The sequence below is a fragment of the Mytilus californianus genome, unplaced genomic scaffold (genome assembly GCF_021869535.1).
Source record: "Mytilus californianus isolate M0D057914Y unplaced genomic scaffold, xbMytCali1.0.p SCAF_1, whole genome shotgun sequence".
Classification (NCBI taxonomy): Eukaryota; Metazoa; Mollusca; class Bivalvia; order Mytilida; family Mytilidae; genus Mytilus; species Mytilus californianus.
In genome coordinates, this window is record NW_026262581.1 from 29155516 (window position 1) to 29227604 (window position 72089).

At 32.5% G+C, this 72089-nt stretch overlaps 2 protein-coding genes across 6 annotated transcripts; both read left to right on the forward strand.

The window, feature by feature from the left end:
- Positions 1 to 11247: 11247 nt before the first annotated feature.
- On the forward strand, positions 11248 to 51111 carry LOC127701284 (death-associated inhibitor of apoptosis 1-like). Of its 5 annotated transcripts, none has more exons than XR_007981971.1 (9): positions 26312 to 26350; positions 36595 to 37082; positions 37392 to 37478; positions 41089 to 41265; positions 42300 to 42434; positions 43883 to 43944; positions 46586 to 46758; positions 48543 to 48708; positions 49565 to 51111. XR_007981971.1 is itself a non-coding variant. In XM_052205158.1 (9 exons), the coding sequence occupies exons 3-9, from the start codon at positions 36710 to 36712 to the stop codon at positions 49627 to 49629; spliced, it is 1176 nt and encodes a 391-aa protein (XP_052061118.1). In that variant the 5' UTR covers positions 26334 to 26350; positions 28305 to 28400; positions 36595 to 36709; the 3' UTR covers positions 49630 to 51111. The 5 variants fall into 5 exon arrangements, 4 of the variants coding, with proteins under 4 accessions (XP_052061127.1, XP_052061110.1, XP_052061135.1 ...); XM_052205158.1 differs by lacking the exon at positions 43883 to 43944 and adding an exon at positions 28305 to 28400 and having other exon boundaries at positions 26334 to 26350; XM_052205167.1 differs by lacking the exons at positions 26312 to 26350; positions 43883 to 43944 and adding an exon at positions 11248 to 11289.
- Positions 51112 to 62360: 11249 nt separating this feature from the next.
- LOC127701105 (putative inhibitor of apoptosis) lies at positions 62361 to 68782 on the forward strand. The gene is made up of 6 exons (XM_052204917.1): positions 62361 to 62381; positions 64602 to 65785; positions 66123 to 66316; positions 66621 to 66780; positions 68079 to 68249; positions 68534 to 68782. Exons 2-6 carry the CDS (start codon positions 64624 to 64626, stop codon positions 68731 to 68733), a joined length of 1887 nt encoding a protein of 628 aa, XP_052060877.1. The 5' UTR covers positions 62361 to 62381; positions 64602 to 64623; the 3' UTR covers positions 68734 to 68782.
- The last annotated feature ends 3307 nt before the right edge of the window (positions 68783 to 72089 follow it).

Sequence of the window (72089 nt, forward strand, 5' to 3'; positions counted from 1 at the left end):
CGCTTTTAAAATAGTATCTACTGAAGTAGCACACCGTAGTGCTGCAGATGTACTTGCTGATCTAGTACTATGTGGTTTGTATATAGTTATGTCTACACCAGACGTTTGCAAAACAATCTTAACCCAACGTCCAAGAGTGTCTTTAGACACATGAGAATATGGTTTTATACAGCTCAAGATTAATTTTTGGGTTTTCCGAAAACATGATGTTCTAACTAAATACTCTTTTAGAACAGTTACAATACACAGACTATTATCCTCAATAAAAGCTGGCAACTCTATTGGTTGTAAATGCCTCCCTGGCTTTGAACATTTTAATAAACTTCTCACATCTATCTGTAACAGTTATATCATCTAAATCTAAGCTATGAATGGTTTGTAACCTTTGACCTGTTAACAATAATAGCAGTGTAACTAGCTTTTATGATAAAACACGTAAAGATAACATATAAACTGGTGTTAATGTCTTCAAATATTGAAGCACGACTTCAACATCCCAGGTTCTTTGATATCTGGGTAATGATGGCTTAAGATTGAATATGCCTTTTAGAAAGCGCTTCACCAATGGCCTTTGCCCAACAGTTTTCTCTTGATTTACAGACATAAATGAAGATAACATACTTCTGGCAGTATTAATAGCACTGTAACCTAAACCTATTTTATATAACGAAGTTAAAAATTCTAAAACATTTAACTCAGTGGCTTTAAATGAATTAATTTTTCGTTCACTGCAAAATAACAACCATCTTTTGAAATATGTCCAATATTGTTGTCGAGTAGCTGGTTTCCAAGATGCAATGATGATTTCGGAAGATTCTTTTGATAATCCATAATTTTGCAAGATTTCCCCGATATCCTGAAAACTGCTAATCGTAATTTCACTAAATGATGCGCTTTTGTTGGATTCTGGGGTTGATAAAGAAGATTTTTTCGACTGTTTATTATAAATGACTGTGCCACAATCCGATGAAGTGTTTGTGGAAACCAGTTCTGAGTGTTCCACAATGGTGCTACTAATGTCATGTCCGCTTGATCCTGGTCCACCTTTTGCAATATCTTCCCTATCAGACTGAAAGGTGAAAAACAATAACAATTAATGTTACTCCATTTTACAGAAAAAGCATCTACTGCTTCAGCATATTTATCAGGAAAGTAAGAGAAATAACGTGGTAGTTGATGATTAAATTTTGATGCAAACAAATCTACATCATGTGGTCCAAATAAAAAATCAATAATATTAAAAACATCATCATGCAATTTCCACTCAATATCCACATTTATTGATCTCGATAGTCTATCTGCTTCTATATTAGCAACTCCTGGCAAATGACAAGCAGTAACCCAAATTTTCCTTTGTATACACCAAATCCACAATTCCTTTGTCAAATTGTTTAACTTTACAATGCGGCCACCCATTTTATTAATATAATTCACTGCGACCATGTTATCTAGATACACTTTCACATGAATGTTGTTTCTTGACGAACAAAACCAAATTAATGCTAAAAATGCTGCCTTAAGCTCTAGAAGATTAATATGGTTTGTCTGTTCTTCATATGACCAAAACCCTTTGGTTTCGAACAATGTATCTTGCACAACTGCACCCCAACCAGTGTTTGAACTATCAGTGTTAAGAATAAACTTCGGATCTATTAAAGTCATTGGTTTAATTTGAAACTACTATTTATATTATTAACCCACCAATTTAAATCTGAAATATTTTCATCTGACAAAGACATTTTTGCATCAAAATTTCCATAATTTTGTTTTAATAATATATCTTTTGTAATTTCTAAAGACTTTATAATGGTGCATACTGTACACCTGGTTCCGTTGCTACTAATTTTCCAATAACTTGTGCAAACTCTCTTATTGTAATCTCTTCTTTGAGAATTAACCGACTACATAATTTAATTATATTGTCTGCCTTTTCTTCTGTTACTCGAATACACATTGTTATTGAATTAATCACAAAACCCAAAAATACAATAATTTGAGTAAGTTGAAGTACAGATTTATCTGGATGTATGGTAAAACCAAGATGATCTAATAATTGTACTGTGTCAATTATATTACTTTGACATCCAGAAAAGGTCTTGCTCACAAGTAAACTATCATCAATATATGGTGTGTTGCAATGTCCTTTACTTCTCAGTTTTGAAAAAAACAACTTTTAAAATTTTTGTGAAAATTCGCGGTGCTGTTGTTAATCCATTTGGCAAACAAGTGTATTCATACAAAACCTCATTCCAATAAAATCTAAGATATTTCCTATCTTTTCCATTGATGCTAACAGAATAATATGCATCTTTTAAATCAACAGAACCAAACCAGCAATTTTGTGTAATGTTTGTTATTGCTGTTTTAAAAGTTTCCATTTTAAAGTGTATTTGTTCAATATCAAGATTTATCTGTTTTAAATTTAAAATTACTCGATAAGTGCCATCTTTCTTGGGTCTCACAAAAATATTTGAAACATACTAATCCTTAATTGGAGTAACAGGTTGAATAATTGTTTTTGAAATAAACTTATCTATTTCTTTTTGTACATATTCATTTTCTTCACTGCTGAATACAAGTGGGTATGGCTTTATAAGCTGTGTAGGAATGTTTTCAAATTCTAACTGATAACCTTTAATAATATTTAAGATCCAATAGTCAGATGTTAATTCCTTCCATCGATGAAAAAACTTTGAAATTTTCCCCCCAATAAAATTATTAGGAATATTTTTATAGCAGTTAAGTCAATCAAGTGATCATTTGTACTTACATCACTATCAGAAATAACATGATCTACTTTTTGTCTTTGTTTTTCTTCTTGTTGAATGTCTTGCTGCGGTCTAAAAAACCATCATCATCATATTTCCTTATTCTTTTGATTGGTTTTCCTCCATCAATGTGGCGGTTTCTTTTCCCAAATTTATGAGGAAATCCACGCCCTCCATGGCCATGATGGCTACGTCCCCTGTTAGAAAACTGATATGAGTTCTTGGGATTATCATACGTATAATTATGGTCCTTCCCAACTTTTTTACACACACTTTGCTCCGCATCTAGCTCTTTGATTTTTTCCTTAATATCGTCCCCAAACAGCATGTCAGTGACTGGTGTGGTATCATCACACAGACCTTTATACTGGGGTTGAATGTCCCCCTTAATGAAACTCCTTCGTCTGAAGGTTATTTCGCTATAACAAGCTTGAAATAGCTGGTACGTATCTCTGCACGTAACTGCATATGCTTGCAGTTCCTCTCTAGACATTCCTTCTTTCTTTGAAGATTTATCCACAAACATATCCATCATATACATCAATGGGCAAGCTGTTTTAGACAAGAGATTATGTAAACGTTGTAATTTTACATCCACATCTTTATTCCGTGGTGTCATTTGTTTCCAAATACCTACAATTATAATATAAATTTAGTATATATACACTAAAAAGTTTATAGTGTGTATATTATTATTACATGTAAAGGATTTTTACGCAATATTTATACGTGTACACATTTCGCATAATCATGATAATTATTGCGAGTTTTTAATCATATTTATAATACTATATTATTTATTACCATGTAAATTATGGTTTGTATTATAAAAAATTGATTTGCAGATACACTTGATTTTTCACAAGATAAGTTTTAATAAAATGCCTTTTAATTGCATAAATCCTCACCTATGTTGACTCGTGGGACTTTTAGACTGCTCACATTAGCAGGCTTATCATATTTCTTTGTGAGATCTTTGTATTTTTCTTCATTGACTCGTGTCCTCAGTCCCTGGTTCATGTATGAGCCTAAACCAGAATTAATTTTTGGACCTGTCTTTTCATCTGAACTAATGAAGTCTTTCATGGATTCCAAGACATTTTCATTTTCTGCCTTTTCAATATCATTATCTACTTCATTCTCAGAACATGCTTCATCATCGCTATCGTAACTTTCGTCACTAGAAATATCTGAATATAATTCAGACGGTGCAGATATGTTTTTAGTTGTTCATATCATTATCAAACAAACTGTCCAGTTGCGATTGGTAATCATCCTTTGTGGGTTTATTTTTCACGACCTTTCTTGGTCCGGCCATTGTTGCTGATTGTCTAGGATTTACCTTTGTGGAACTTTGTGTAGTATCAGTTCTTGAATTCTGATTTTTCATCAAAGTTTGGATATACAATTGATTTTGCAGTAGCATATTGTAGATATCCGGTGTGACTACTTCCGGAGTGTGAGTGACAGGAGCATTGCTCATGGCTCCTCCTCCTATATTAATGTTTTCAATGCTTGCTTGAAACCCATTAATATTGTTGTCATAACCTGGCGAAATAAGTTGCCTGTGGTCATTCATAATGCTAAAAATATTGTCACTTTTTGAACTAGTCTTGGCCGTGCCAGAAAGTTTCGATACCGAGTCAATGCTCGAATGTTCAGCCATGTCATTCACAAATGTATGCTGACAACGTGACAAATTATCCATCACAAGCTACATCGTTAGAATATTAATCCATCCAAAAACTATATCAAATCGTAAAGTTTGTATTCCAAATGTCACAATATATTAATTTCCAGTTAAAAACAATTAAGATATCCATTATTTTCAAATAAACGTAAGAGGGATGAATTCCATGACTTGACCTCATAAGACCAAATACGCTAGTGACCTCTATGATCTGCGTGCGCATCTCATGGTACTCTCAACATATAGGTTCAATAAAATTCTATGTTCTAAATTTGAAGTAGTTTCTTTGAAAACTAGATAGTTGTAAGCATTTTCCCAGTCAGTTAAATGGTCAGTAAATTAGTCAGTCCTTTAGTGTAACCCTCAAACATGTTAATTAATGTGTATGAGTCAATTTTTTGCATATATTTATATTTATGATATTTTCAAAATACAGATCATACACACGTTAATAAATGTCTATGTGTCACTATTTTCCATAGCACTGCCTGTAAGTCTAGTAGGCTTTTTTGGGGCGGAGGGATACCTACTTTAGAAATGAAGCATATGTACAAACAAAGTCATACTTTAGACATGAAATAAGTTCTGTACATATAGACTGGCCATGAACGGTGCTACTTTAATTTCATTACACACAGACCATTTGCAGAGTTAAACATTTTTGTTTCGTTTACATATTACACGCTGATTGTATATTATGAGGGCCTCATTTCTGGATTTTGTATCCTGTTTTTAAATTGGTCCACATTGAGTCCAAAGGGTCTCTTAGTTATTTGCTCCGTTCTGGGAGCACCCGTATCACACAGAGACAGAACTTGACTCGCACCTTTCGAAAAAAAAGAAATACTACAAACTAGCACTACTTAGAAATGTTTCAGTAATCATCAGTGTTCTATGTTGTCTTCTTCTTCTCTGAGTTATTTCCTCCGTTCTAGGAGCACCTGTGTAACACCGAGACAGAAGCTACTAATTGGACATTCAAACTCCTATGGAAGAAGAACTGACAAACTAATAAAAACCATCAACATAATCAATTATGCATCAGTGCATAAAAACAGTTTGAGAAACACGAACCCAAGCTGTGTATCACCATAAACATTTCAAGTAGTCTTCAAGCCGCGCTCGCGCGAGTTTTTTTCTAGTTAACATATAATGATAAGAGTTAATTGATCTTGCTTGTGTAGTTTAATAGGAAAGTACAATTGCCTTGACCGTAGGCAGTTTAAAGGGGTATAACTATAATTGATGTAATAGCTAAAGTAATATATAATGTCAATTTCAAATCGGTAAATCCAGATAAGCGCTTCGGACGCATGTAATTTATTAAGTAGATATAGGAAGATGTCGTATGAGTGCCAATGAGACAACTCTCTATCCAAGTTACAATTTATAAAAGTAAACCGTTATAGGTCAAGGTACGGCCTTCAACACGGAGCATTGGCTCACACCGAACAGAAAGCTATAAAGGGCCCCAAAAAATTACAAGTGTAAAACCATTAATACGGAAAAACCAACGGTCTAATCTATATAAAAACGAGAAACGAGAAACACGTATGAATTAAATAAACAGACGTCAACTACTGTAATTAGATTCCTGACTTAGGACAGGTGCAAACATTTGCAGCGGGATTAAACGTTTTAATGGTACCAAACCTTCTCCCTTTTCTGAAACAATAGTATAACATCACAACATAGAAAAACACACTATAAATGTTTGTTTTGTCAATTTTCCAGCACTGGGTTGATATCACTGATAGTCGACTGTTAGTCACTGAGTGTATTATCAGCTCAGTAGTAATTCTCCGGTTCTGACTTGATCTATAAAATACTTGTCTGAAATTCCCGTTGATAAATTAAGAAATTATCAAGAAATTAATGTTCCAAATGTTTTCAGGCAAAGTTGGCTATTCTATCTAAATGGTCATATAGTTTGTAACGTGCATACGTATTTATACATCGTTTGCATTAAAATGTTTGGGTATGAGTGTTTTTAATGGAGGTAAATCAGGAAAGGCCCCGAACGCACGCAATTGGAAAGTGCTACTTACATTTGAAGGTAAAATCTTCATTAAAATGATTAGTCAATAATTGCATGTCTTATTTTATTGGTAATAAAGAAAATAATGTTTTTGATAATATAATATATTTTGCAAAATACCTGTTGACTATAAATTTTAGAATACCGTTCATATTTCAGAGATTACTGGATCACTTCTTCTTGAAGCCATATTTCAAATTGAAGAAAAAAGCAGAAATAATGAGTTGACAAATTAAATAGAATCACGACAGTTTGGTTATGATACACAAGAGACTAAGGAAGACAAATTAAAAGAGGCCAAAGAAGATAAATCTACCGAAGAGACCACAAACAATCCTGATTTTGAATGTAAATATACTACTAGTAACATATATTTCTATTTCCGTTGGCGATATTAAGTATTTTCTTTTACGTTTAAACTTCATAAGAAATATAAAGAAAACTATTAATAAATGACACGGAATATCAGTTAAAGTGCTTCATAAATATTGCTCGTCAGCTTCGCTCAAGAAAAAAAGTTCAGAAATACTAAGCAAGCTTAAGTAGTACGGTTTGAAAAAGCAAAGAGCAAAGTCAAAAACAATCCGACTTAATTTTTTCTAGTAGGATTTCATACCTAAGTTTTAATATTTTTTTAATATTATAATTTAGAAACTACAAATCTACCAATAAAATAAGATGTACAATTCTTGACTAAACGTTCTTAATGAAGTTTGTACCTTCAAGTGAAAGTACCAAAAAGTGGGTAGTTTCAAATTATATTTCAGTGTCGATAAGAAGCTTAGAAAAAGAAAATCAGAACTTGAAAGATCAACAGACATGTAAAATATGTTTAGACGAACCGATTGCCATAGTATTTCTACCATGTGGTCATGTAGATGCCTGCATGAACTGTGCGCCTGCGTTAAGGAGATGTACAATTTGTCGAGCATTCATAAAAGGAACTGTAAAGGCTATTTTGTACTAACAAATACTTGTGACATGTAATTTTATTTATGAAATTCGACACATATACCGAATGAGTTAAAACTTTCAAATTACGTATTTAGTTGTTTTTTTTAAACCTGTCGATGTCTTTATTTTGATCAAGGACCAGTTATTCTCAGCGGCTAGTTAGCATCATCACCATGCGCAGATCTATGTACTAACGCTTGCTATTTTGTTGGGTAAAAATATCTAATTGTTCTTCATTTCAGACAAATATGTTTATTCTATTTATTTGAACTAATTTTTCCTTAATTTATATATATCTAATATTGGTTTTATTACGCAACCCACACAACTATTTTTTTATCTAAAAATAAAGGTTTACCAAAATAGTACATGGAAATCTTACAAGTCAAATCTGGTCAGAAAAGGACCTACCATGAAATATCGACTATACAGGAAATAAAAGTACCAGTGCAAGAAAAAAGTACAAAACAAGACTCAGTTTCAAATCATGCTTATTCAAATCAGAAATATATATACTGTTTCAATGAATCTTAAGGTATTATAACATTTAATAAATATAATGAAATTATTTGTAAAAAAAAAAAGATTTTCAAATAATCTTCTATATCTAGATAACATGTTCAATTGAACTGATTTCAGAACGTTCAATTTCATATGAAGCATACTGAATTGCAAGAAGATGAAAAAGGGGAAATCTTCATTCAAAATATAGTGACAGAGGGAAAAATATTAAACGATATCTTGAAAATTCTAGCATGCTTGTATGATACGCCAAGTTACAAAGCTATTTCTTTCGCATTATAATTACAGCTTCATTAAAATTGAAACTTGTATTGGAAGAAAATCAGAAAACTCTGGAAAATTGACCAATAGCTGAACAATAATCTAGTTGAGATCTGATTATTGAAATATAAATAAAAACATACCAGGCTTATAATATATTACGCCAGACGCGCGATACGTCTACACAATACCCATCAGTGTGTTCGAATCAAAACTTTTGGGAGACCAAATTAAATATGAATTTCAAGAGCACTGATCACCACAATTTTACAAATGTGAACCAAATCGATTTAAGGTTATCTATTCCTAAAGTAGAAATACCTAAGTGTTTCGAAAATGTAACATTTTATATACAGTAAGTATGATTGATTGGTCTTTGCTTTACGCTGCATCACTACAAAAATATCTCGTCGCTCAAATTTTACGCAATTGACAAATCAAGGATGTGTTATGCTAGCGCAGAACCTCTGACTACTTAGATGGTGATACCGTTGGGAACAACATTTTTTCTCACCTCCACTAAAATTTTTTTGTTACAATATTATTGCAACAATTATTTTTGTTTGTACAAAACTATGACCCTTGCTGATCCTTTTCTTTTATTTTGCGAGATACATGATGCGCCTTTAATTTCTGTGTCATTTGGTCTTTTGTGGAGAGTTGTCTCGTTGGCAATTATACCACATCTTTTTATTTTTATTATTATTGACATTGAATAAAATAAATTTAAAAAATGCGATGAAAGTGTTTGCAGAATGTCATGCATTCCGACAATGCTACAAAACTAGAACATCAACTCCTTCCAATATAGACTTGTTTTTCTCAGAAATACTGATTCAATTTGACGAAAAATTTAGTTGAGTGCGGCATAACTCCCAGCCATGCATTGCCATTTTGCGAGAGAAAAAAAACCCACAAAAACGGGTATCCCAAGAAATTTGAGGGACAAAATCATGCTCAAGTCTTTAGACTAGGCTATATTTTTTTGTCAAATATACTTATATGCGAGAAGAAGATGTGATTATCTAATTTACTACATTAGCTAGAAAAATATGAAAGAAAGTCAAAAATGAAAAGAAACATTACGATTTTGTTGATTTCAAGTTTTTGATTATTTTGTTTTGTTTTTTCACAAGCAGAGTCTAGTTAAAGCCAAGATGTGATATTTTGTATAGTATTTATCTAATTTGATCGAATTGTACGAGGACCGGCTACCAGTCTATCTTATAGGACAGTTAAGCTATTAAAGTTAGGGCTGTTGCATCTGCCATATACCTGTCTCACCATTGGCTGTTTATTGCTCCATTTCTAGTGAATATGACTAATAGTATATGTTGTAATTTGCAATACATTATACTAGAATAATGATTCTACTGTGGTTCATTTCATTTGTCTGACAAATTTATGGTCTGAAAAATCATCTATTAGAACATCTGTGAATATGAGACTAAATGCAGTAATGTGAAACATTATATTTGGAGAACACAATAGACTTTATCCAAATTTTAATGGATTTCTATCCCATCAAACTTAAAAAGGAAACAACAGATACAGTTAAGTCTGCTTCATATCTTGACTTGCATCTAAAAATTGACAATGAGGGTCGGTTGAGAACAAAATTTTACGACAAAAGAGAGGATTTCAGATTCCCAATTGTGAACTTTCCATTTCTATGTTGCAACATTCCAGTAGCACCTTCGTACTGAGTATATATATCTCAGTTTATACGATATTCCAGGGCTTGCGTTTCCTTGATAGAGGGTTGCTGCTTGCAAGAAAGCTATCAAATCAAGAGGTACAAGATGGTGGAGTTGAAGTCATCCCTTCGAAAATTTTATGGACGTCATTACGATTTTGTGGACCGTATCGGAATAACTATTTGACAGATGACGACGGATATGTTCCAATAGTCGTACTCACAATACAGGAAACGCTTAGGGTTTAAGTTATCATGGACATAAGAAGTTCAGCAAACTTATTTTACACCGATACAAGCTAGCTTTGGCTTTAAAGCAGCAAAACATGCGTATGTTTAAAATACCACATCTACAGAGCCAGAATACATTTTTTATACCTGGCATACATTGTATCCTTACTCATCAAATAAAAATGTAAAAAAAAAAAGGCAACAGATACTAAAGGGATATCTAAACTCAAGTCGAATATATATATACAAACTGATAACACAGTGGCAAAAAACGAAATACGACAAAAGAACAACTTAGAAGAAATAATGCCAGGTGGAACCAAAATAAACCCCGTCGGTAAAGATATTCGATATGTCTGTCGTAGTTCGCCTGGCCATGGCAAATTATGGCTCTGACTTTGATAACGTTAGACAAATCTATCTAATACCGTAGATGTCATATCATCTGTTACATCGGCAATCATATACTTTGCAGTAGGGGTTCGTTTGTGCGTTTTTATGTTGTCTAACAGAACTTTAATAGCAAATATTTTCCAAATATGTAGATTGAATGAAAACGTGAATGCAATAACAATGTGCGTGTTGTATTGACCTAGTAAAAATAGATAAAAAAACAAGACTGAACATAATTACTCAGAAAATTTGAAGGTCAATCTTGGACTTGTCAATGTTGTTGGGTATATCCTGGTGATTAGTGATCAACTTGGAGCAGACAGCTGCAAAAGTAACGCTCTGTAAAAACTGACGTATTGAAGGATGTTAAATGAAATTAACCGATATAGCATGTATAAGAAGAAGGTCTGATTCTAGAAAACATTTATTCGAAATTCATTAAGAACACTCCGACTGGACCACGAGGAAAAGAACTATGTGCAGGAAAAACTTGTGTGGCCTAATAAAACGTACGTCGTCATCACATGCTGGGAATTTCTTCCAAAACGACGTACTATTATCATTTTTCAATCAAAAGTTATACATATATGGTTAAGTAAACTAGTCCTTTCAGCCAAGAACTGGTTTCAACTCGTTTTGTGTATGTGTAAATAACCTTTTCTAAAAATAGATACTAGTATCACATGATGTGAAAACATCCACAAGGAAGTAAATTTTTGAATCAAAGAAAGACCAGGTAAGAATTCTTATGTGTTCACTTACTGTTAATCTTTTTCATATATTCAACTCTAGGATATGTTTTCCTAAATCAAACAGGTCTTAAAAAAAACTAAATCTGTTATCTTCGATTAGAAACAAAAGTAATGTGTTTGGATTTGTGAGTAAAGCCAATTAGAAGTGATAAAAAACTACTAGACGTTTTGCATTCACTTTCACTGCATTTCTTCTGTAAATTGAAATGTTGGTTACAGTCATAAAATTGTACATGTTATTATTTGTTTATTCATAAATATTTGATTGTGATTGGACCGGTGGACTTTTTCTTCATATATTGCCGAAATTTCTTTCATCATGTTCATTGCCTATGTAAACATTGTGCGTCAATTTCACTTAGATATATCCATGAGCGATACACATGAATGTCCACATGAGTCCTGTGGTTCGAAGACATTTTATTAAAAGAAACAATCGCTAATGTTCTGGCTGAGAATTATCAGTGATTATAAATTATTATTATGATTATAAAACTCATTCTTCTAGTAAGAGGTAATTGATTTGTAAACTAGACCTCTATCTTACAAGCTTTGAATCAAAGTCCTTCTGACTTCTTTTCAGTTTGAGTATAAATCGACCTCAGTTACAAAAGAAATAACCTCTAGACGAAAATTTGTTTAAAAACATATTAAAGGATATCCGTCTGTAGGACCAAACAATATGAATCTGCCTCCTGTCAAAAAAAGGTCGGGATGTCGTTTTTATACGACCGCAAAAATTAAAAATTTTTTGGTCGTATATTGGTATGACGTTGGCGTCGTCGTCGTCGTCGTCGTCGTCGTCGTCGTCCGGCGTCGTCCGAAGACACATTGGTTTTCGCACTCTAACTTTAGTTTAAGTGAATGGATCTCCATGAAATTTTAACATAAGGTTCAATACCACGAAAGGAAGGTTGGGATTGATTTTGGAAGTTATGGTACCAACAGTTAAGGAATTAGGGGCCAAAAAGGGGCCAAAAATAAGCATTTTTGTAACTTCCAGACAATAACTTGTGTGTAAGTGTATGGATCTCTCTGACATTGTACCACAAGGTTCCATATCACAAAGGAAAGGCTGTAATTGATTTTGGGGGTAATTGCCTCAAAATTTTAGGAATTAGGGGCCAAAAAAGGGGCAAAAAACAAGCATTTTTCTAGTTTCATGACAATAACTTGTGTGTAAGTGTTTGGATATTCCTGAAATTGTACTACAAGGTTCCATATCACAAAGGGAAAGCTGGAATTGAGTTTGGGGGTAATTGCCCGAAATGTTTAGGAATTGGGGGCCAAAAAGGGGCCAAAAATAAGCATTTTTCTAGTTTCCAGACAATAACTTGTGTTCAAGTGTATGGATCTCTCTGAAATTGTACTGCAAGGTACCATACTACAAAGGGAAGGCTGGGATTGAGTTTGGGGGTGATGAATCATAAGGGGGTTCAAAAAATTTGGGGGGGGGGATTTTTTTTTTAACTTTTTTTTCTTTTTTTCCTTTTTTTTTTCTTTTAAAATTTTCCATTTTAAGTTGGTTATTTCTGATTAATATTTAAAAGCAAATAATAATGATATGGTAGGAGATACACACCAAACAGGATGTGTAAATTATTATATAATAGGTATTGTGCAATAGCAAGAAATTTTCAATTGCACAGTATTGCACAATAGCAAGAAATCTTCAATTGCACAGTATTGCGCAATAGCAAGAAATCTTCAATTGCACAGTATTGCGCAATAGCAAGAAATATCCAATAGCACAATATTGCGCAATAGCAAGAAATTGTCAATTGTACAGTATTGCGCAATAGCAAGAAATATTCAATTGCACAGTATTGTGCAAAAGAAGATACTCTGTATAAATTGCTTATTTCTTGATCAATTTCAATGGGGTTTTATTCTTGAATTCTTGGGGTTCTTTAATACGCTGAATCTAACCGTGTATTAAGTTTTTGGATTTTGGGCCCCGTTTTTAAATTGGTCCACATTGAGGTCCAAAGGGTCCAAAATTTAACTTTGTTTGATTTCATCAAAAATTGAATTATTGGGGTTCTTTGATATGCCGAATCTAACCGTGTATTTAGATTCTTAATTTTTGGTTCCGTTTTCAAATTGATCTACATTAAGGTCCAAAGGGTCCAAAATTAAACTTAGTTTGATTTTAACAAAAATTGAATTTTTAGGGTTCTTTGATATGCTGAATCTAAACATGTATTTAGATTTTTATACGACCGCAAAAAAATTTTGTGGTCGTATATTGGTATGACGTTGGCGTCGTCGTCGTCGTCGTCCGGCGGCGTCGTCGTCCGGCGTCGTCGTCCGAAGACACATTGGTTTTCGCACTCTAACTTTAGTTTAAGTGAATGGATCTTTTTGAAATTTGACCATAAGGTTAAATACCACAAAAGGAAGGTTGGGATTGATTTTGGGGGTTATAGCATTAACAGTTAAGGAATTAGGGGCCAAAAAGGGGCCAAAAAGAAGCATTTTCTAGTTTCCAGACAATAACTGTGGAACGGTGTATGGATCTCTCTGAAATTATACTACAAGTTTCCATACCACAAAGGGATGGTTAGGATTTGCTTTGAGGGGTTATGGCTCAAACCGTTTAGGAATTAGGGGCAAAAAAGGGGGAAAAACAAGGTTGTCCTGGTTAATGGACAAATACTTTAGTACAAAACATAATTTAAAGCAGTGTAAGGGAGATAAATCAAATACATCATTGAAATTATCTCCCTTACACAACTTTTAAATTATGTATAAAGGAATGGTTAATGAACAATAAAGATAATTTAAAACAGTGTAAGGGAGGTAATCCAAATACGACGTTTTGGTTACTTCCCTTACACTGCTTTTAAATTATGTTTAAAGAAATGCATATTTATAAAGGAAGACCAGTAAAAATATCTGCAAATGTTGCATCTTTTTTTTTTACAAAAAAATCCATATGAAAGATTTGACACTATATTTTTAATTCTATTATAAAATAGATTAAGTTAGCACTATGGTAAATTTAAATGGGTAATTATGGTTGCCAACTCCATTGGAAATTTGAATTGAGATTATGACCATATCTTGAGGGAAAGAATTTTTTTGGGGAAAAAAGGGGGGGGGGGGATAAAAAGAAATTGTGGGGGGTCAATTTTTTCACATTTCAGATTTCAGAAATTAAAAAGAATTATTCTTCAAATATTATTTTTTTTTCAAATTTCAAATATTGAAAAATTTCAAGAAGTAATCTTTAATTGCACAGTATGGCGCATTAGATTTGTAAAATCTTTGATCATTTATTTATTTGTTATGCCGAATCTAACAGTGTATTTAGATTTTTAATTTTGGGTCCAGTTTTCAAATTGGTCTACATTAAGGTCCAAAGGGTCCAAAATTAAACTTAGTTTGATTTTAGCAAAAATTGAATATATGAGGTTCTTTGATATGCTGAATCTAAACATGTATTTAGATTTTTGATTTTTGGCCCAGTTTTCAAGTTGGTCCAAATTGGGGTCCAAAATTAAACTTTGTTTGATTTCAACAAAAATTGAATATATGGGGTTCTTTGATATGCTGAATCTAACCATGTATTTAGATTTTTTATTTGTGGACCCCGTTATCAAATTGGTTCATATTGAGGTCAAAAGGGTCCAAAATAAAACTTTGTTTGATTTCATCTAAAATTGAATTATTGGGGTTCTTTGATATTCCAAATCTAACCGTGTATTTAGATTTTTAATTTTGGGTCCTGTTTTTTAAATTGGTCTACATTAAGGTCCAAAGGGTCCAAAATTAAACTTAGTTTGATTTTAACAAAAATTGAATTCTTGAGGTTCTTTGATATGCTGAATCTAAACATGTGTTTAGATTTTTGATTATGGGCCCAGTTTTCAAGTTGGTCCAAGATAGGGTCCAGTATTTAAACTTTGTTTGATTTCAACAAAAATTTAATATATGGGGTTCTTTGATATGCTGAATCTAAACATGTATTTAGATTTTTGATTATGGGCCCAGTTTTCAAGTTGGTCCAAATTGGGGTCCAAAATTAAACTTTGTTTGATTTCAACAAAAATTGAATATATGAGGTTCTTTGATATGCTGAATCTAACCATGTATTTAGATTTTTTATTTGTGGGCCCCGCTATCAAATTGGTTCATATTGAGGTCAAAAGGGTCCAAAATTAAACTTTGTTTGATTTCATCAAAAATTGAATTATTGGGGTTCTTTGATATGCCAAATCTAACCGTGTTTTTAGATTTTTAATTTGGGTCCCGTTTTTTAAATTGGTCTTCATTGAGGTCGAAAGGGTCCAAAATTAAACTTAGTTTGATTTTAGCAAAAATTGAATTCTTGGGGTTCTTTGATATGCTGAATCTAAACATGTGTTTATATTTTTGATTATGGGCCCAGTTTTCAAGTTTGTCCAAGTTCTGGTCCAAAATTAAACTTTGTTTGATTTCAACAAAATTGAAAATATGGGGTTCTTTGATATGCTGAATCTAACCATGTATTTTGATTTTGGACATTGGACCATAATAGGTAAATTAAAAAAATTCAAGTTCTTAGACCACATTCTTTATGTGTCAGAAACCTATGCTGTGTCAAATATTTAATAACAATCCAAATTCAGAGCTGTATCAAGCTTGAATGTTGTGTCCATACTTGCCTCAACTGTTCAGGGTTCGACCTCTGCGGTCGTATCAAGCTGCGCCCCAGCGAAACATTTTATTAGTAAATGTTATCCAGTTTAAAGGCTCTTAATGTTAGTTGCAACTGTGCACAATAAACAAATCTATTCCCATAGAACCTCCTCTTACACCTGAAATTGTGCCACTTTTACCATAAAGTTTCTTGGATAATCATATACTGGAATAAAAGTTCACATGGCATTGCGCAACTTTTTTTAACATGTTTAAACGGTCACAATATTGAATTATGGGGCATTTTTAAGCATGTTTAAGTAAAACAGGAATGGATTTTACTGCTCATACTTGCGCTTCCATTACATTGTTTTCGGATCATCGAATTATAATCGCACACGTTAATGCTAGAGGTTATTATCCGTCTACAGGACCAAAACCTCATGCTCACTGTCATAAAGAATAGCATTGAAAAATCGTCAAAGGTATTTTATTATGTTTATACTTCCAGATGTTGAACCAAAGCGGATGTAAAATTCGGCTTGTGACATAAATTACTATTCAGGTTTAAGTCATTCTCACAACAGAATTGACAAACATGATTTAATTAGGATTGAATCCTTATTGTATTCAAATTTATAGAAATGTATGGATAACAGCATGCTTACACTTTTTCTAGTACAAGGAACCAGTTTTCTTGAATGTGTCAAACATTTAATTGAAATTTAAAGATACCAGATTATTTACATGTCTTGTATGAGAAATAGCCAGTATGGTTGAAAAAGTAAAATAACAAAAATACCGAACTCCGAGGAAAATTCAAAACGGAAAGTTCCCAATCAAATGGCAGTGTCTTTCACAGCATTTTTTTTAATTTTTATATATCAGGTTCCTTACATTTCTTGTAGTAAAATGAGTCAGTATGCTTGAAAGTGTTTCCACAACATTTTATTTCAATTTGTAGATACCAGCTTCCTTACATTTCTTGTAGTACAAGGAGTCAATATGCTTGAAATTGTTTCCACAACATTTTATTTAAATTTGTAGATACTTGTTTCCTTACATTTCTTGTAGTACAAGGAGTCAGTATGCTTGAAAATGTCTTTCACAACATTTTATTTAAACTTGTAGATACCAGTTCCCTTACATTTCTTGTAGTACAAGGAGTCAGTATGTTTGCAAGTGTCTTACACAACATTTTGTTTAAATCTGTAGATACCAGTTTCCTTACATTTCTTGTAGTACAAGGAGTCAGTATGTTTGAAAGTGTCTTTCACAACATTTTATTTAAATTTGTAGATACCAATTTCCTTACATTTCTTGTAGTACAGGGAGCCAGTATGTTTGACAGTTTTATTCACCGCAGCCTTTGATTTGAATGAAAGGTTTAAACAAATGTTAGTGTAAAAGGGAACACGTATTTTTAAACATAGATATAAACTGATTAAAAAGTGTCCACGTAGAACATTACTTTCAACAAAAAGTGATCAGATAAGGCTGCTACTGTGTATGCTTGTTGTTGCTGTCATCTTATTTTATTGTCAATTCTATAAATACTTATTTATATGATATCAATTCTATAAATACTTATTTACATAATATCAATTCTATAAATACTTATTTTATATAATATCAATTGTTTCTGAGAAAAACAAAATCTATAATCATTCCTTTAATTAAAACTGTATGGGGCACTGAAATGAGGTTATATTTTACTGTTCGTGCATGTATATTTAAGAGATTCACAACATATGTCTATATAGAACTTAAAGCTTTTTTTGTCTGTTGATACATCCTGGCATACAATTAATGGTCTGGAGAGTTTTGCGTTTTTGGGGTATTTCCTTTTTTTTTTATTTTATTTAAAACATTAAATTGTTGGACCAAAAGCAGACATGAAAAAACTGGTTAATTACAAAGAGGTCAATAGGCAACCATCATTTAAACTAATTAACTCAAGAATCTGATAGGAATCTACTATTTCATTAAAGATTAAAACGAATCATGTTAACATATTTCTAGTAACACAAGTAACTAGTATGTTTGAAATTTACCTTGACATCATGTTATTGTTTAATTTTAGTAATGTTTTACAAGTTTTTTTTAGCATTCTTCGTATTTGTATACTAACATTTTAACCTGGTTTTTTTTCTGTCAATAGTACCAATATACGTACGTCAACAACGTATGAGATATACATCATATAATACAGCTTGTGGCTGCTACTCAGAATGTGTTGTTGTCAACAGTGACATTGAATAAAAAATGCAGATCAGCATAACATCCTTAGGATGTTTTCCTACACAGTATAAAAGGATAAATTATACCGACACCTACTAGTAAAATATTGTCTCTCTCACGAAAATTATATCAAATGAAGATATTGAATGCTAGTTCTACTTTTGTGACATTTTTGTACCTTCTATGTATTTATAAACATTTATGCTTTTTTACAATTTTATCTCGTCACTTTTTATTCCTATTTTCATAGCAAAATTCCTCGACACATAGGAGCCCATTAACAATAGTATACCTTGTAATTGTCATGTTTTCTCTTTGATTTCGAAGTGAGATAAAAATTTAGCGTTTTTTTATGTTAATTTATCACACCTCACTATTTCCTTCAGAAAATGTATAAATGGTCCAGATAGTATTCCAGTTGTTTGTCAAATCAGATTGTTTTTGCGCGAGTGTTAACCTTTGCCTGCTGTTAAAGTTGGACTTCTCCATTTAGATTGCCAATACCTCTCTCAACAAATGCAGAAAGTTATTTAAGAGGAAGGTTTATTATCAGAAGTAATTTTTCCCTATAACACTCAAAACCTTTAGAGTCTTAGAAAATTCAAAATTATGGAATAATGTTATACCGATCTAATGCCACAAATTATGTATAATCATTCTGAAATATAGCCAATCAATACTTATACAAAATATCAGCAGAGCAAGTGCGCGCGCCAGTGCGTAGAAAGATGTAAGTCAGTTATCGAGAATAGATAAAATGTACTAAATTGAAATTACATTTGTTAAACATAGACATTTTAATCATAACATATATGATTTTGTGTACTTTAGTGCAAATGTAGATACTCGTTATGCATCGACTCTGCCATACAATTTGTAGTTAGTAAGCATTATGGTATGCAGAAAAATACTATGCAGTTTGAAAATAAACCAATGCACGATAGTAAGATTATTTCACATTCACTGATAAAATAATAATATCAAAAGGAAATTATTTTAACATCATTCTTATTCTTTTTAAATGAAAATAGTCAATGCATACCTGGTAACATGATCTATATCAGTAAGCCATCCTATATTAGGTAAACGCAAATAGTTTAACCACGTCACATGTTCATTTGTTTGACGCAATTCAGGAAGATTGTCATGGTTGTTATATGTCATATATATATATATATATATCGTGATTGTTTTTATTAATTTGGATTTTCTGTGATGACAAAATATATTTGATTGTGATATTTACACTACTTACTTTGTTTTTTTATTAATGCAGTAGTTGGGTTAATTTATATATAGCTAGGCATTGATTTTAGCTAAAATTTATGCTTTATGTAGCACGTTCGTTCGCTTGAATAGATAGGCTCTGTTTGATACTACTTTAATATTACTTAATATGTATTAATTATTTTGATAGCATATATAATATTTTAGGGAAAGCATATTCGTTTTGTTAATCATGACTACTATTTCAAATTTAATTTGAAACGACATAACAAAGCTATGGTCCGCCATTAAGCACCATTTTAAACAGTACTTGTATTGATGTTGTAGACAACACATTTATTTCGCTGCTGTTTTAAATTTGTTTAGAGAAGATAATGAATAAGTAGAAGACAAAGTAATGAAGCTATTTACTAACTCAAATCGTAGAAAAACATATTGTTCAGCTATAAACAGTTTGTTAATTTTTACTTTACTAAAACTTTTATGTATACAGACTTGTACAGGAAGTTTTATCTAGCACTAATTGTATAGTTTTATTGTTGATATTCACCCCATATGTACCAAGTGTTAGATTAGTTTTATTGATATTAAAGAAATTTCTTGGTATTCCTAAACGGAAGATTTTATACACATAGAAGAGGAAGTATACTTCACAACAAAGTTATTTTCATTTACCTGTGTATAATATGACGCAGGTTTCTTCAAAAATGATGATTTTATAAAAATTATTTGACATTTCACAGTGATATTATACTTTAACTTTGTTTAAACCTGTTTATTTACTTTTGACTTTAATTATTTATCCCTTGTAATTTTTTATTAACTGTGCATTTGCATTCAGGTGTCACAGATCAAATTTATTCGTTCATTGTGTGTTTATTTACGTTTTTTGATTGAGTGAAGCCTTCCAATTGATATTTTATAGTGTGTTTTTCTATGTTGTGATGTTATACTATTGTTTCAGAAAAGGGAGAAGGTTTGCTACCATTAAAACGTTTAATCCCGCTGCAAATGTTTGCACCTGTCCTAAGTCAGGAATCTGATTACAGTAGTTGTCGTCTGTTTATGTGGTTCATACGTGTTTCTCGTTTCTCGTTTTTATATAGATTAGACCGTTGGTTTTTCCGTTTGAATGGTTTTACACTAGTAATTTTTTGGGGCCCTTTATAGCTTGCTGTTCGGTGTGAGCCAATGCTCCGTGTTGAAGGCCGTACCTTGACCTCATACCACATCTTCCTATATCTAAATTTGGATGCGTGTTTTATTCTAAATTTTTTCCGTAAAGCTATTTAATATTTAAAGAAATTTTTTTAAAGTATTTAAATTTAAATCCTGACACAGACATAAGCGATTATATCTTTGTGCAGGAACACTAAGCAGTGAACTAATCAATGAAAATGAATTAATGACACTAAATTTATCCTGAAGTCGATCCGGAAACTAGAGAAAGAATTAAATATATAACAAGGAAATGACTCGAATAAAAGTCATCCACACATTCAGGTATTAAAATACAAATCGCTTCATGACTTGAACTTGAATTTTAAGTACAGGTTCAAGGTTGATTCATTTAATGTATTGTTGACAGGCGTCTTTTATCAGTCGCAAGTAATTCCTTTTTTTCTAAAAGAAAATGTCTAAGAATAAAAGAGCTTGAAACTACAGGTGCAAACAAATTGAATATCTAAAAGGGAGAAGTGGGTAAAACTTTGCCTTGGCGATTGCTTTCCATATCCACATTTTTAATATACTTCCAATATATTATATATGTTCAAGTTATTTCGTTACCAAATGTATATTATGATGATGTTGATATGAAAATAATATCTTGTTGCATACAGCTGTGGCTAAAATTAAATTTGCCAAACAGCAACTGGTCGTTTTTATGTTGTGTCAAACATCATTGGAAACAAAAGGTCGTCTACCTATCGGAGATGGTTGACATTTTCGTTTAACTGTAGTCAAGAATAATTTGTAGAAATTCGCTTGAAATCTTAACTTGGCTGATTGTTTTAATCATCCAACTAACCAACTGCAACCCCTCCCCCCCCCCCCCCCCCCCCCCCACCCTCCCCAAAAAAAACAACAAAAAGATAAACACTTACAAGAAATTAATTGATGTTTCCATGTTGGTCCCTTTGTTAATTCACCCGATTTAAATACTTTTGATGTCACATATATAAGGTATAGGACATTGCATTTCTGCTTTTAAGTTCAAAGCTGGTTAAAAAACGATAAAAATCAAAAATCGTGAATAACTTCAAATCAGGCGATAGCATTTTCAATAGATCACAATATATCACAAATTTGTGACAAATGTCCATTTAAAATTAGACGTATGTCATCACGTGTTGGTTGGTCGTAATGGAATATCTGTGTCACAGATAACCACGAGTGTGTTTTAATTGTCGTAACAGCAAAATATGCAATCCGATCCAGGTTACCTCGATTGAAAAGTTACCAAATATTACTCACCATCGAATGTGTACTAGCCATGAGAAACATGTCAGATGCTGTTAGTCGAACAGGCTCTGCTTGTTCTTCCGGAGTAACTGAGATCACCCCGGTTTCAAATGGGGTCCGTGTTTTTCAGTCTTTATTTTTCTGTGTAGCGTTTTGTGAATTTTTTGTCTTCTTGCCTTCTTTCGTTTTGTTTCGAAAGTTATTTTGAAATTTAATTTTCTCCTCAAAACATACACAAGAAATTGAGGATCGTATTTCACAGCCTTCTATTTTGTGAAATATTTCAGATACTGATGATAATTTGACTAGGTCCTGGTTTTTTTTTTGTTACTTTGAATTTTCTTTGTCATTGATTTATAAAATTTGAACATCGGTGATTACACTGCTGTTGCCTGTCTTTGATGATATATGCGCTTGTTTGGGTTCGAACTGAATGGCGTTACAGAAGCTTCTGGTTAAGTTAGATAATATGTTTATTGTTTTTGATTCTTTTGCTTCTGTTTTTTATGCCTAACCTAGGGGCATTATGTTTTTCGGTCTGTGCGTCCGTTCGTCCGTCCAATCAACTTGAAACTTAGTACACATGTTCCCTATGATATAGTCTTTCTTATTTAAATGCCAAATTAGAGTTTTTACCCCAATTTCAAGGTCTATTGAACATAGAAAATGATAGCGCGAGTGGGCAGGTTAAAGGTTTTGTTCAAGGTAGTTTTTGATGAAGTTGAAGTCCAATCAACTTGAAACTTAGTACACATCTTCTCTGTGATATGATCTTTCTAATTTTAAGGCCAAATTATAGTTTTTTTTCTATTTTACGGTCCACTGAACATAGAAAATGATAGTGCGAGTGGGGCATTCGTGTACTATGGACACATTCTTGTTTTTTTTTTTATTTTGTTGATTTCTTTCCTAAGTTCCTTAGTTTGCAACATAAGGCTTGTAGTGCTACTTCTTTTTCATGTATCGCACTGCCAGATACTACTTTCACCACAGTGTCTTTTTTTCAATTTTCTGAATTTGCCTCATTCTGTTAAATATTGCAGCAAAGAAGTTATGTGCAGTAAATATATTCCATCTTATACAACTACCATTTGATCAACAGTATCTGAGCCTTTCTCAACTTCGATTGCAATGTCAGTTGTATTATCGTGCTCTTCTAGACTTACTTTCAGTATTACGATTTCCTTTTTTGTTTCCTTATAAAGTATGAAAAGCTGCATGATTGTTTAATTATATCAATGTTATTAATACTATTATCAAGCAAAATTTTGATTTCCATTTATCAGTTTGATTGTTCCTTTAGTATAGTAGTAACATCATCACCATGCCCAGATCTATGTTATATCGCTCGCTATATTGTTGCGTAAAAATGTCTAGTTGCTGTTTATTTCAGACAAATATGTTCATCTTATTTATTTTAACTATTTTTTCTTTAATCTATATATATATTTAATACAACTATTTTTTTTTCTAAAAATCAATGATTGCAAAATGGAAAAGGAAGAATACTAACAAGTCAAATCTGTTCAGAAAGAGGACCTACACTGTAATATCGACAATACAGGAAATAAAAGCACCAGTACAAGAAAAAAGTATCAAACAATACTCTGTTTCAAATCATGCTTAATCAAATCAGAAATATATATACTGTTTCAATGAATCTTAAGATAACAAATTTGATAACATAATGATTTTTTTGGTAAAAAACTAGAATTTCAAAAAATCGTCTATATAGATTCCAAAACATAACATGTTCAACTGAACTGATTTCAAGTTTTTCAATTTGATATGAAGCAGATTATATTGCTATAAGATGAAAAACGGGAAATCTTTATTCAAAATATAGTAACAGAGGCGAAATAAAATAGAAATTATATCCTGAAAACTCGAGCATGTTTGTATGATTTGCCAAGTAACACCTGTATTGGAAGCAAATCAGAAAATTCATGAAAAATTACCCATAGCAGAACATAAATCTAGTTGATCTGATCATTAAAATGTGGGTACAAATTCATGAAAAATACAAGGGTATGATATACTTCAGACGCGCGATGTGTTCGAATAAAAAATGTTGGAAGACCAAATCAATAATTAATTTCAAGATCACTGAGCACCAAAAAAACTACAAATTTGAACCAAATCGATCATCCTTAGGCCTACGTATACGAAAGAGAGAAATCCATCATCCGCAGACCCAAGACAGAGAGGAATTTAAGTGTTATTTATAAAAGTAAAGATTAATAAGAAGGACATGAAAACAAATCGCACACAACTGCTCGCAATACACAAACTTAGAGGACAGAATCTTAGTTATGTAAGTCTATGATCGCCATATATTCCGTCATTGAAAATAAATCCTTTCAGTTACGCTATAAAAGTGGTAAATGTTTTTTACCTTCCGGCAGAAACCTGAACATAATTTAAAATAGTTATCGCAGTTTTTTCGACTTATCAAACTCTGTTCAGTTATTTAAACTAAATCTGAAGAAAAGTGCAGCTCTGCGTGTAGTTCTGAATAATAAAATTTTGAGGAAAAGCTTAAGGTTTAAGTAATAATGGAGAAAAGAAGTTCAGCAAACTTATCAAATAACTTAAATTAAAGAGAGTTAACCGATACTAAAGGGATATTCAAACTCAAGTCGAAGACAAACTAAAACCGGGGAAAAAAACTAGAAACGACAAAATAACAACTTAGAAGAAATAATGCCTGGTGGAATTAAAATAAACCATTAAAATCTATTCTTTTCGGGATCATTTGTGCGTTGAAAGATATTCGGGTTGCCTTACAGACCTTTAATAGCAAACATTTTCAAAATAAAAAGATTGAATGAAAACGTGAATGCAATAAGAAAGTGCGTGTTATTTCGACCTAGTAAAGTAGATGAAAAATTCTTTTAAAAAGGATGTTATGATGCTGAAACATTGCAAACAAATACTTTATAAGGGAAAGGAAGAGCGGCGAAAGATACCAACGGGACATTCAAACTCATATCGAAAATAAACTGACAACGCCATAAAAAATAGACAAACAAGAGTATAAAAAACACAACATTTAAAACTAAAGACTGAGCAACAATTAATAACATGACATTGGAAGTGAATTCTACCTCAGCATTGAATATACAAAAAACAATAGATTTTCCTAATTCCCGTTGGTATGATGTTGTCGTCGTCCGAAGACATTTGGTTTCTAGACAATTACTATAGCATGTATAGTATGGGTGTATGGATCTCAATTTCAATAGGGTTTATTTCAAAGTCGTGAATTCCTTAGGGTTCTTTAATATACCGAATATAACCGTGTATTTTTTTGTTTTGGGCCCCGTTTTCAAACTGGTCCCCATTAAGGTCCAAAGGGGCCAATATTAAACTTTGTTTGATTTTAACAAATGAACAATACGTTAAATAATTTCATGCGTCCGAAGCGCTTTGCTGAATTTACCTTTATCAGGAATGCTCAAAACCGAATATTTGAAAGCCGAGAATGTATAAGAGCCGTATGACAAAAAAAAACCTAAAAAATAGCCAAATCCATCTAAGGTCAACTTTACCTGAGGGAGTTGAAACCTTAGTTTTTTTATAATTTCAAAATTTGTCAACAAAAAATTAGTTCTTGGGGTTCTTTAATATGCTGAATCCAAACATGTATTTAGATTTTTGATTTTGTGCCCAGTTTTCAAGTATGTCAAAATCGGATTCCAAAACTGAACTTTGTTTGATTTCAAAAACAATTGAATATATTGGGTTCTTTGATAAGCTTCATCTAACCGTGTATTTAAATTTTGGATTTCAGGCCCTGTTATCAAATTGGTCCGCATCAATTTTTGGAGTGCTTTAATATGCTGCATCTAACCATGTAATAAACTATTTAAATTTTGGATATTGGACCATAAAAGTTAAATGTCCAATTTCAAATTTTTAAGTTCTTAGACCACAATCGTTCTGTGTCAGAAACTTATGTTGTGTCAAATATTTAATCATAATCCAAATTCAGTGCTGTATGAAGCTTGAATATTGGTTCCATACTTGTCCCACTGTTCAGTGTTCGACCTCTGCTGTAGTATCAAACAGCTGCGCATTTTATTTGTTTTTACTGTGAAGATTTTCTAAAGAAAAATTCAAAACAAAAAGAAAAGAAATTGCCCTTCTTTGTGAAATTTACAGTTGTCAAAGGTGACCATCAATCCTGCAGAAAAAAATGTATAGCTTCAAACACAGGAATCAGTTTTCTTATTAAACAACAGAAGTCAAATTTTATTTTAAATAATATATTGTTATTCATTATATTAAGTTCAATTGACACGACAAGTCTTTTGTTTCCATGAAAACAAAATTCTTCTTTAATCAGAAGTTATACATAGTTATATATTTATACTAGTCCTTTCAGCCAAAAACCGGTTTCAACTCATTTTGTGCATAATGTCTAAATTTAGATATTTATATATAAAGGTCCTACGAGGAAGTAAACCTTGAAAAAACAAGACTGATGAGGTAAGAAGTCACACGTGTATTTCTTCTGTTCACTAGCATTTTTGTTTTTGGGTTAAAGTCATAAAATAATAACTTGTACATTTACAAATATTTGAACGGAATTGTTCCGTGAAAATGTTTTTGTGTATAATGCCAAAATCTTTTTCATAGCCTATGTAAACATTATGATTTCACTATGATGTATCCATGCGCGATACAAATGAATGGAGTCATTGGTTCTAAGAAGTTTAGTTGAACATGTTGCAAGAGAAAATTGCTAATGTGTTAGCTGAGAATAATTATTGATTATAAATAATTATTAATTATAAATCATATTTTCTAGTGAGAGGTAATTGATTTGCTAACTTGAACGCTGTATCATAATCCTTTAAATAAAAGTTTAAAGCTTTGTGTAGTAATTGACCTCAGTTATCACTTTAATAACATGTACAAAAAATGTGTTTAGTCATATATTAAAGGCTGTAGTTGTCATTGTCCGTCTGTATGATCAAACTATATATGTCTGCCTCCTATCATATAAAAAGGTCGGGAGGTTATTTTCAATTAGTAAATTTAATTCCATCACCTTTACTGTAAAGTTACGTAAATATTCATATACTAGAATGAAAACTTCACATGCGCAACTTTTTTGGAAAAGGTCAAAATATTGGAATATGGGGCATTTGTTGAGAAAAACTGAAAGGAAGTCATACAGTTTTATTTATCGTGCTTGCGCTGTCACTGCATTTCTTCGAATCATCAAATTTCAATCGAACACGAAAATGCTAGATGTTATTATCTGTTTACAAGACAAAAAACTCTGTTTCGCGCACCCTGTCATACAAAAATAAGATTTGAAAGTTGTCACAGTTATATTTATTTGGTTTATACTTCCAAATGTCGAACCGAAAGCGGATATATAAAAAGTGACATAAATGGAACTTCTTAGGAAGAAAGATAAAAAAAAGTTAGCAATATCCTTTAACTTTACGTTCCGCTATATAGATGATGTTCTCTCACTAAATAATACAAAATTTGGTGACTATGTTGAACGAATCTATCCCATCGAACTATAGATAAAGGATACTACAGATACAGTTAAGTCTGCCTCATATCTTGACTTACATATAGAAATTGACAATGAGGGTCGGTTGAAAACAAAACTTTACGACAAAAGAGATGATTTCAGCTTCCCAATTGTGAACTTTCCATTTCTATGTAGCAACATTCCAGCAGCGCCTGCATACGGAGTATATATCTCCCAACTGATACGATATTCCCGGGCTTGTATTTCTTATCATGATTTCCTTGATAGAGGATTGCTGCTCACAAGGAAGCTATTAAACCAAGAGTTCCAAATGGTGAAGTTGAAATCATCCCTTCGTAAATTTTACGGACGCCATCACGAGTTGGTTGACCGTTATGGAATAACCGTTTCACAGATGATATCGGATATGTGCCTTATGTCGTAACTACAATACCCTTCCCTGTTCACGAATGTGACCTACCGAATTAGACTATTTACCGGATTTGTAATAACATAAGCAACACGACGGGTGCCACATGTGGAGCAGGATCTGCTTACCCTTCCGGAGCACCTGAGATCAGCCCCAGTTTTTGGTGGGGTTCGTGTTGCTTAGTCTTTAGTTTTCTATGTCAACTGTACTATTATTTGTCTGTTTGTCTTTTTATTTTTGGCAATGGCGTTGTCAGTTTGTTTTCGATCTATGAGTTTGACTGTCCCTCTGGTATCTTTTGTCCCTCTTTTTTTACTGTTCAGGTTTAAGTCATTTTCTCAACAGAATGGGCAAACATAATTTAATCAGGATCAAACACTTATTGTATTCAAATTTATAGATACCAGCTTCTTTACATTTCTTGAAGTACAGGGAGCCAGCTGCATGTATGCTTGAAAATGTCATTCACAGCATTGTATTCAATTGTATAGATACCAGCTTCTTTACATTTCTTGTAGTACAAGGAGCCAGTATGCTTGGCAGTGTCATTCACATCATGTTATTACAATGTATAGATACCAGCTTCTTTACATTTTTTGTAGTACAAGGAACCGGTATGTTTAAAAGTATTACTCCTAGCAGCCTTTGAATTGAATAAAAGTTTTTAACAAGTAATATTTCTAAACATAGATATAAACTGATGTACAAGTGTCAATATTGAAAATTACTTTCAACAAATTGGGATCAGATAAGGCTGTCGGTGTGTATGCTTACTGTTACTGTTATTGTTTTAGTATATTCAGTTCTATACATACTTTTCCATTATAAATATCAATATCAATTATGTCTTAGAAAAACTAAATCTATAATTCTTTCCTTTAAACAAAACATGTAAAACTAGATGTAGCACTGAAATGAAGTGATATTGTCTAGGCAGTGGCAAAAGATTGTGCAAAACAGTTTCCATTCACTAAAACACATCAAATTACAAATGAATTTACTTCATGATATACGGCATATTCAGACTTTTTACTTGCTTCTAAGGGAATTTTGGCCAAAAATCCTCTCCTCTTTTTATGTTTTACCTATGCGTCGTGCCAGTGGTTGATGGCATGGTTGTTCGATGATTTTGAACACATTGAAATTAAGAGAAAAGGGTATGTACATGTAAACTGCACTTTATACATATTAATTATTTTGATAGCAAATGTAATATTTTAGGAAAAACATTTATAATACGTTTTGTTCATCTTTGGTACTATTTCAAATTTAATTTGAAACGACATAATAAAGCTAACGTGCACCATAAAGCACCCTTCAAATTTTAAAAAGTACTTGTATTGATGTTGTAGACAATAAATTTACTTCACAGCTGTTTTAAATTTGTTTAGAGAAGATAAGAAATAAGCAGAAGACAAAGTGATGAAACTATTTACCAACTCAAATTCTGGAAAAAGATATTGTTCAGCTATAAACAGTTTGCTTATTTTTACTTTTAAAATTACTAAATCTTTTATGTATACAGACTTAATTTTAGCTGCGTGCTTTATTCTAAATTAAGGATGTACTTAGGTGAGGTTTAGGAATTTGTGTCAGATGTTCGGACTCCTTGGTGTTTTTCCAACGATACAGGGTGAAATAGTTTCCCCCATAACACCCATTTTTCTTTTCATATAAGACTTCAATAGTTCATAAAAGGTCATTTACCAAAATGTAAGCTGATTCTAGATTTCTTTTCTTTCGATTTGAGACCCAAATAATACCAATGCAAATACAAGGTAAAATCCAAGTCAGCCTTTTCTCGCCATTTTTTAAAACTCAAATATCTCGAAAAGGAACTCCATAACTTATCAATATTTTAGCGTATTTTTTGGTCCTTAACTAATGCTCTTCCGACTTATAGTATCAATTTTAACTTTTAGATTTTTTTAAATTCATATACTATAGTACATCCTTAAAGCTATTTGATATATAAAGAACATTTTTAAAAGCATTTAAATGCAATTCCTCACACAGAAATAAGCGATTATATCTTTGTGCAAGAACAATAAGGAGTAAACTAAGCAATACAAATTTAGTTTAATACGGTACATTTATCATTAAGTCGATCCGGACAAGTTTTGGAAAAAAAAATGTTTTCCACAATAATCAGTTTCAAATTTTTAATTTACTGAAATTTTCAACCTTCTTTTTTTTTACTGCGTGTTTTATTTTCAATTTTATCCCCAAAGCTATTTTATTTAACTGGTTGGTCTTGTGTGGACGAGACGCACGTCTGGCGTATTGCATTTTAAGCCTAGTACCTTTTGTTTGCTATTATTCGTGTGTTTCTTTGTCCTATATGTTCTCCCATTTTTTTGTATTGTGGTCCTGTCATGTGATGTTGTCGTTATGTTGTTGTGTTTGACGTTGCCATAAAAGCGGGAGGTTTGGCATGCCCCCAAAACAGGTTCAACCCACCATTTTTTCTTAAAATGTCCTGTACCAAGTCAGGAAAATGGCCATTGTTATATTATAGTTCGTTTCTGTGTGTGTTACATTTTAATGTTGTGTTTTTGTTGTGTCGTTGTTCTCCTCTTATATTTGATGCGTTTCCCTAAGTTTTAGTTTGTAACCCGGATTTGTTTTTATCTCTATCGATTTATGAGTTTCGAACAGCGGTATACTACTGTTGCCTTAATTTATATCAAAATATCTAAGTATACTTAGAAATGAGAATAAGTTAACGACACTACATTTATAATCACGTCGATCCGGCAACTAGTGATAAAATTAAATATAGAACTAGGAAATGACACCATTAAAGGTCATCGACACATTCAGGTAGTTAAATACAAAACGCTTCATGACTTGAAATTTAATTGAGTACAGGTTCAAGGTTGATTTATTTAAAGTATTTTTTGACAGTCGTCTTTTATCAGTTGCAAATAATTTCTTTTTTCGAAAAGAAAAGGTGTAAGAATCAAAGAGCTCGAGACTGTAGGTGCAAAAAATTCGAATATTCAAAAAAGGAGAAGATGAGTAAAGCTTTGCTTTTGCGTTTGCTTTCCGTATTGACCTTTTTAACTAATTCTAATATATTATATATGTTTAAGTTATTTTGTTACCAAATATATAATATGATGATATTGATGTGAGTAAATTACAATGTATCTGTTGGTATACAGCTGTGCTAAAATTAAATCTGCCAAAAATTATCTGTAAAATGGCCGTGTGTATGTTGGGTCACATATCATTGGCAACAAAAGGTCGTCTAACTAACGAAGATGTTTGAATTTACATTTACGTTTATTTAACTGCAGTCAAGAATGATTTTTAGATATTCGCTTGAAATGTTAACTTGGCTTGATTGTTTTGTAAGTTCATCCTGTTTACATACTTTTGATGTCACATATATAAGGTGCAGGGTATTGCATCTCTGCTTTTTTAAAGGTTCAAAACTGGTATAAAAAAACGACAAATATCCAAATTCCATTAATAATTTCAAATTAAAAGATAACTTTTCAAAAGATCACATTAGATCACAAATTTGTCACAAATGTCTATCAAAAGTTTGACGGATGTCATCACGAATTGGTTGATCGTTATAGAATATCCCTGTCACAGATAACCACGGGTGTGTTCCAATTGTAGTAACTGCAATCCGATCCTGTTTTCCTCGATTGTAAAATCACCAAATATGATTCACCATCGAATGTGTACTAACCACGAGAAACATGTCAGATGACACTAGTAGAACAGGGTCTGCTTGTTCTTGCGGGGCAACTGAGATGTCCCAGGTTTTAAATGCGTTTTTTTGTTTTTAAGTCTTTAGTCTTCGGGTGTAGCGTATTTTGGCGTTTTTGTCTTCTTGTGGTTTTTCGTGTTTCAAATAATTTGCATTTTTTTTTTCTTCCATTTCCTCCAAATATACATAAGAAATTTAAGGTCTTACTTCACAGCCCTCTATATTGTGCAATATTTCAGAAATTTACGTTTTGTAAATTCAATACCAGTTCGTAATCTGACTTCGTAAACAGTAAATCACTTACATAATTTTGCCCTAGGAATATCCTCTTCGTCGGTGTCAGAAATGTCTTTGGAGTCTTGATGAAACTATGAATATGTCCTTGTTTTAGTTGTTACTTTGACTTTTCTTTGTAATCAATTTATAAGATTTAAACATCGGTTATCAAACTACTGTTGTTTATATTTTGATGATACATAGGCCTGACTGGATTCGAATTCAATGATGTTACAGCAACCTCAGGTTAAATTAAATAATATTTTCACGGTTTCTGAATCTTAGGCGTCTGTTTTATTTTATTGTTGATTTCATTCCTACGTTTGTAACATACTGATTGATGTCCTACATTTCTTTCATGTATTGCTCTGCCAAATACTACTTTCACCACAGTATGTCTTTTTTTCTTTTCTGAATTTGCCTCTTTCAGTTAAACATTTCAGCAATGCAGTAAATCTAGGCCATCTTAGACAACTACCATTTTAACAACAGGATAAGGACCTTTTTCAGCATCCATTGCAATTTCAGTTGTAAAATCGTGCTCCTCTTAATTTACTTTCAGTATTATGATTTGCTTTTTTCTGTTCTTATTAAGGATGAAAATCTATATGAAGGCTTAATTAGTCAGCGTTAATAATACTATTATAACCTTTTACCTATTACTTTTCGTTTTTATGGCATGGTGTTTTCAGTTTTGTTTTTTTTTTTACCTATGACTTTGAATGTCCCTTTCGTCAGTCTTTTAGGTGCAATTTCTTTGTACATATAGTCCATTCCATTGTCTTTTATGTAGTATGTTTGAAACAGGTACGAAAAGCAGCATTACGATACATTTATCAAATAAAAGGTTGTGTTTTGATGGTTAAATGTTCATGTACATATTAATATTTTAAATGGTGTATTGTTTAGTTTAGTTTGTATGTTAATTATATATAGATGTGTGTTTATGTGTAAACAAAATAATCATACGGTCGGTAATATTTAGAGAAGTCAAGTTACTTGGCGTGACTCTTTTATCTATGGCACTTGTCTTCATGTAAACAAACCGGCCAATGTACCGTGTGAGATGTCTTCTCATTCTTTTATGAGTTAGGCCAATTTTAAGATGATTCTGAAAAGTGACTTACGAAATACATCAATTCTGTTTTACATGTTTATACTTTTATGCAAAATTACTAGTTTCAACCTCATATTTTGGTTTTCATTCCAACAATGTTAGCAACTTAATATGAAACGACGATCCACTGAAGGATGACGATACCGGACTGCCGCATACAAAAAAATGTAAACAACGATTGTGGATGAACTTGGGATTTTGAAGATACTTGTATTTCAGACATTTTTTTACAACTTATTCACTGGATTGATTTTTCCGAATTTAATGGTCGATTAATTGATCTTTTTATACGTACTCTTTTGAACCGTTGTATATTATATTTCGTGATATATTTGGTAAATATTCATATATTGTTATGTAATAATAATAAAATATAATTTAATATGAATTATTAGTTACTTAATCTAGGTAATTTATTAAGCGAAATGTATTGAAATGTATTGATGTGTTAAGCATGTTAAACCGGTCTTTTTCACAAACGTATCATTCAATACGTCGTACGTTTTTAAATTTGTTAGTTAGTCGGCCGAGTTCACGCATCAATAAATTCTTCAAGAATGTATTCCTTATTATAAAGCGATGACTAACAGAAAATGAAAAGTATACGTTAATGAGACAGCAACCAAAATACCTATGATATTTAGAAGACATAATGCAGTCTTTTACAATAGATATGTCCAAATAGTATCTCATGCTATGAATCATTCCGAATCTCTACAAATTGTAAAAAAAGCTATAAAGACCGAACTCTCAAATGCTCAACAACAACAAAATACACACCTCCCTTACCAAAACAAACCCATTAAGGTATGATATAGGCCCGACAACCACTGAAAATGGTCCAGACTTGGAACAAGCATATGTGTGGATGGTGGTATCGACAATACACATGCATATATGATATAAAAAAAGTCGTTGTTTTAAACGTTCCTCAAACACACTGCATGGAACGCATTTTAGATTAGCATATATAATTGAAATGCAGTAGTTAGTTACTACTGATGCTTCACTATCATTGTAATATTTCTGTATCCTTGAATTTTTGTTGACTTCATAAAAATGGAATAGGTTTGTGAACTTTATCGGACGTCTGTACACTTTATTGTTCCTCCCCTTTGAATTTCTATCAAAATTTTGATGTTACAAAACATTTGCTTACCTCGGAAAGCATAAGATAAACTCATTATAGATACCAGGCCTATGTTTTGTACGCCAGGAACGCATTTTGTCTACATCAGTCACGCTCGATTCAAGAAAGTTAAATATGCAAAATACAGTTCATAGTTGAGACGCATTGAGGACCCAAAATTCCGATAAGTTTGCCAAATAAAGCTAAGGTACTAGAAATCTATTCATGGGGTAGAAAATCCTTAGTATCTCGAAAAATCCACAAAGTTCTCAAATCTTTTTTATATACCAGTCATTAGGACCATCAACATTATAAACCTGCTTGTCCCTTTGAAATTTGATGGTCTTTCACTCCCAGCTGAATCATTGCCATTATTAATTTGTACGTAGATGCCAATGAAATTTATGCAACTTAGTGACTCATTATTTGCGATTTGTTTCTTTTGTTTATTTGATCTTTCAATTCTTAAAATAGGTCAAACAAATTTTGCCAGAATGTATTGCATGTATTTTTCTTTATATAAAAATCGAGTTAATATTGCACCAGAATATTTACGCCCGGATAAGTCTTTTTAACCTATATCACGCTATATTTACGAAAACATATGTTTCATATGTTAAACATATGTTTTGGATGAATATGTCATATGAGCACACCAGTACTAAAAACTGTACAAAACCAGAGGAGTTGAAGAAAGCAACAACAAGCCACATGGCAGTATATGCAGAAAAGACAAGCAATTTTTGCTTTTAACCACTTCTGCAGATTTGAAAGGACGCTACTTTTACACACATGGTGAATAGACACAAATCGATTTACCCAAATATTAAAATACCCAATCAGTTACTGCGGATTCATTATTTTTCGTTAGATACCAAATTTTGTGGATTTCATAGATACAGGTGAACCACGAATTTAAATGTTAAACGAATATCAAATTTTCTAAATAAATGTATGCAGACTTTGGCAAAACCATAAAATCAAATATTTACGAAAATTTAAGTTTTCCTTAATCCATGAAAATAGGTACCCACAAAAACAAGTTCGCATTATAACATGTGATATTACAAATAGGTTTAACTTCATGATCAGTGTAAATAATATATATTGTTCAAATATTTTACAATCAAGTTCAAAATTATATTTAATATAAAAAATAGAAGATGTGGTATGATTGCCAATTAGGCAACTATCCACCAGAGTTCAAATCAGTAGACATAGACAATAATGGGTAACCACACTGCCTTCAACAATGAGAAAAGCCCGTACCATACAGTCGTCGTCTAAAACAGTTCCGACAAAAAAAATGAGAATCAAATCTAAACGGGAAAAATAACGACTTAATTCATAACAAAACAATTTACAAACAAACAAATGTGACAGATATGAGCCAGCTGCATTTACTGAAAGCTAGTACAGTCAATTACATCTAATAAATAAATCAGGTTCTCAAAGACTAAAGTCTTGTAACATGTTGAACCAAGCCATATTCTGTATGTGTCTATCCCAAGGAAGGGTAATGTAATTGAGTTGTTGTCGTCGATTGCTGTCAGCTATATCTGTTTTCTTGTTTGTTGTTGTAATTGAAATATTAGTATTCTCTTTTGAGTTATTTTACACATTGTCATACCGTAGGTTTTTATATATGCCCTGGTGCTTTTCATATGGTATTGATTGTGATCATTGTTGAAAGCCGTATTTTCACAAAGGGCTTGAATTGGCCCTCCGATTTTAATTTTCCTTAATCAGAGCAAAACACTACAACTTGCACGTGGAAACATTTGTGATAATACCCTAAATATCTGATTCTCAGTTGTATATTCTAATTTTGAAAGACCACTTTAATGTTTGAAAGATGTAAATGTATCTATTCGTGAAAACCCAATAATCATGAGATTATGACCTGGCATACCATTATAAAACAAAGCGATGTGGTATGAGACAACTATCCAACAGATTCCAAATGACTCAAATTTATGCTACTATAAATAGCCGTAGTGCCTTTACATTTGACCAAACCCAATACCATAAAGTCATCTATAAAAGGACCCGACATGACAAAATGTGACACAAATCAAAAGAAAAAAACCAACGGCCTGATATATGTCAAAACAATTAATAAACGAAAACCAAATATGAATGACAGCAACCAACGACAATAATTGAATAAATAACAGGATCTTGCCTTAGAAGAGGCACATATATGCAATGTTATACCTCTTGGGAGCTCTCAATCCTCCCCTAACGTGGAACGTAGTGTACCAGCAAGGCATACAAACGATAGAACGTGTCAAATATGATACATAAATGGAACGCAGATGATATCAAGTATGTTAATGCGGCGATATTAGAACATTTTTAAACGAGATGGCCAGCGCCTTAGCAAACATATTACCGATAGTTTGTATAGGTTAAATTAAAGTCAGTGTATAACTGAATATTGTGATAATTAAATCTTGAAGTGTATTCATGTACTAGTATATTATGACATTGATTTTAGCTAATATTGTGTCCGTGAAGGTCCCATATTGAATTTAATCGTTTTGTTATATTTTTTAGCATTTAGTTCGCCGCAAATGATTATACTTAAACAACTTAAATAAAATAAAACCTATATTAAAATATAGCAGGATTCTGAAATTTGTATGTATACAAAAATAAAAAGAGACAAAACATGTTAGTCAATATTCAAATTAAGCCTACGTTTGGGATTTACTTTCGGAGATATAATTCTATGAATTTTGAACAAAGAATGACTTTTGAATTGGCCAGATTAGAAACTTACAAATCAGCACCAACATCTCTTCGAGCTTGGAGAATAAAATTAGCAAAGGAAGGATTATACTACATAAATGATGACCATAAGTGCAAGTGTGCTTTTTGTGAATTTTTATATCAGTTATCATGGACTAACGGGGATAATCCAGATGATATTCACAGAAGATCGGAAGCACATTGTCCATTCTTACTTGACAGGGTAAACACAAACAACATTCCAATGCATGCTGATGAACGAACGCTATTCCGGTCTCCAGCTTTTCTGACATGTAAGTATATGAATAAATCACCAGAACAATACACACGTTACAGTAATCATTGTAGCTGCATACTTAACGAAACGTTTTGTCTTACATCTAGACACTTATTAATATAATTACCTTAATATTTCAGTACAGATAAAACATAAATTATATGTCCTCATCTTAAAGGAGCATACTCAAAAACATCTGTACATATCATAGTAAAAAACAATAAAAAAAAAAGTAATATTTAATCAGTTAAAAAGGTTAATTGCATATACTGAACAAGTACATTGTTCTCAAATCATCCAAATAGCTATATTTTATCAATTGAAGCTTCCTCCGGGAACCATCAGCATCCAGCTGTGTTTGCTCATGGCTATGTTGCAATTTGTCAGACAGATAGGCGTCACTACGTTGAAGGTAAGCAATATATATGATTTAGTACACTGGTCTCTGGTATTTTAAAACAGTTGACTTCTTATCACTCCTTGTCATTTTACATGGGACGAATTACCTGTATCAAAAATGAAATACATGTATGATTTATGGTTATTATATGTATTAAGTGTCATAAAACAATACGCCGTATCCTATTCTTTTGAATTATATTAAGTTAATGTGTCATTCGTGCTATACATGTGTGCATGCTCGTGATATACATGTGTGGATGTCGTAGAATATTTTCCTATGCTTGAAAAGAAATATGCTGGAATAATTTTACAGTTATAGTGTACATATCTTGCTGTTTGATAAACTCCTCTTCTGTTTGCTGCTCCATTTGATTATCTGAGGCAATTTTATAATTGAAGTTAACGTGCAGTCCCTACAAAATATCTGCCTGAATCATTCATTATTTTCTGCCAAGTTATCTAGTAACAGAACCTAAGCTGTTGACGTAGATGATAACAACTATAGGGCGCCGTACATCATTTAGCAATTAGCAAACCCGATCCCGTGTAGCGGGATATATCGACATAGCAAAATGTTAAACAATGCAAATGAGAAAACTGACGGCCTTATTTCATGAACAAAACAACAAAGTTAAGGAAAAATAAATATGAAATACAGTGACAAACGACAACCATTTAATTACAGGTTCCTAACTCGGGACAGGCAGACACAGAACGTGGCGGGGTAAAATATGTTTACTCTCCCCTAACCTGGGACTATGGTGTATCAGCAAAACATCAGAACAAACTTTAAAAAATCAATTGAAAGAGTCCTGAGTCATCAGATCAATACTAAGCAAAATATACAACTTACAAAAATGCTAACGACACAACGTACCACCCTGAGAGTTCGTACAGCTACTGAAAACTAGTTCCAAACCAACAAATACAAATAATGTATCCTAGACAAAATATCAATCTGTACATTTCAAATGGATAAACCTACGTGGATCGTATCTGAATTTACTGGTTCTAAAAACGACATGCATGACAATCACAATGTTAAACTCAGAGTAGATGAGATACTCCAGACTATAAAGAAACGGTACAGAGAGTAGATCACACTAGTTCTAACTATTTATCAACACGAGGCCATAAAATTACTATGACCTCGAGTGTTCCTGGTGCAGACGGGTCCCGAGGTACGATTCCGACACCAGAGTGTTTTTACAGTTTGTCTCTATTTTGTTTACCCTTGTATTCATATTTTACGTAATTTGTACTTTATCGAAAAAGTGTATAAAATATTGAAAACAACAAGTTTAATAATTTCATGCGTCCGAAGCGCTTTTCCGGATTTACCTTCAGCAGGAACGCTCAAAGCCAAACATTTGAAATCCGAGGGATGTATAAGTACCGAAACATTTGAAGAGCTATATGACAAAAATACATAAAACAAATAGCCAAAATCATCTAAGGTCAACTTTGCCTGAGGGAGTTGAAACCTTAGTTTCTTTATAATTTCAAAATTTATAAACGGACAATTTTAGAAAGGTTTGTTATAAATCATGTCAGGACCGAAATACTGACTACTGAGTTGATGATACCCTCGGGGACTGATAGTCCACCAGCAGAGATATCGACCCAGTGATGTAAAAAATTGAAAACAACACGTTTAATAATTTCATGCGTCCGAAGCGCTTTTCTGGATTTACCTTCATCAGGAACGCTCAAAGCCAAACATTTGAAATCCGAGGGATGTATAAGTACCGAAACATTTGAAGAGCTTTATGACAAAAATACATAAAACAAATAGCCAAATTCATCTAAGGTCAACTTTGCCTGAGAGAGTTGAAACCTTAGTTTCTTTATAATTTCAAAAATTATAAACGGACAATTTTAGAAAGGTTTGTTATAAATCATGTCAGTACCGAAGTACTGACTACTGAGCTGATGATACCCTCGAGGACTGATAGTCCACCAGCAGAGGTATCGACCCAGTTATGTAAAATATTGAAAACAACACGTTTAATAATTTCATGCGTCTGAAGCGCTTTTCTGGATATATATGGTATGTATTATAAACGACATCTTTTATTGACGTCCTTTTCAATTTACTTTCAACGACAAACACGTTTTTGTTGGCGTCTTTGTCAAATTTTCTTTTTACTAGAAACATTTTATTGTTGCCGTCTTTTTAGATTTATCTGAATGTTTATTTTAAGTTTTTAGTCAGTAGTGTTGTTTTCTGTGATGTATGTTTACACAGTTTTTGCTGCTTGATTCTAGTTCTTGCCACATTAACCTTTTATTTCTGCTCGGATTGCTTACCTAAATTAAAACCAACCATTTGCTTCGGACAATGCATGTACCAAAAGAGAGGCAAATGATACCAAAGGGAAATTCAAACTCATTAGTCAAAAATAAACTGACAACGCCATGGCTAAAAAGAAAAAGACAGACAGACAAACAACAGTACACAAAACACAACATAGAAAAACTAAAGACTGAACAACAGGACTCCCACGATAAACTGGGTGATCTCAGGTGCTACGGAAGGGTAGGCAGATCCTATTCCACATGCAACACAAGTCGTGTTACCAAGTCAGGAATGTCTCAGTTGTTTGATTGCGTTTGAAATTTTCAGTTTCTATGGACTTTTTTAATTTGCCTTGGAGTTCGGTATTTTTGTTTTACATTTTTTTTCTCATATTTTATGACTTTACTTTGAGGAAACAGACAAAATGAGTGTCAATATGTATCTTTAAGAAATTTAAAATCACTTCAAAAGTCTGTTTCATTTTTTGCTGAGAAACTTACGAAATTAATTTTTAATTATTTTTTTTTTTCGGATTGTGAATTCTTGTTGGTTTTTCTCTTATCACATAGACAATCCTACTGATGGTACATCTCAAAAGTTGCTTCAAGTGTAGGAAACTCGTTCAATTTTACTCGTGTGATGAATCATACCTTATGGGGTACGGTGTATTTAAACCTTTTATTTTCTTTGAACATACATCAGTCAAATGCACTAAGCGATGAAATAAAAGTAGTGAAATCAATTAGTCAAACATATTTTTATAGAAAATAGTTCATTCTTGAAGCAGATTTTGTTAAGGAAAATTTAGACTCTGTTATTACACACTTTTAACACAATTTGTTTACCTTTGCCAGTTGTTGATTTGTTCTTAACCGAACAAACTTTCTTTTAAGTGCAAATGTGATGGAAAGTTTAAAGTGATATTTATGCGTAATAACCAATTTTCAACAAAAGATTTGAAAGATTACATACATTACAATTCGCTCGTACCACTTACTCTTCATGGGCAATGCAACTGTATTGTCCCTCCTTAACGAAATATCTCGTACAAATGGATCTCTAATTAAAGAGTCAATTACGGAACAGACAAAAAGACTGAAGGCTGAACGGCACTGTATTATCAGTTCCTACAAAGGTCATGTTTCAATACCACTTTGATGAATTTTAAGTTATGATTTTATGATTTTATCAAATTTGCTTTAGCAACGAATGTCAAAAGGCGTTACTGAGCGGTTTTATCCAGAACAAACAATTGGACATTTGTATATTATCGTTTATTACAGTGAGTAAAAGGTTACAATATACATGTATATCTTTTCAGAACTAATGGAAGGCCCAAACAGTTTGATGAGGCAAATTATTCAGTACATGCCACAAAGGGAAGATGAATCAAATACCAATGTGTGCATAAGTTCCTCAGAGAGAGTGGATGAAGAACAGAGTGCTGGTCAATCAGGCGATGCAAGATCAAACTCTCAAGTTATACCATTTGCAAAAGGTGAAAATAATTAATTTCATGGTTTTGCTTTAATATTGTTAGCTCATCTAAGCAAATCTTCGGATTTAAATTGGTATGCAGCCTTCGGCTGTTTTCTGCTGTTTGCTCGGGTTGTTGTCTCTTTGACACATTCCCCATTTCCATTCTCAATTTATTTCAATTCTTTTAGTACGAGTAAAAAATAAGTTAATGAAATTAAGTTCTTAAAAGTTACTGAAATTTAACAAGACCGATAAGGTTATTACAAACAAAAAATCTATATGGCAGTTACCATGGAATCAAATAATTACCAATTATTTGATTTTGAATAAAAGCTTCTATATCAAATTGAACTTCTTATCTCACATTGGCGAAAGTCACAGTTTTATAATTTGCAATTACTAGATGTCCGTTGTCGGCCGTTGGTTTACAAAAATCTTCTTCTCTGAAACAAATGGTTAAGATCGAACCGAACTTAGACGCAACCATCCTTCATGTCCTAATGATGTATAATGGTCCCGCGCTTGCCAAACTAACATGGCCACCAAGGCAAAATATAGGAGATAAGGTTAAATGCAATAGTTGTTTAATATCCTGCATTATTTATAGAGATAATCTGACCAAGTAGAAATGGTCAGAATGTCAAGATTTACCTTTTTTTAACAAAACTATCAAACGATCCCTTATAGTAGTTTTTGTCGCTAAATGGCGCGATGTTTATCAATGACCATGACAAAATATAAGCATGAACAAATCTACTGTCAGAAATAGTCTGTTGACTCATTCAGTAAAATTATCATGAAAAGACCTCAAACATGCCATCTATTTAGAAAAAAAAATGATTGCCTGAGTTTTGGGTTTGCAAGGTGAAAAATTGTAAGACAGTAAAAGGAACCAAATAATGGTTATTGTCATGCCTCCAATACAAGTACATCTACCCTCAATTTTCGATGAAAATATGTATCCTGTCACTTGTATTTCTTTAAAAAAAATAGAATTGAAACATTTGTCTTTTGCTGTTTAAATTTTCTATTATTTCCAAAATTAATCAATAGTTGTAGAGCAGAGTGATGAACCAAAACATCCAAAGTATGCTTCCCGTTCAGCAAGACATCATTCATTTGAAAATTGGCCGAAACATAGGACGCATTCTCCAACAGATATGGCGTCAGCAGGATTCTTCTACGCAGGTAACAATATTATTTATAAAAGTAAAAGAAAATAAATGGTCAAACATAAAAAAGGAGATGTAATCTGATTTTGCTAACTATCCACCACAGATAAACAACGAAAGACGAAAACAACAACATGTTGTACTGTTCATTGTATGGCCTTAAATGACGAGTAAAACGTATGCATATATGGTAAGCTTTAAAGGGCCTATGAATAGCAAAAGTAATACAACTTGAGACAACTTACGGCCCGATTTAAGAATATTCTAACAAAAACTTATCAGACAGCTGGTCACCAACGACAACAACGCGTCTACAGTGTTCTGCCTAGGGGAAAGACATGTGAATAATCTGGTGAAGTTTGTGTTAGCAATAAACCTGTCCCCTTAACCTGGGACAATGACGTAACAGCACAACATTAAAAAAACTGTAAAAATCAGTTGGAAATAGTTTGACTGATCTGCTCTGCTAAAAAACGAACCAAACGACAAAAGACACAACATACGGGTCTGATAGTACTAGCAATTACTGAAGGCTTGTTCAAAGTCAAAACTGAACTAATAAATTGATCCGTTGTCTGTTTATCGAAGCTATCTTAAGAGAAAGACGTGTTCTTAGATAATTTTCTTATTGGTTTATTAACCATGTCGCAACTTAGGATATGTCCTAGGCATTAACCTAAGTTTTGTACACCAATTCAGAAATCTTAAGTCTTCGGATGGGAAATACTTTATGATCCATTTGTAAACAAATATGACCGTCGCCTATATAAATTTAAGGAGAAGGACAAAAATATTCATAGAAATAGACTACATAGGGACTAAGGTAATCCAGTGGACTATTTTGATGACATTGACAATTATCACAAGTATAGACTACTGCTTTTCTCCTGAATTTCCTACACGACTCGCTTATGTTCTGTGTTGGTAGCATTTACTTAACATTAGCCCAAACCCTTTTTTTACCACCATTGTTTGGAACATTTGAAAGTTAATTGAAAAAAAATGAGTTATTTGTTTTCATTTTATCCAGCAGAGTCTGTAGTGTGGCATCGGTAATGGTAGGATTCCTCCTCTTGCTCATATTCATCATGTCCACGCGTATTTTTTTATTTTATGTGTTTGCCGTAAAACAATAGAGTTCTATGTATTTATATGAGAGATGCATGAGATTTGCCTTCCAACTCTGTAAATTTAGAGTGAAACCGTCATATCTCTAGTTGGAACTTTTTCAAATTACTTTGATCATCTCATATATAAACACAATTATACAATTATTTGTTTATGTTTAGTAACATAGTTAAATTGTACAATTGTAATATAAATTATATTATCTTCCTTTATACATGTTATAATACTACTAACAACTAGTTTAAAACTTGTAATTATTGGTAAAATTCTATTCATTTTTATATATTTTTTATTTTTATTTTCTATTTTCTTTTATGCCAACATTTGGAACAGCAGTAAAGTCGTCCTAGCTAAGATTTAATTCCCAAGATAGCTTCGGTGTCATGCTCAAACACGCTGTAAGTCGGTCCTTACAATATCCTAATTGATGTCCTAAGATAATGTCTTAGGACAATCTTAGGACAGCTTTGATAAACAGGTTCCATGTTTCCCATACTGAAAATCAAATCAAAACAACTCTAACAGATTTACTGTGAAAACATTATAAGCAGTCTGAGAAAATCATGAGTCAATGAAAAATACAAGTAATTTCAGGATACAGGTCCACAAATTTAGATATCATTAAATATGATAAGTCATGGATTTAGCTGTTGACAATTAAACCAATATTAGAACCTATAAAGGCAAAACTGAAATATTTTATATCAGTTATGAATAATTGTATTGAAAGGACTACATTATAACAATGTCACCCAACCACATTTGTAATAGCTTAACCCAACTACATTTTGGGATTGCGCCCAATTCTATGAATAAAGATGAAGTGACAAATGCATAAATACTCGTGGGTGCAATTCATCTTTCTGTCATAAATATATACGACTATGTTTAAAGTAAGTTGCTTGGAAAGCAGAAATCCTATAAAACTTTAAGAGTTCTTTGGTATAACGGACATGTAACAGATTTTATTTGCTAATTGAAAAGCTGAATAAAATCATTTGAGACAGCAGGAAAGATAGTTCTGTATTGGTTATTACTTAGACTTAAATTAAGAGGTAGCTATTTATACAGTAAATTTATGAAGTCTCTGTACTGGTCAATGGGTCAGGTTTGTCATAGTTACAATGTAATTAAACGATAAATTGTTGAAACTAGATATAACAATACGGAGATGTGGTAGGATTGCCAATGAGACAACTATCCACCAAAGTTCAAATGAAGTGGATGTGAGCAATTATAGGCAACCGCACGGCCTTCAGCAAGGAGAAAAACCAATACCGTACGGTCGGCTATAAAAGGCCCCGACATGAAAAATATGAAACAATTCAATTGAGAAAACTAACGGCCTAATTTATAACAAAACAGTTTACGAAAAACAAATATGACAGATATGAACCAACGACAACCACTGAACTACAGGCTTCTGACTTTGGACAGGCACATAAAGAATGTGGCGGGTTTAAACATGTTTGTGAGCGCCCAACCCTCCCCTAACCTGGGACAGTGGTGTAACAGTACAACATAAGAACAAACTATAAAAATCAGCTGAAAAAGGCTTAACTCATCAGATGTAACAAATAGAAATACATCTAACAAAAACACAAAGTGGACGTGGATGGGTACTTATAACTCCCAACAACAAAAGACACTAAGTACAGATCTGAGAGTACTCATGTTTTCACGTGTAGAGAAATTTCACTTATGACCAGTGCATGATTGGATTACATCTTTCTTATTGGTCAACGATCTTGTGGGGTCAGCACGAGTTCACGTGTATGTACTTTGTGAGCACTTCCTTTTATCATCAGCTTTTGACTTGTTAACTTGTAACTCTTATCAAACAAGTTGTGGAAAATTCTCACCCGCATACCTCCCTTAATTTTATTTTTAGAAGTAGATATGTATATATGTTTATTAGTGGTGCCGATTTTTCTCCCCACCTTTGCTATTCTTTGTCATTTATGAAATTGATATGATTTTATTTGATGTAATGTTAATTATGTATTATAATTTCATATTAATTATTAACTTTTATGTCAAAAGTTTTTTGCAAAATGTATTTTTTGCATTTTATGATTTTGAATAAATTACCTTTTTTCGTCAATTTAGTTTTCAATCATATAGCAAAACAAGCTCAGACTCTGGTCTGTGTATACATTATTATGTTTATAGTATCTGTCTGTCTGTCTTAAAATATAATAGTGTCAGTGTAGACCGTAACGGTTCCACAAGTGTGTATAGAATAAAATTAATAGCAGATAAAATTAAAGTAATTGCACTTCATTTAATCCTGAAGCACTGTCTTAATTGATCTGACTCCGCCAGTGCCGATTTCTGAAAATGCTATGATGTTCTAAAAAATCTTCATTCTTATAAACATCGAAAATAATCTTGATGCCATGCGACATGTTTCACTCATTTTAACATATTAGGTAGGTATTATCAACATGTTTTCGTTTAATTCTCTATACTCTTTAAACATAGCTAAGCGTAATGTTTTTCAATGTCTGTACACCAAGATTTTATCTATTTTTATTTAATTCTTATTGTATTCAAATAACTGTAAGTAGTTGCATTATTTCGCCTTATAAAAGTTTGAATTTGACATGAACATGCTATAATGTACTATATATAATACGAATTTATTGTTTTTCTTCTCTATCTTGTTAAAATAAACTTACATGCAGATAATTTATCATTGTACCCACTCTGGATGTTGTTGTCCATAAATTGTTTGTATTTCAAAAGAAATAATTGCTACATAACTTTTTTTAACTGGGACAATAATTTGTGTAAAATAATTTACGTTGAGCATTATAATTTGAAATATATAAATTGATGTTTAAAATAATTTAATAACTTTAAGTTATCATAACAGGCTTTCAAAACAATGGCAGTAGTTAAAATGGAACATGATGTATAACAAATATCTAAATGGAATAATATTTTACGGTCTTTAATAATAAAAGCAAATGTTAAGGTCAATCTTAGTTCATGTAAATGGTTCGAAACTTCTGTATATACATGTTTTTAAAATAGGAAGAAAAGACATTTGTTGGTGTTTTTTCTGCGGAGGTGGGTTGGAAAACTGGGAACCAAATGACAAGCCGTGGACAGAACATGCTCGCTGGTACCAGAACTGTGCTTTTGTGCGACAGTGTAAAGGAGAAGAATTTATTATAGAACAAAGACACAGAAATTTACCAAATGCAGTAGGTTTATCATATGACCCTATTCCCATTGGTTGGATATCTAAAATTCTGATTGAGTGACTAACAAACATCAATCCAAATAATATTCAATAATGTTCAGGACGAGAACAAATTAACAAAATATCCACTATCAAAGTGTGTCGACCGATCAAAAAGTTGCTTAAAGATTCATAACGAGCGATCACAGCGCAATGAAAACTTACAAATGTCGAAATAATTTGGCAATGGTGATACCGTGATATACATGTACAGCAGGGGAACGTTTTACATATATATATTATGTATATATATATATATATATAAATAAACAAGTCTAAATTGAAAACAACGTTCAAACCTATGATTGCGTCGGATAAAAACCGCAATTTTTATACGTGTGCATAAAAAACAAATTTCTTGGTAGAGGGGTCTAAATACAGCACAAACAACATTTTCTAAAAGACCAAATGAGTGAAAAGTATATTTTAACAAAACGCATGTGACTAGCAGGTCGAACAACTGATGTTCTTAAACCCTGCTGACTGCCATTGGCGATTGCCAAATAAACGGATTACAAGATGTAACAAAATAGATCTTATTATTAATTTATTACCAAACAGACAAAAATAAACTTGCGGAAAAGATGGTATACCACAAACATGAGGTGCAAAAATTTGTACACCATATCCGGACTTCGACAATTAATGTCTCTTCAGTGATGTGAGGAATCGAAACGGTATTTGGAAGGCCATATAATTTATCTCAATTTAGGATAGACTCTTGAATTTTGAAAGAGTCAAAATAGGATGAACGGATCATATAAACCCAAAGGCAAATATAATACAAGCCCAAACGAAAAAATATAAACAAGTCTAAATTGAAAACAACGTTCAAACCTATGATTGCGTTGGATAAAAACCGCAATTTTTATACGTGTGCATGCAAAACAAATTTCTTGGTAGAGGGGTCTTAATACAGCACAAACAACATTTTCTAAAAGACCAAATGAGTGAAAAAGTATATTTTAACAAAACGCATTTGACTAGCAGGTCGAACAACTGATGTTCTTAAACCCTGCTATATTTTGTAGCCTAGGTGGTCGAGTGGTCTAGGGCGCTGGACACGGTGCAGGCGGTGTTGCCACGATGTCACAGACGCAAGGGCTCGAATCAGGCTGAGGGATAAACAAAAATTTGCTAACGCAAATTTACTGATCTAACATTGTTGGGCTAAATTTGAGACGAATTATATATATATATATATGGTGTTAGCCCTGTATAACCACGTGTTATCCGATGGAGAATGTCTGTCATAAAGTTGTCACATGTTAAGACGTGGAACAATTTAAAAATGTGTTTTTTTCTGTAAACATCTTTTTACTAAAATAGAAATGATTACCCAAACGCACCCATCCCTGTTGTGTTTTCGTGGGATTTTAAAGAACGTAAACGTTCAGATCGAAGACAAAAAATGCAAACGACAAGCTGATACCACGGCTTATAATGATTAAGGTCTTAGTTTACCAAATTAAAACTTACAAAAGAGGCGTTAAATACCAAAGAGATATTCAAACTCATAAGTCGAAGACAAACTGACAACGCCTATTCAAAATACGAAAAACGGCCAAAAGACTAACAACAGATTACAAACCTTAACATAAAAAAACTAAAAACTGAGCAACACAAACCCCAACAAAACTGGGGGTTATCTAAGGTGCTCTGGAAGGGTGAGTTTATCCTTCTCCACATGTGAAACCCGGCACTATGTCGCCAAAAACCTATCATTTGTTTTCATTATATTTCTAGATCATAAACAATCGGCATCAGGGTCTTACAGAAGACTCGAGAAATTCTGTAATCAAGGATTGTGAACTGAATCGTCTGCCAGCTGTCAGAGCGGTAACAGAAATGGGATATGACCTATGTTTGGTAAAGAAAACATACAATGATTTGCAAAAAGGTGCAACGACGGGTATTTATATTATATTTTGGTTTTAATGGTTGAACTGTTTTATTGGTCATTAGTGTTTGATTGCTTTGGATCGAAAGCTATGAACAGAGAATATATTTTATATAGATTTGTAAAAACATGTAACAAGCATTGGTTGAAAGGTACAGAAGTGACCAAATTATATTTACATGTTTTACGGTTTTAGACTGTGAAATTCAAATAACACAAAAAAGCAGCAACCCCATAACAACCACAAAAAAATGTTTGTAAAAATCACACATATTTACTAGCGTTGAAAAGGTAGCTAAAACCCAGCAGAAGGTTGTAGAATAGTCACTAATACATACCATCAAAACGAGCATTATAATGGCTATCAATTCAGGAATGTGGCAACAACCAAGAACACATGTATGCATTTATTCAATGAGTGAAGAACGCTACAATTGAGGCTTTTGCAGTACTTTTTTTACTATATTTCAACTTTTCGGTTTCAAAGAACATAATTAAAAGCAGCAATTAAATTACCCAATGTCGTTTGTAACAGTCTCTAAATACAATTGCAATTTCATTTAGTTGTACATTGTTTCAAGCATTACCATAATGACATAATGTATATTTACTGCTTTTAAAACTTAAATTGTTCGAAATACTAAGGATTTTATACCCCATAGATAAAATATCTTAGCTGTATTGGGCAAAACCTTTTGGTATGTATGCCCCTCCATGCTATTTGGCCTTAATCTTCTTTTATTTGAGCGTCACTGGTAAGTTTTCCGTGGACGAAACGCGTTTCCGTCGTACAAATTATAAGACTGGTATCGTTAACATGTTTAATTTGATGAGTTTGTTCTTATTACAAAATCTCTTACTTTTGCAGACATCAATGCAGCAGTTCTCCTTGAAGCAATATTTCAAATACAGGATCAAGAATCTGAACTTTGACAGACACCTTAACATCAATTGACAATGCTACAAAAGAGTCTCAAGGGTATAAATATTTGTGAATCTAACAGCCGATAATGAATGCCAAAGTCAATACGGTTTCACAGGAAAGAGAGGAGTATTTTTTTTTCATCTGCTCGTCTGATTCTATTAAAAAGAACATTTTAAAACCGGAAACATTAGATTCATTTATTTGCAAATACATGTAGATAAATAAAGTAATAGTGTGTTTTACAAATGTATATATTAATATTTCGCCAAAAGAAATTCCAGTTTGACGTTTCGTGTCTTTGTCAAAACTTACATTTCGCGTGACGGGGGCAAGTGGATCCAAAAGTGCGATTAGGACGCAAGAGGTTTTTACAGTGTTGCTTTCTTATTGTTTAACCTTGTATTCATATTTTATTTAAATGCGCATTTTGCTTTATGTACTATTAACTACAAAGAGAAATTGTTGGCGTCTTTGTCAGATTTTCTATCAACTACAATAACTTTTATGATGGCGTCTCTGTCAGATTTACTTGTATGGTTGTATGCATTTTTAGTCAGTTGTGTTGTATGTCTGTGACGTAAGTATACACAGTTTTGGCTACTGGATCCCAATTATTGTCACATTAACCAATTATTATAAAAATAAGAAGATGTGGTATGATTGCCAACGAGAGAACTCTCCACTAGAGACCAAATGATGTAGAAGTAAACAACTATAGGTCGCCGTTTGGCCTTTACACTGAAAAAAACCCACACTGCATATTAAGCTATAAAAGACCCCGAGATGACAAATGTAAAACAATTCAAACGAAAAAACAAACGGCCTGATTTATGAACAAAATAAACAAAAAACAAATACTATATACATGAACAAACGACAACCACTGAATTACAGGATCCTGACTTGGGAGAGGCACATACAGAATGTGTCAGGGTTAAACATGTTTGCCTGCGCCAAACCTTTCTCCTAACCTGGGACAGTGATCTAACAGTACAATATAAGAACAAACTATAAAAATCAGTTAAAAAGAGCCTCACTCATCAGATCGATACAAAGCACAAAAAAAAACCCAACAAAGTACAGATATGAGAGTATTTGCAGTTACTGGCAGCAGCTAGTTCAAAGCCAATAACAACTAATTAAAAAAAATCATGTATCTAAGACTAAAATGTCTGCTTGTGTTGCTCACCTTATTTTATATATAACATATAAGCAACTGCCATAAGAGTTTAGATAGCCATAAACCCAGGTTTAACCCATCATTTTCGTCGGCGAATGCCTGTATCATGCCAGGAGTTGTTTTTCATTCGTTCCATTGGTTGATATAGTCTAATATTTTATTTTGTCAGTTTTTATGGACTTCCTCCTTTTTTAGTTTACCTTGGAGTTCAGTATTTTTGTTAATATTTTTTTGTATAATACGCTACTTTTTATACATGTAATGAGAACAATGAAAATAATTAAATATTACTTATTTTGTTTCAAATTGATCAGAGGTATAATAGAAGAATGAAATAAGAATTACTGCAAACAAAAAGAAACCCCGCCACTTGCAAAGTCCGTAATTTGCTACGGGAAACTCCGTAAATTGTTATGATAAAAACATAATAGGAGGTGCAGGATGTACAAAGCAATTTCAAAGCAAAAAATCACATTATATGTCAATAGTATTAATGGAACTGAGCAAGGACTCTTTGCATTGAAATTAATGTGAGGTGTGAGTACTTGAACGCCTCAGGTGGACTTTTTGATACAAAATGTGCACCGGTCAACCGTTTTTATATGCGGAGGAAGCCGAAGTGTACGGAGAGATCCACAGACCTTCGGCAGGAAAACTGGTAATCCTAGTCAATTAAGTTTTAATCGAACTTATCTGCCACGTGCGGAGTTGGATACTAGGATAGTGATACTAGTAGATGAACTACTTATACCACTCGGACAACGCGGCCCGCTTTTTCACTATCATGGACAAAGACTGGCTACTATAATTTCATTTTGTTAAGCAAATAAATCCATATTAAATCTCTCATTTCTTGTTCATTGTAGAACAATAAGTAAGGTTTACGCTACTTTAAGTGAGTATTTGTGCCTATATTCTGAAAGCAAATATACTGCATTGCAATGGTGATACTACGAGTAAAGGTAAAGGTGAGATAAGCTGTCGAATGTCTGTTAAATTGAAGTTTTAATGTAGAATATCATTTAATTTAAGTGAATTTTTTAAATAGCGCTTAAACACTTAAGGTGTAGACAAATGCCTATAATGATCAGTCTTATCGTGGGGAAAGGCCTGATCGGTAGCTGTTACATTTTGTACTTGTATAAACGTCTTTCTTTTGCTTACCAGAAGAGGACGAAGGCACGTGTGATAACTATTTAAGAGTGCCGGAATCACAAGAGGTCCTGAAATAGCTGTCATAATGTATGGGAGATGTTGTGGGTGTAAAAATACAGAAATTTCAAGAGTTAGTATCTTGTCAAATCAATCGATTTCTTTATAATCTTACAATCTCTAAATTGAATGCTGCTTTCGTGTAGGTATCCAATGTGCACCAAGTGGAAACCATGTTAAAATGAAAAATGTTATAGCCTCATTTACGTTAAACTTTCATGGTGGTTTGCAATGTGTTTTTGTTCAAATAAATATCAAATGGCTAGTATGTATCAAAATAAGATGATGTAGTATGATTGGTAATGAGACAACTCGATCTACACCAGAGATCAAATGAAGTAGAAGTTAACAACTATAGGTTACCGTACGACCTTCAACAATGAGTAAAACTTATACAGCATAGTAAGCTATAAAAGGCTTCGTAATTACAAACTTTAATAAAAAACAGTTCAAACTATAAAACTAACAGCATGTTTATTTACAAAACAATAAATAAAAAATAAATATGATATACATCAACAAACGACACCCAATGAATTACATGCTTCTAGTTTTTGGCCAAGCACATACAGAATGTTGCGGGATAAACCATGTTTGCTGAGTTAAGGGAGCTATTTCTTATTGGCAAGTCATTTGACCCTGTGTTTCTACCATATTGTAATTGATACAGTGATAAAGGAACCTAGTAAGATTTCGAAAAACAAAAGTCAATACAACAATCTTCTGGTGGTTTTCCCTGCAAGTACAATACAATTGAGAAAAAAGTATATGTTTATAGATAATGGAAGATGCGGTATGAGTGCCAATGAGACAACTCTCCATCCAAGTTACAATTTATAAAAGTAAACCATTATAGGTCAAGGTACGGCCTTCAACACGGAGCCTTGGCTCACACCGAACAGCAAGCTATAAAGGGCCCCAGTGTAAAACCATTCAAACGGAAAAACCAACGGTCTAATCTATATAAAAACGAGAAACGTGAAACACGTATGAACTACATAAACAGATGACAACTACTGTAATCAGACTCCTGACTTAGGACAGGTGCAAACATTTGCAGCGGGATTAAATGTTTTAATGGTACCCTTTTGTGAAACAATAGTATAACATCACAACATAGAAAAACACACTATAAAATATCAATTGGAAGGCTTAACTCAATCAAAAAACATAAATTAACACACAATGAACGAATAAATTTGACCTGTGACACCTGAATGCAAATACACAGTTAATAAAAAATTACAAGGGATAAGTTATTAAAGTCAAAAGTAAATAAACAGGTTTAAACAAAGTTAAAGTATGACATCACTGTGAAATTTCAAACAATTTATAGAAAATAATCACTTTTGAAGAAACCTGCGTCATATTATACACAGGTAAATGAAAATAATTTTGTTGTTAAGTATACTTCTTCTTCTGTGTGTATAAAATCTTCCGTTTAGGAATACCAAGAAATTTCTTTAACATCAATAAAATAAATCTAACACTTGGTACATATGGGGTGAATATCAACAATAAAAATATACAATTAGTGCTAGATAAAACTTCCTGTACAGGTCCAAGAACAGCATCTAAGGAAAAATGAAATAATTTTGATGTTCATAGTACGAAGAAGTGAAAATTTGTAGTAATTAAATACCAAATAATCAAAGCTGGTATATAGACAAGATCCATGTTAACATTAAATAACAAAAAAGCATTACAAATAGTATCAACAGGTCAAATTAAAAAGAAAGTACGATTTGAGAGTACTCGCAGTTACTGACAGCTCGTTAAAAGCCAAAACTAATAATAAAAAATCATGCATCAGAGACTAAAATCAACTAAAATACATCCCAGGGATATAGTATTTTAATGTCATGAACAGTCAAAGAAGACATGACTTGTGCAATGCCAAAAATAAATGTATCGACAGGTAGTAGGATAGTTAGGAGTGACTTCTTTGTAGATAACAATGAACGTGTGTGTATCTCTATACATCCCGTTTGAAAAGAAAATACAAATTAGTTATGTTTTAATTTGCTAATGACAATATATATAGTGGTAATGTAAACTATATTCAGAGATCTTATTACAACATTGGTACGATAACCCTTACTAATAAGTTTGTTGACATCACTACACACACGGGCATACCGAACGAGTTGTGATATATAAACACCGTATGATGGAGCCAAAGGCACATCGCCGTCTAAAAAAGGAAAATTAACAATCGGGAATGAAAAATCGTCTCTTTTGTCGTAAATTTTAGTATGGAGTTTCCCTTTAGAAATTGAAATGTCTAAATCTAGAAAAGGACAACTGCTGCTGTTTATGTTAGATTTAGTTAAAGTAAGTTCTTTTGGGTAAATTTCGGTAGTACATGTATATTTAGAGAACTCTGGATTATTTAACGAACAAATATCATCCAGATAACGGTAGGTATTGTTGAATTATGTTTGATTTTCGGAGAGGATATAAAACAACCAGTTTAAAACAATAATTGTTAAATTAAAACAAAAAAAAGTTATTATTTGTTTATAGTTTTATCATGCAAAATAGAATGAGTACAAACACTATTCAATGTGTGTAATCAACAGTTGAGTCTAGACAGTACAAAACAATCAGGTGCTGCTGTTTACTTTACAAATCAATGGAACAAATGGTGAAAAATAGAAATAAGGATACAATTACAGTTTAATAATGTGTTAAACTGGTGTTATAGTTAACAAAAATGTCGGATATGGCTTACTAGCGCAGTCCGGAATATGATGGAGTTTTAAAGTATGAAAGTTCCAATAAAATACGGAAACCTGTTCGAACATGTTGTAAATGCAATGTTATTATATATAGTAACATACGCTGTTGTTATAGCCTCAATTTATATTCATCCGCGACATCGCGGGTCCGTAACTAAATATAATGTATCTATGCCTTATTTTCAGCCTGGATTTTTAGTATTCGTATTGTCATTTGATAAAGTCATGCTTATTATAAGGTTTCTCTGTTTTCAAAATATTTCGGTTAGAATCCGTCCTGGTTTTCTAACTACCACCGGAAACACCTGTAGATATATTTTTTTGGTCAATGATTGAATTTAGTAGTGTCAATCCCTGTATAATGACGAGGTTCAGGTGTGATTATGACCCATGTAACTATATAGTAAATCCCAAATATACCGTTTTGTGGTGCGCCTGACAGATGCGGAACGTACAGGTTCGATAACAGGTAACAGGTACTATTGGTATCGGTTTTGGAATCGACCGGAACTTGTTAATTATTGGTAATATCGATTATGTGGAAGACAAAAGAGCCTGGAATGGTGTATTTTTTTATCAACACCATTGTCTTACATAAGTTATATATATTTATAAAGTTGAATTCTTTGATTGGTCGTTTTAATTAACGTAATGTCGGCTAACAAATTGGACCTCGTTATTTTAGTACTATAGATACGTCCGAGAAGGGGATTCCTACGACGTTTCTTTCTCGTGTGACGCTGATTAAATGAACAATATATAGAGAAATCGAGGAATGGAAGCGTAAAAGAATCAAAGTAAGACAGTACCCCATGAAGCAAGGAAACTTTAAGTTTCAAGACGGTTTTGCTTTTGAAATGAAAATATCCCTAATTCACTTCAGTTATTTATGTAAACTGGTGTAAATGAGTCCAGCAGGATATGATTCAGACACCAAACTAGTCATCTTTTGTATATGGGCGAGGTAAGGTTGGGCCATTTTTTTCTCGCTCGGGACACATATTTTTATGACTTTATAAAATATCAAATTTTTTGTCTTTAACATTGAGGAAATTAGTGTTGTTTTTTTTTCTAAATTAAATGTTGTATTTAAGCTTTTTCATATTTTACTCATGTGATTTATAACAAACGGTTTATTAAGAAAACACCCATCTTACTCCCCTCCCCTAAAACAATACAACAAATTTATGATTGGTGCCTAATGGTTTTACTATTCTGCTGAGATTACAGACAAAAGCTATCAACAAGGTTTATAGAAAACCCAGAAAAAGAAACCTATTTTTAAGTCATTAAGTGACCCGGAAGGGTATTCCTTATTTATAGTTGATTACTTATCTCATTAAAGAAAACTTATATCATTTCGCAATCTATGGTTGACAGAAGAGTTGTATTGTAATACAACTAAAGTCTGCGATAACATAATATATATATATATATATATAAGCAAAATACTAATAGCATTGATATTTGAAGTAGTCGAAGAAAAAAAAGCAAAAGGAAAGCAAAAAACTTTATTGTCTATATATAATTCTATACATGCGTGATCTGTCGATAAACTCGATGCATGCTTCATTTCCGTTTTCGAAAATTACTACTGGAGATAAAGACAAAGTTTTTGCATTTACAAAAGTAAGTATTATTTTATTAAATAGTGAAGATCTAAATTGAATTTAAGCACCTCTTTACATTTTTAAATTTATTTTTAGAGTAACATTTTTTTTCTAAATCTTGCAACGAAAAAACCTTCGAAATTCATGGTTGCTCTTTAGGTTCATTATTGGATCCAGAAAACATCTGCTGTCTAATTAATAGATGGACATGCCATCTAGTTTTATGAAAATTATGTGTATATCTTTTCGCACAAAACTTGATATGAATAATTCTCCCATTTGCATAAAAAAAAAAGTTTGATATAACACACTATTGTATGCTGTAATTACTTTGTATCTTATCAAGAAATAAAAAGAACGTCTTAAATTACCCACAGACTGATATGAAATGTTAATGCAATAATGGAAATAATTACTTTCACTTTCGTCTTTGCAATCCCTTGTATAGAAATCAAAAGGAAAGAAGAGTAATGAAATATAATTTTACAATTATACAATCATGTAATATTCATGTGATAATTTGAAGAAAAGTCAAAGACATGATATATAAACTGTTACAGATCCATGTCAAAACAGAAGTGAAAACTTGAGCAATCATTTTTATATTCATGTATAACTGTTTATTTTGTCTTTTGTCCAACTGAATTTGCACCATACGGTCATAACTAGCATTATCCACACTTTTTTATATCGACAATACGGAGATAGTAGACATTTAGTCACTAGTGGACGATGTAATAGTTATACACCGAGGGAAAGGTGTGTCTGGATAAGAAACCCCGTCGGCCGGAGGCCGGTGGGGTTTCTTATCCAGATACGCCGTATCCCGAGGAGTATAACTAACTAACACCCCATTCCAAACCCTATATTTGTTAACATTGATTATTAAATGAAAAAAAAAAACGATAGCATATTTATTGACAATATCAAACCATGATTTATAAGAATTTTTTTTTTATTTCATGAAACCCCACTAGTAATCTTTCTTAGGGTATTTTTGTCCACCGTCCAACCATTCAAATGCATTGATCTTTCAAATAAAAGTAGGGTCCAAACCGCGGAACCCCCACCCCCAGATCGGCCAATTGGTAACCGGGGGAGGGGGAGGGGGGTCCCGGGAGTTAGAATCCCCAATTTTGTTTAAGACCAATGCTTTAGAATAGAGACATATGACTGGGATACAAAAAAAATTACCTTCAAGCAAAGGAGTATTTAAAGGATTATTTTTGTCTTCAAAATAGATGCTTAATTTTTTTCGCTATTGGAATTTCCTAAAATGCAGTGGCGGATCCAGAACTTTTTGTAAAAGGGAGGGGGGGGGGGGGGTGGCACTGACTGACCTAAGGGGGGCCCGCTCCAGTCATGCTTCAGTGATTCCCTATATAATCAACCAAATTTTTCCCACAAAAGGGGGGCCGCTCCCCCCACTCCCCCCTTCCATCCGCCTATGACATGTGTTTTTTTTAATATCTTGAAACAATTTATAGTGAACACTATTAGTAATTTCTTATGTTCATGCTATTTAAAAAAATAATCAATTTCTATTGTTACGAAAAACAATGGACTTTGTTTGCGGGATGTAGAAGCAGGGGTTTCCAGAAACCCCGCTCGTCACACCCTGTGGTCACAATCCTTTGTTATTCTTTACAATAGATCTATTCATTTTACACTTGTTTCAGAAATAGAAACTATGAAGTATAACAATAGTACTGGGGTGTTATAATACAATGAATAGGTGTTCACAATTATCTTCCTACACTGAAACATTTCACGACAGTTCGTACGACAATCATAAATCTTACGTCGGTCACACGTCATATATCGTACGATTTTGACCGTTTCATAAAAAGTTGTAAGTAAGATTTTATCGTAAATTAACGATTGGTAACGGCCAGTCGTAAGTCGTAAGTCAAATCGTAGTGGTTAATCTTGCTGACATTTCGATAAAAATCAACAACATTAGTAAACCTTTTCAAACAGAAAAATAATGTTCAATGGGACGGAAAGAAGAAATGTACAATGTTGATTGGTCCGGGTCATAAGTGACTGACATTTACCATTTCCAACAAATTCAGACATTTGAATTTATCTTAATTAAACTAGAACGAGCACCTTGCTGTCTTAAGTCCCAAAATCGTTGATAACAAGAGTAGACACATCCACGGACGGTGATATCGCGAACAAATTACAAAATTGAGAGATTTTTTCTATCTACATGTACATGCCCTCTAATCCTCTTATCTTTGTTTTCTTAACTACAGTGTATCTCTAATGTGCGTTTAATGTTCATGAAGTGGTAGAGTGATATAAAAATCCTAAGTTTTAATATAGTAACACCATTAGATCTATGAGGTTCGTGTTCTCCTTGAGATATCAAACGAATGCTTCAACCCCGTATACTCTATACCTGCTTTGGTCTTCTTTTTGTTTATTAAATGCATTTCTATAATTCTATGTTATTTTCAAAAAATCAATTTGAAAAATATAACATTTAACTTTGCAATTATGTGCTTGTTTTGATACAGATAAAACTTAATTTCCGCCTCTCTATTTTATAGTAGAAGAAGCAGTATCAACTTGAACTAACGCTCATTTCGCCAATCCTTCTGTAAATGTCCCCTATCATAGCAGGTGTGCTGACAATATTTATAAAAAAAGGCTATACATAACAATTTTAAAGTGCCCATAGTATCGTAGATCACGGTACATCTATGCATAAAAGAACACAGTTGCGGCATAACATCAAACAATTACAGATTTGGAAATCTTCATTTGCATTCATAATTTGCCCGACAGTTTCATCGCAAAATATACAGATATAATAAGAACAAGGACACTATCAATGTGTACATCAATGCATTAGTTAGAGATTTTGACAGGAAATACTGTAGGTTTAATTGTTGGTCCTTGTTTGACATACAGTAGCAATTATCACATATATACTAATGCCGATAATAATAAAACTTGTAAATTCTCCAGACAAGTCTGTAACTATAAATTGCTTCTTTTGAAAGTGGGTGTATTGAAAAGGGTGGATGTGTTAGGTTTGCAACAGGGCACCTACAGATCCCTTAAGAATATATTACAAGGATTCTTTAACGCGCAGAGAGTGTGGCATTCGCCAGCACGAGGCATTGGATTTAAAGTTTCCCATCAGACCGGACGTGGCTGAGTATTTATATATCCTAAGCACAGCCAAACTGACGCATATTCCAGCGAGGGTTTTACGTCCTGATGTCAAGAGAAGATCAAGGAATTCAATTTTCGTCTTATACAAGTCAATTTCATTTGATCAAAATAATAATGGAAAGGTTCGGTTGGAGAGGTGGTTTACGTCACAGTTTTGATAAACAAATAGATTGGAAGAGAAAGAGAGAATCAAGTTCACATACGGAAATTGATATGACATAGCTGTAAAAATAAAAAAGTAGATAATTTACGAGAGCACATTTTACGAGCTCTACCTGATTAATTGATTGTTGTTTGCATAACGTCCAGTGGCAAATATTTCATGAATGTTCCTGGAAATACCAGTCTGAGAGTATATAGAAAGGACCGGAAATTTAAACATAATTATTCTGCATGTCGATGTCGGAATCAAAATAATTTATGTCCGTCCGATGAATTGTATTAATTTTTTAAACGGTAACACCTCAACGAAAATCATGCCTACCCGTGGTAAAATCGAATGCGAGTAATGGATATACCTAAATTTTGTTCTTGACTCTTGTATGTTGGCAGCTGTTATATGCAGTAATAAGCAACATTACTGATGAACATCGACCCATTTACTCTTTTTTTTTACCAAGAATCAGACGATTTGGCACACCCTAAGCCGCAATTTAGTGCATCAAGTAAATAAAAATTATCTTATCGAATTCGAAGTACATCGAACCATGATGACTTATGATATTAATGATAAAGATGTTGATGAAAATTTAATTGAACCATGTGTGAAATAAACTTAAGTTTTGGTTTAAGACTATTCTGGTATATGAATAAGTTACTTGATTTGTCCCTCTGCAAACCTCTGTTTTCCAAGGGATCAATCTCATAAACAATTATGTATCCAGACAGGTGGAAAACTACATTGTACCAAAAGTTGTTTCCCATAGAATATACCCAAAATTTGTGTACAGTAATTTTTAATCTCATTTGGGATAATAAATCACTAACCTGCAGTTAGTATATCTCATTTAGGGCCAATGTTCCCAACTTTTTAAGAACCAATGCATTTAGCTAATTATTTTTTATCAGTTTGGGTAAAAAAAATTCATGTGTATTCTTCAATTGTAATGTCGATTTGCCTTATTGACTAATCCTCATCTCGATATCTCCTCTAATAAATTAAGCGACCCTGAATCAAAGGAACACAAAAAAAGAAGAAAGAAAAAAAAACAATACGATTTTGCAAAAAACATATCTAAAACAATCTACACACCAAGTTTGATGATTTCTGATCTTTATAGTTACCTGGAATGTTTTGGCTTGGATATTGGAAATTCTAATCATAAAATGAAGAGGCACTAATAATTTGATCTAGTTTAAAATGTTGATAATTATTATTTCTAGTACTAGATCTAGTTAAAGAAGTAGTACGTAATGGCAATTATTTTACAAAGTAATGCTTTTAAAATCAGAGTTATCTTTCTTTTCAATGTACTTAATTCTTGTATCATATATGAAAAAAACCCCGATTGATTGATTTATTGATTAGTGGCTTCTTAATCATTTTAATATCCGAGGGACGGATAAATAAGAATAGGTGTAGGTCGTATGTTAATGGGACAGCAACCCAAAGACACAAAAAACCAAAGGACATCTAAACGTAAGGTATAAAGCTCATGTCAAGCTCTACATCATGGTTGTTTGATGTGCGATCGCTTAGCTCAAACATTTCATGCATGCATATCCAAGGACGAGAACAAATTAATAATAGTAAAACTAAGTTCATTTTTCAAAAAGGCATTGTACCTGACTATCCTATTGTTTTAAAAAGAATTTAGATTGTGATATCATACTAATGTTTTACTTTGGAAAGGCAAAAATGCCGTTTGAAAAAAATAATAATGCCCATCTAAATATTTTATAAAATACTTCATTTCTAAATGTTAATAAAACTGCAGTGTAAGTAAAGATTATTTTTTGTGCTGTGTTAGCTACAGAAATGACTAAAAGGAGCAATTATGTGTACTATATTTTGTATTTGTTTCCTTCTTCTAAAACAAATCTTGAATAAAAAGTGTTACTAGGATGAGGTTAAAAATATTGTTTTGTCCCCAATTTCTCTATTTCCATTAGGTTGATTGTATAAACAGGTGTGTATGAAAATCTATGATGTATTTTACATAATGTTGTCTATTGGGTCCCAGATACTGTCACGTAAACCAGTTATGTCTGTTCCGGTTGCTCACACAATTTTGTCAATATGATGGAACTATAAAAAAAAAAATATCATACAAGTGGGACGTTTAGCTAGCTATAAAACCAGGTTTAACTCACCATTTTCTTCGGAAAATGCCTGTAGCAAGGAATATGACAGTTGTTTTCCATTCGTTCCGTTGGCCGATTTAGTCAAGGATTTGTGTTTTGTCGGTATTTTATATGGACTTTCTTTTTTTTTAATTTACCTTGTAGTTCAGGGTTTTTGTTATTACTATTTTTATGCATTTACAATTGTAATGTATAGTTAAGTTCGTGAGCTTTAAACAAAACTAAATTTCTCCTTTCTTTATTTGATATTTATTATCATAATAGTAGCCGCAGCTGTCCCTTGTGTTAACGGGCTAGATGATCAGGCACTTGTCTCTGAAAAAAAAATATCCTATATACCTTTTATATAACACGTATATAGGATTTTCTATTAGATATGACATTGAAACAATAGATTTTTCTGTAACACGTGTACACTTCTGTCATGTCTAGAAATAGAATTTGGAAAATACCTAATAATCATACACATACACATAAATATTGTTCAAAAATACACGTTTAATCAACTGAGAGGATATTTAAAGGTAAGTTGCGTACGTGGTAAGGAAGTAGCCGAATGTTCTCATATTGAATTATCTTTATATTAAATATAAAATATACAAAGTTTATATTAAAATTTGGGTGAAGAAAAAATAACAATTAAAACAATAAGTGTTTTAGCAGGGCTTTTTTTCTATGTTAAACAATATGTTAACTTAAAAAAGAATAATATATGGAATCAAAAAAGAAAGACATGAAATAAAAATAAGTATTCAATAACGCTTACAATAACAGATGAACAAAAGGATGTATGGTATGTCTATCATTTTATAGCGACACGACGACACAAAATCGCATAAAACATCTAGAGATTAGCATACAAACGTTTAAACAATAAGTAATTCTCTAAATCGATCGAACCTAGACGAGTGCGAGTAAGTATATTACAAAGACTTATAAGACAAAAGCTTCCATCAACACAAAATGTTCCAAATTAAAAAAAAAAATTTCAGCTACATGTATAACTATATCTATATCTAGACCAATGAATTCACAAACGGTACATCAAAGAAACTGTATTAACTGTATTAACTGTATAATGCCGACAAAAAAGAACAAAAATACAAGGGAGCACAGTAATGAATGTTCGTCGTTACCGAAAACAGGTTTAAAGTGATTATAACTTGTCGATATTATAGCAAATATATAAAAACTGACTCCCGTGTCATACAAGGGGCGTTCTGCTGATTAATGTTAACATGGATCAATTACAAACATGTGCATTTGACGTTTTGTTGTTAAAAATGTAATATATTGATATATATATACGTCTTTAGGCAATACATATCAAGTTCTTTTAAAATGTGCAATTTCAGATATATGTTTGTACAATTTCTATTGCAAGTTGGTGTACTAAATAACAGTCATTTTCGTCCTACTACGTGTAGTGTAACGAATGAATTTACTATTGAGCTACGAAATTTATCTCCCTTTTTTAGCCACGAAAACTGCCCAATTTATTACATTTTATCGACAGCAAAAAATACATTATTTATCACACATAAATGTCTTATCACTTGATATATAATTCATTTTTTGTTTTGACATATCTTCACAATTTGATAGTTAATATATATTAATGTAGAACTCGAAACATCAAAATACGGTATTCATAAAATTTCACGTAAATCAATATGGATAGGTTAGGAAGTTTGGCTGTATTCATTATTAAAAACGGATTAAAGTTATGAAAACTCTTTATTCTACATCTTGTCGATACTTATATTTAACATTGCACAAGGTCATGCGTTTCTCAGATTGTTTATGACGTCTTTATACTAAATCCGTTGGATGTGTACTGATTGATACTTAAGTCTGGGAGAAAATGATTTATTTATTAGTTGTACATGTTGTAATTGGCTTAAAAAGTTTGAACTATCTTTCAGTAGCTGCGAGTACTCTTATTTCGGTGCTTTTCTATTTATTTTTATGTTAGTTGTTGTTGTGCCTCGTACCGATCTTTTGAGTTAAGCTAATGTTACAGAGTTTGACATATAAACAAAATAAGAAGATGTGGTATAAATTGTTCTTATGTTGTGTCTTTACACCACTGTTCCATATAAGGGGAGGTTTAAGCGCTCACAAGCTTGTTTAACCCCGCCACATTCGTTATGTGCCTGTCCCAAGTCATGAACCTGTAGTTAAGTGGGTGTCGTTGGTTCATGTCTGTCATATTTGTCTCCGTGATAATATATAGTCTCTGACTCCCCCGCCTCCATGTTGTTTATTTTTGAGTGACTAGATCAATACCAATTTTTATTTATTATATAATGATATATTCCCTCACAATTCTTTAATAAAAATCAACAAATAACTGGTTTTCGTAAAAATATAAAGATTTGTTCGAGTCAATTGTTAAAACGAAGAAACAGGTTTAAGTATATTTATATTGTATATTTGTATATTTTTATATTTTTAAACTCTTTATTAAATTGTTTTGTTGTAAATTAGGACTTTGGTTTTCTCGTTTGAATTTTTTCACATTTTTTATCGGTTTCTTTTATAGCTGACTATACGGTATGGGTTTTTTTTCTCATTGTTGGAGGCCGAACGGTTGCCTATAATTGCTAACATCAACTTCATTTGATTTGAACACTGATGGATAGTTGTCTCATTGGCAATCATACCACATCTCCTTATTTGTATATGGTGGATATTAATATCAGCATTCCTTAAAACCTTATAACGTTGTCTATCTATTTCAGCATTAAATTGGCTGTTCCTATTATGGGGGATGATGTATATAAACGGAAGAAATTAACAATTACGAAACAGAAGGAATGTGTCGCCCAAAACAGAAATGAATTGTGCACAGGCTGGACAGATTTACAATATTTTTCTAAAACAGAAATAGGACGTAGAAAAATATCTTTGTCTCCAATCTTAACCGTGTTGTTTATCATATTCTTGCTTAAACGTACTACTGAATCTTTCAAAGCACGCACAAGAATAAAATTAAAAACCAAAGAAACCACAAAAAAGAAGGCACCGGGTATACTACAGTTAAAATCAGGTTGGATATTTGATAATATCATTAAACCGTGGCGCTGTTTTCCTCGCAATGTATATCACGCTTATCCATTCCTTCCTCAAGAAACCAGTTTACACTTTAAAAATGGAAGACAAATATCAGCATCCGCAAATATGCAATTTGAAGGCGCACGATTTGCTACATTTGCTTCGTTTCCACATGTTCCTGGCATTTTTGCAACTAGATTGGCAGAGGCAGGTTTTTATTATTCTGGAAGCGGAAACGAGGTGGTATGTTTTAGCTGCGGTGTTAGATACAGTAGTTGGAGACATCATGACTCAGCATTCGAAATTCACAAACGTATATCCCCAAACTGCCCTTTTATATCAGATGAAGCAGTTAAACGCAAGGAAGGAAATCAGAATTTTGATGAAAGTATGAATAATAACATTAAAGAGGAGAAAATATATCCACATACAAGTTCGGAAACAAGCTTTGGGATTAGTTCCTCTTCACAGGAGCAAATGCAACATTACAAAAACAATAAAGACGATGGTTCTGGGACTTCGCAACTAAGTAATCCAACAAATAGAATAATAAGTGCAGAGAATGTCGTTACCCCTGGGTTTTTAACAAGCGATAATCAAAGTTTGGTTGCAACTCCCAAAATAGAAAATAAAGTTAAAAAATCAGAGTTAAACGCCACTGGAAATGTATTGAAAGAATCAACTTCAAGATCTGCATTGCGGATGGAAGGTACATCATCTTCAGAACTGTTAGAGATAGGAGTGTGTCTTGATAAAGCAAAATATCCAAAATATGGCATTCGATCAAATAGAATTGATTCATTTAAACACTGGCCGAGTTACCTCACACAGACTCCTGAAGAAATGGCTACAGCAGGTTTCTTTTTCACTGGTAGGAATATAATTATATTGACTCATCATATTATAGAATTGAGCAAACTTTAAGGATGTTTTATGTTTACTACTTGTATATCAATAAGAGCATTTAAGTGTAAATTAGAACAGAAGGTATTCGTCCATAAAAAGTAATAAGCCGAAAATCCTGTGTTCTCAAAGAATATAATCTCATTTAAATGTTCGATATACTTTAGAATATGACATCTACTAGTACTAGACAAACTTAACGCAATTGTATATTACCTAATGCTCTGCGTTTTCGTTTAGTAAAATAGATGCATTGCGTGTTATTGCGTTCCGTTCGTCCTTCGTCAGATGTCTGTCTATTTTAGGTATTGAGGATCACTGTCGGTGTTTTTTCTGTGGAGGAGGATTGAGAAACTGGGAACCAGACGACAAACCGTGGACAGAACATGCCCACTGGTATCCGAACTGTGCTTTTGTGAGACAGAGTAAAGGACAGAAGATTATAGACGAAATGCAATCTAATGGATATCAGCCAATACTACAAGAATCAGAGGAATTGGTGAATAAAGCATTCCATACATCTTTCATCATTTTATTGAATAAAGATTTCTTTAAAACTTAGTGTTTGAAAAAGTAAAATGAAATATAGAACAAGAAATACTTCCAACCTGCAAACCGAATCGGTTGTCTCGTTATAGCGCTTTTTAAAGAGGCAAGGGGTATCGGGGGTTTCCAATATATTCCCAGCAAGTTATGACTCATTACATTGTATCGGAACATTATGATACATGTACCAATGCCTTTCAGCAATCACACCAACAACATTAACAATCTAAATATTTACCTTTTAATTTTTTTTTAAGAATGCATGCCGTCGGCGACCTGATTTAACCACGACTGGCAAGGAACATGTTGCAATTGATTTCAGTATTCATCCTGCTGTTTTGTCTGTGTCAGAATTTGGATACAGTGAATGTGTGGTAAAGAAAGCATATGATTTACTTCATACAGCAAGAACGAAAGGTGTGTTACATCACGTTTAGAAATACCATTGAAAATGAACTATCTGATTACAGATAAGCGAAAATGAATGGATCTATTCTTTCTAACGGTCAAATAAAACGAATTTATACAAACTGAATCTAAATAATGTGTTGATAAGTAGAATATATTTTACGACATGCATGATTTATGGAAGTTGTTCGAAGTAAAGTAAAAGCTATAAATATGTTTACAACATTTGCAATAAGTTTAACCTCTGACCACACATTTTAATCTTGTTACCAAAATATGCTTCATGCTAAATCGCGAGCCTCGGTGGCCGAGTGGTCTAAGTAGTCGTACTGCTGTATCACTAGCCTGTCAACACTGAGGTTGTGAGTTCGAATCCCGCACGGGGCAAGTTCACTCGACTCCAATCTTAATTGACTAGGATTGTCAGTTTTCCTACCGAAGATCGGTGGTTCTCTCCTGGCACTCCGGCTTCCTCCTACAATAAAAACTGACCGCCACGAAATAGCACAATAGTGTTGAAAGTGGCGTTAAACACCAATCAATCAATCAATCATGCTTAATCGTTTTCATTGGTGTTCAAACTTGACAAAATGAAATTCAATCTCATTTGAAAAGCCTTTTTACGCATCTCAAATATAAATTTGTTACCTTTGTGATGAAAAAATATTCAGCTCCGGGATCGTTTTTAAATTGTATTCGTATTTCAACTTTGAATTTATATTATCAAGTAAATCTATTGGTTTTAAGTCTTTTGAGTTAGTCAACATAAAAAGAAAAGCTGTAAGGCCAATTTCCCCGATGTTTGTTTTAGTCACAGTCTCACAGATCAAAATCTAAAAGTTGTTTGAATTTGAATTTATTAAAGTGATTAACTGTCATATACTTACATTTTTCAACGATTTGACATATTATAATATAATCAAAATTTGATTCGGCACAACCTGTTGCTTTTGAAGGCATTTTGATAAAAATAAACTCATTAAAGATACAACATTGCAAATCTTAAATGTTTTTTTTTCAAATTGTTATCAAAGAACGTCAATAACCCAGATAAAATAAAAGATGGATAAATACTCAACATTTGACTAAATATGTCGAATTGCAGTTTTAAGCTGTCGTAAGGCATGTATTACTTAGCCAAATGTTTAAGCAATAAGGTTGTTAGAACCTCAACGTACACACAAGGACCTACTAAGACAATGAGAATTTAAGAAATGATTGAAAACCTTTTGAAATTGGTCAAAGTGTGAAAACAAAATCAGGGGAAATTGGACCTACCTCTTAATTAATTATATCCATTATTACAGTTATTACTGGTACAACTTTACTTGAAGCCATATTCGAGATGGAGGAAAAAACAACCAAGGATCGGTCTAATGATACTCTGAAAATAGGACAAGCAGAACAAACAGAACAAATTGGTCGTAATGAAATACCAATTGAGAAACAGGAAACCACAGTAGACCTAGAACTTGAATGTAAATACATATTTTATTATATATGCTCAGTATAAAATTACTTAATTCGTTATTCCTGGTCTGTTCTAAAGAAAGACTTGCGTTACCATTTTTGATGATTCCAAATTCAATGAAAACCTTATATAACCCTTTACAAAGTAACATAATCTATATAATTCCACACCGTGTTATCAATATCAACTTCTATATATATGTTACACTCTCAAACCGGAACCAACTGCAGGTTCAAGAGACACATGTTAAGCTTTGATTTTAATAGTAACACTATATTGTTTTTTTTTCAGTATCAATCAGAAGTTTGGAGGAAGAAAATCAGAACCTGAAAGATCAACAGACTTGTAAAATATGCCTCGACAAACCAATTTCTATTGTTTTCCTCCCATGTGGACATATGGCGTCGTGCGCAAACTGCGCGCCAGCTCTAAGAAGATGCCCTATATGCCGGGTGTTTATCAAGGGAACTGTCAAAGCTATAATGTGTTGATATATAAAGTAATTACCAATAAAGGGCAATAAAGTTTAAAATATTTTAACAGCTTTTAAATTTGTGTTTGAAAAAAAACTGAAAGTGCAGATACTTCGATAATTTTTTTTAAATTTTTTAACAACATTATATTTTTATTCATCAAATCTTGCTTAAACCATCAAGATTCCAAGCTTCTCTTGGCGTACCCTGTAACACTCCACTGACTGCCCAGGGAATAATCAGCTGATTAGATTTATTGACATATACATTTTGATAACACTTAGTAATTAGTCATTTTTAATGTTCCTTTTAATTGTTAGTAACATTGGACTTGCTACCTTATGTCCACTAATATTGGTTCTTACTCTCTTCATTCACAAAAATTCTGCAGACATTAACATTTATTTTATAATTATCTTGATGCCGTTTGTCTATAAACAAAACTCGTCTTCGGTTGTACAGCGCAATTTAAGTGCACATGACACGTGATTCTTTAATCCTTAAACATATATTTAAAAATAGATTTCTTTCTAAATGCAATCAACATTAAGTTAGTAATACTTTTAAACGAATAAAACTTGTCGTTTTTTGTCCTTAATCACTGGATATCACCGACGTTCTCGTCCTATTTGACGTCACAACTCATACAAAATGTCTTGCACAACAATGCAAAAGTGATAGTTCTCTGGCGTCAACAGGTCAAGTGTCATAATATTTAGGGTCAAGGGTCGCAAATCCAATTAGCGCTAAGGTGTATTTATATATGATGATACCATCTGGACACTTTAGTTGAGAAATGTCAGTTATGATGTCATAAACCTGTCGAATTGGTATTACAGCACTTATATAGCTCAGAGGTCAATTGTGTAGATGGTTACTCTCCTACGAAAACTTTACAAACTGAGGTGCCGGTAATGACTTGTATGTGTAAGGACTTTTCAAATCTGTCAACCACCTACTTCCTGTTTTCCGATTCTTCAATTTACGAATTGGTTATGCTTATCATGACATCGCGTTTTCTTGATTCACTTAAATAAAGTTTTCGGAGATATTATAGATCTATCAACTTGAAAGCTTTACCCAAAAATATACAAACCAACACTAACGCATTTGTGTTAGAAATTTTATAGCTCAATGTCTTTTCGGTACGGCAATGGCCAATATATAAATATTAATGACAAGAATTTAAAACGAGGCTAGAATGGCAGTTATTTCCAGTTTTGCATTAAATACTGGAAGTTTGCAGCCTTTAACCGAATGAGTTAAGCAAAGAAAATGAAAAAAATATATATAATTTATAAAGATTGTTATCTGGCATACTCGTATCTAATGAAAATCTAAAGAAAGTTATTCTCTATGATTTCTTATTATTCATGGGTCAAAATGTTGCCTCTAAACCTTCTTTTTAAAAGTCAAAAATACTAGGTGCTGTGTGTAAAGTTCCATTTTGAATACCCCCACACAGCAGTATCGACCACAGTATTAGTTAATAATTATCATTTGATACTCGTCCAGAATACATGAAATACTTGCTACTAGACGTTGAGCAATCAGCAATCAACAATCAATACATCAACCATTATGATATCGACTTCAGTCTGTTTAAATCATGTTTCGTTATAACGACTTATAGTTGCTCGTTATAACAACTAAGCTAACTCGTTATAACGTTATAACCAGTTAGCAAAGTCATTATAACGACTTAAAAATAAAACTACACCCTGACACTAACCGGCTTCCGTATGTTTCTGATCAATTCCTTATTATAGAGTTTTTTTGGGATTAGGCTGGACTGAAGAAGAAACACAGGTAACTTTAGTTAAATAAGAAATATCATGTAATAATGTTAACAATAGGTAGAAAATACATTGATTTAACAATAAATGTCAACAGCTATAATGGATCACTGTTTCATTGGCGTATTATTATTTGATTTCCTATGTATATTGATTTAAAGTCTAGACCTTATAAGAAGTTCAAAAGATTGCAGTAAATTAGTGTTGGACATGCACTTTTAAATTTGTCTTATTTCTGAATTTCGCATTTCAAAATTGAGTGTAAATTCATGTAAATACACAAGAGTCGTGTGAGCAAATACGAATTCGAATATGAAAAGGTCAAAAACAAAATCGCAATACAGGGAAAATACCTCATTAAGACACTATTAGGTGTTTGATGTTTCTGTGCGTTAATTCATTACTTTTTTATGGTATAAAGTCTCGTTATAACACGGAAGGGAAATTTTAAAACTTAGTATAATGTGCTTCTAAAATTTCCCTTCCGTGATTTAAATCTATAAATTATCATATATCATATAAATTCTATATATCTTAAGCTTAACTATATTTAGGTTGTTCCTTGTCAATACTTTATTACCAATTTACTATTATAATATACACATCATTTAGTCCTATGACTAGGGAAATGACATGTAAAATCACGCGCGAAACAGGTTCATCTTTAAAGTCATATGAAACGAGATCTTTGTTATTATAATGTAAAGGAAACTATAGTGCCAATGTATGCATATATACTAAACTTAGTTCTCTATGCACGTTTTTTTTTCACATTTATTATGAATCCATAACGTATGATCGACAAACAATATGTCATTCATTGATTGTTAATCGAAAACTTTAGCTGCTAACTTTTGAACCGATCGTGAACTTGGTGCATATTAAACACAGAATCATGGAGCACGTAAAACAATAAGTTAGTAGATTGAGCGCGATGTTAATTTATTTGCTATATTTTCTATGCGTTTCTATTTGTTAATTAAACTTGTTCATAACAGTTGTTAAATGATTTGGTGTATTAATTTTTTTCTTTCAGAATAAATTTATACTATTTACCATCTAGTGCTCGATTGTTTACCTTTTCTTTCATCACAAGTTTTCCCTCGCACTTGCGCTGTGCGAATGCCGAAATTTTGACGAGAGGTCTCATAGCCGGAAAAGCTATCGGCGAATTAGAGTACGGGGAGACAATAATTTATTAGCAGCACATTTTTGAATATTATGATTAGATTACGGATTTTCTAATACAATAAAGTCCATGCATACTTGTTTTTAGTAAAACTTAGTCATTCATGTATATCATTGTTTATTATTCAACTTTTTTTTTTAATTTGAAGAATCATATGACTTTAATCCGATTTTTTTTTTAAATAACCAGTGATAACAGAGTGTAAGCATTTCTCGGGCTCATTTTTAAAATTGTGCGTACATGCAACTTTTTTTTTATAGTGTCGCATTCGACAAGCAAGTACCATGTAAAAGTTCTACAAATCATACTACTGAAAAATCTTTAAAATAATCTATTGGATAGCTTTTTTTTTGTTTTTCAACCCTTGATTCCTGGCGGCCCGGTAATGA

What these genes read in the sequence shown, in the direction of transcription:
- LOC127701105 (XM_052204917.1), top strand. Translation starts at nt 64,624, where the DNA reads ATGGGGGATGATGTATATAAACGGAAGAAATTAACAATTACGAAACAG. An exon ending in AGCAGGTTTCTTTTTCACTG is followed by an intron (nt 65,786 to 66,122) that starts GTAGGAATATAA and finishes TGTCTATTTTAG; the next exon opens with GTATTGAGGATCACTGTCGG. An exon ending in AGTAGACCTAGAACTTGAAT is followed by an intron (nt 68,250 to 68,533) that starts GTAAATACATAT and finishes TTTTTTTTTCAG; the next exon opens with TATCAATCAGAAGTTTGGAG.
- LOC127701284 (XM_052205167.1), top strand. Translation starts at nt 36,710, where the DNA reads ATGTTAGTCAATATTCAAATTAAGCCTACGTTTGGGATTTACTTTCGG. An exon ending in GTCTCCAGCTTTTCTGACAT is followed by an intron (nt 37,083 to 37,391) that starts GTAAGTATATGA and finishes TATCAATTGAAG; the next exon opens with CTTCCTCCGGGAACCATCAG. An exon ending in ACAGAAATTTACCAAATGCA is followed by an intron (nt 46,759 to 48,542) that starts GTAGGTTTATCA and finishes TTATATTTCTAG; the next exon opens with ATCATAAACAATCGGCATCA.